This window comes from Lissotriton vulgaris, chromosome 2_1 (genome assembly GCF_964263255.1).
Source record: "Lissotriton vulgaris chromosome 2_1, aLisVul1.2, whole genome shotgun sequence".
Classification (NCBI taxonomy): Eukaryota; Metazoa; Chordata; class Amphibia; order Caudata; family Salamandridae; genus Lissotriton; species Lissotriton vulgaris.
This window is the reverse complement of record NC_141687.1, coordinates 771351467-771423555: the sequence shown is the minus strand read 5'-3', so window position 1 is coordinate 771423555 and position 72089 is coordinate 771351467.

Below are 72089 nucleotides of genomic sequence, written 5' to 3'. Positions count from 1 at the left end.
CTTCTAGCTTTCAAAGGTTTATTATAAGTTGTAAGTACAAGCATCTCAAGATGAGATTCACCAAATACACGGGCCCAACTACATACACGTGTTCTCTGAAAGCCCTCAGACGAACAACGGAAACTATCAATACCAGTTCTAAAAACAATAGTGCCGTTAGCATAGACACGTATTGAAATCTATCGCTCATTACAGGCGGAAAGAAATTACAGGTTAGGCTTTCCCTACCCTGCACTAGATGGTATCCCTACTTAACCAGGTCTCTACCTATCAAAGGTGTCAGCAGTGAATGACTCCCATAGGAAGCCACCCACTCTCGAACTCTTGATGAAAACCTATAGTTCTCCAGTCATGACCCCTCTCTGCCTACCCATCCGCTCTCTTAAGGGTCCTCAGGCATCTGCTCTAACTCCACCCAGGGGTGCTGTCCCTAATACAAAATCACAACAACATTTAGGACGCCCCTCGTGAGACGCCCCTCACGTGGTGTAGCTTCTGGCTGTTTCCATGATGAGGCCTTGCGGTTAGAGTCGACCTTGCTTTCCAGACGCTTCTCCGGCCCGCTGATACCCCTTAAACATTCCGGAACCCTCCTACATGTCTGGTCCATTTCAAGAACAGGCTTCTATTCATATTTAATAATTGAATACCCCCTTTTCTCTTCCAGACAGACATTTGGAGCCAAGTCCCAAATCTTATGGTTTTCCACCTGCGTCACAACATTCCCCTTTCCAGACTAATACGTGTAAATCAACATTTAAAGCTTTCCAGCCCTACAACAGTTTTATAATATTCGATTTCTTCTTTAATTGTTAGCATGTTAATACTCTTATTCTACTGATTCAGTAAACACATCTGTAAATCAAAAACCCACTCATTAATTCTAAACATTAGTGCAATCCACATTGTATATTTCAGTCGCCTTCCCCCTCCCGCCTTGCTCAGGCCCTGAGGCCTACCACGTTCTACGTTTCCGTATGTCATCTTGCATTTGACAACTGCACAACATAGATTCAAGAATATTCACGTTGAATAAAATCACATAGTATCACATTTTGCGAATTAATAAAAGAACTCACATCTATATAATATAGTCCTTCTGAATAATATAATGTAATCATAACATGAGTGCGGTCCAAGAAATGAAAGGTATACCAGTCTGATTCCTTCTGTCATGGCCATGCATGAGGCCTGTCTCTTTCCGTGCTCACAGCACGCCATCTTCCTATTAGCAGCTACATTTAACATGGACCATGATTAATCACATCTAATAAAGTTATACATTGCACTCATGTCTTCATTAGTTCCACTTCTATATGCATTCTCTAAGTTAACCACATAATTTCAGAATATAGATGTAGTTACTATCAGCACTCATGGCATTTCTCTTCATGGTTTGTGCTTACTACGTATAAGTGTGATGCATTTCTACATTTTGGTTAGTTTGCGCTCTCTCAGTTCCCCCCTTTGATGACCTCTCGGGGTCATCATTAACATTTAAACTGCAGTGATTGCTAGCATAACCCGTTTCTGTGTTTGCAAAGCCCTCAGACTTCGGTACTGACTATCTTGTATGGCAGCCAATCTCTGCAGCTGTTTACTTCGAGCTCTCTCTGACCTTCTTGATCTGTACCATTTGAATACCCTCACCAATCCCCACAACACAATCCCACAGATCAATATTATGATGATAGGTTTCAGTATTTTCCACACAAAGCTTTTGCCTAAGGTGGTGAGCCAACCTCCTGCGTCACTTATCCCCTGGCCCACCTTTTCCCAGACATTTTCTCTGCTCAAGTCTTCGATCTCCTTGTGAATATCAGTTATGTTCCTAATAACTTTATCAAGGGGCTTCGAATTGTCTGGAATGTAGGTGCAACATTCTTGGACCTTCAAAGCCTTACAGACTCCGCCCTCTTTTGCTAATAGGACATCTAAGGCAAGACGGTTCTGAAGAACCATAGCCCTTATCGATTGCATCTCTCCTTCTACCAGCATTAAGGACTGAGCAGTACTGGCAGACAACCTGTCTACGACTGTTGCTAGCCGTCTAATTTTAACATCATTAAGAGCTAATCCCAGAAGTGGGAACACAGCTCCAAAGACATCTCCAACCATTTCTGCACTCACATCTCTCCTTCCTCTCGATGATGTCTTGCCCTCAATTATCTCTAAGTCTTGGGCATGATATATTTTAGGGAAGATAATTGCCAAGTAACATGAGCCATACCAATTATCAGGTAGCTTCACGTAGGCATTTCTCCCACATACAAAATATACGTTAGGAATCACTTGCATTCCTTTCAGGAAGTCTTTGGTGTAATACTCCAAATTGAAAGCATGTTCACAGCTAACCTCTCCCACGTATACATTTTCATAATACGTTTTGGCTCTATGGAGACATAACTTTCCTCTCTTTGTTCTATCTAAAGCTATTGGACCACTACTACCCTTTCTCTTGTGTGCCTTTTCTTCTTCGGTCCAATCCGTTTTCCATTGTCCTGATTTCTTCAAAATCTTTTGTCTCCTATTCCGATCATCCACCTGCCCTATGAACTTCTTCTCGACCTCTGACACCTTACATGTCAGGTTATTTCTGCGGGCATGTGAAGTGTCTAATGTAATCCAAGGAATGAAGAACTTGGCCAATCTGTCTTCACTCTTCCAGTAGTCCCATTTGTTCATTTGCTTATAATTTGGGACTTCTGGTAACACTGAGTCATAATTGGAGAAATAGTATTCAAAACTATCTCTCCCATAAAATATACTAAGCAATAAGCTACATGTAATGCCATAAGTCAGCGGGAGGTGATGATAACGAATGCCTTCATCCACAGATGCCGGCAACTGCATGCAGACATAGCAGTCCTTGACCTCCATGGCATCTACATATTCATACAGTAATTTTGCATAAGCATTTGACCTAAAGTCACCTTGGGACTCATCTACATGTAACCTGCGGGCTTCTGCAGCCAATAACGCTTTCTTGTGTGTGTTTTCCCCTTTCTCACCAGCAATGGTGGGTGTAAGCGCTTCTGCAGATGCCACATCAGTTACCTTTGCCTCCTCCTCACGTCCCTTTACATAAGAGACCGTTACCACTAAAGCTATTAGTATTATCACTCCTACTATTAGTGTACCTATTATACATTTCGCTCTGCGGTTCTGAGTACCGGCCTCCATTTCGTCAGATAGTGTGGTTCTCTCTTAACTCAGCACAAAGTTCCCTCCTTTTCTTCGTTCCTTTACTGTCTCTTTTACTCCTTTTGTCCTGAGAACCACGCAACTGGAAGCTGACAACCCTTTCCGCCAAAGTCCTTTTTAGTTCAAATACAGACAACCCTAGCCCTTCTCCATCATCTCAGGGAGAGTCCCTAAGAATCTCTGCTTCCTAGGCGCTAGGTAATCTTCTTTTCTTCACGCTTATTTACAAAGTCTTTTAAGCATCCACTATCAGGCGCTCGCCTGCAGCTTCGACAGCAAAGTTCAATATTTCCAGACGAAGGTTGTGCTCTTCTGCGGCTGATATCTTTGAACCAAAATCAGGGAATTGCAATTCTGTGAGAAACATGTCCTTTATCTTGCTGAGGCGGGGAGGACGGGGGAGCATGAATGTCAGAGACCCTTCTTGTTCGACACCGGGCACTAACAATCTTATCTCCACTGTCACGATGGGCTCAGAACTGGACACCACCACCGCTCTGATCCTCCCCGTCACCGGTTTCGAAGCCATCTGTCACCAGATATGTCCACTCGGGGGTGGAGTATCTTCTGTTAGGCACACGCACTCTTCTTGACCTCCTCAACTCTGGTGCTTCAGCGCCCTGAGCACCGTCTTCTGGGTCTGAGTCTTCTGATATCGGAGGAAGGGTTCTCTCCAGAGTTGACCTTAGGCTAGAGCTCCTTCTCTGCGGCCAATCAGCTTCTCCGCGTACCCTTCTACTCCTTCTTCTCCTCGTTGGTTCACGCTCCCTGTCAGACCTGTCAGTGTCTGACTCGTACTCCCAGCTACTTTCTCCTTCAGTAGCGTTGTCTGTTTCGCTGTTGTACTGACCGTCCTCAGCTTGGTCAGACTCGTTCCCTGCTTCCTCTGGCACCTCTACAGCTTGGCTAGCCCCCTCTATGGCTTCTCGGTCCGCCTCTGGACGTCTATCCGAGAGAGGAGCTGTTTCTATCAGAGGTGCTGGAACTCTCCGCGTATGCGACGCGTGGATCCAATTGGGCAGGCCTCCCACTTTCACGGCTGTGTTTGTGGTCAGGATGATCTGGAAGGGCCCACGCCAACGAACATCCAAGCAGCTGCTTCTTACGTGCTTCTTCACCAGGACCCAATCCCCAGGAAGCAAGTCATGACAAGGGTCCTGGCACGATGGTACCTCGGCAGCCTGCACCTGAAGGGACACAGAATGAATGGCGTCAGACAGTCCCTTACAATAGTCCAGGATCATATCATCTGTGATGCTAATCAATGCAGCAGTTGGGACAGAAGGTAACCTCATTGCTCTTCCCATCAGTACCTCATGAGGAGACAAACCAGTTCTCCTATCCGGGGTACTACGGAGGCTCATAAGGACCAATGGCAACGCATCAGGCCAACTCAAGGATGTTGATGAACACACCTTTGCAATTCTGGCCTTGATGGTGCCATTAATCTGTTCCACAATTCCTGAAGCTTCCGGTCGGTAGCTGCAATGTAGTTTTTGATCAATATTTAAAGCTGCGCAAATCATTTTCACAAGCGAGCTGTTGAAATGCGTTCCCCTATCCGATTCCAAAGAGGCCGGCACCCCGAAGCGCGGGATAAGCTCCCTGAGCAATATCTTAGCTACTGTGAGGGTGTCGCACCTGCGTGTAGGATATGCCTCAACCCATCTAGAGAAAACGCAAACAACCACCAGGATATAACGGAGGCGGCTGCACCTTGGCATTTCGATGAAATCTATCTGTATTCGGTTGAATGGACCTCCTGACCTCCCTATGTGGCTCAGTGCAACTGGTGTCTTCTTCCCTACATTCAACTGCTGGCACGTCACACAACGCTGGCACACTGCTTCAGCTGCTACTCTGAACTTGGGGTTAAACCAGGTCTGTCTAAACACTCTCAGCATAGCATCTCTTCCTAAGTGGACAGGACCATGTATTTGTCGGGCCATTGGGCTCACCATCTCATTGGGCAACACTGCTCTGCCATCTGCTGAAACCCAGAAATGGGCCTCCCCCACCACACATCCTGCTTTTTGCCATGTTTCTTTTTCACAGTCAGGAGCATTTTCTTGCATTTCCTTCAGTTCGTCCCAAGTATCAACAGTTTCCAATATCATCGCTAATTCAGTCCTTACACTTATTCCACCCACTTCCACCTCTGTGAAAGAGTATCCTGTCTCCGCGCAATACCGTGCGACTTCGTCGGCATATCTATTGCCTTGTGACACGAAGTCCATGTTTCTGGTATGCGCGGTACACTTTACAACAGCAATACCTGCTGGACATTGCAATGCTTCTAACAACAGGCGCACAAACTCTCCATTGCGAATGGGAGAGCCTGAAGAAGTCATGAAACCTCTTTGAGACCACAACTGCCCGTAATCATGAACTACCCCGTAACCATATTGACTGTCAGTGTATATGGTGACTCGGATTTGATTGCTTGCCAGGCAAGCACGCGTCAGGGCAATAATCTCGGCCACCTGAGCGGAGTGTACTCCTTCCAGGCATCCAGCTTCCACTACTCCAGTAATTGTGCAAACAGCATAAGCTGCTCTTAACTGCCCAACTTCGTCTCTTACACATGAGCCATCGACAAAGAAAATTTCATCTGGGTCGGTCAGTGGCTCATCTACGATGTCGGGTCTTGGTTTGGTGCATAGTTCAGTCACATCGAGGCAGTCATGGTCTGTACATTCTTCATCATCTTCGATATCATTTGGAAGTGGCATTAAGGTAGCAGGATTTAAAACAGAGCATCTCCTGAGGGTCACATTCTCTGCAGCCAGAATGACTTGTTCATAGCGCGTGAGCCTGCTATTCGTCAGATGCTGAGTTTTAGTCCTGGTCATCAACAATTCCACTGAATGGGGCACATGTACCTCTAACGGGTGCCCCATCACTATATTTTCACATCTCTCAATGCTGACACCTGTTGCAGCAACGGATTTGAGACATCCGGGCAACGCTGCGGCTACTGGGTCTAAAGTAGCCGAGAAGTAAGCGACTGGTCTACGGGCATTCCCATGGATTTGGACTAACACAGACAGCGCGCATCCCTCTCTCTCGCAGCAGTAGAGCAAGAATGGTTTATCGTAATCTGGCATTCCCAGAGCCGGAGCACGACACAAGTCCTCTCTCAGCTGCAGGAACGCCATCAAACAGTCTTTGTCCCATGGTACCGGATCACTCACTTCCTTGTGCGTCAGTTTTTGCAAGGGCTTTGCTTTCAGTGAAAAGTTTGCAATCCACTGTCGGCAATATCCCACCATTCCTAGGAACATTCTGACTTCTCTCTGTGTTTTAGGCGCATTCATCTTCATGATGGCCTCTATCCGGTCTGGTGACACCTTCCGTTTCCCTTTCTCAATTCTGTGTCCCAAGTACTGCACCTCTGTCAGGCAGTACTGCAATTTCCCCGGGGACACCTTATGCCCATTTTCGGCTAGATGGTTTAACAAAGCAATAGAGTCCACCCTGCAAGCTTCCTCTGTCTCTGACGCCACAAGGAGGTCGTCTATGTACTGGACCAGAACTGACCTCTGGGGCAGTACTAGACTTTCAAGATTTTTCTTCAGGAGCTGGTTGAAGATCGATGGGCTCTCTGTATACCCCTGAGGAATACGACACCATGTTAGGACGCGACCTTCCAGCTTAAATGCGAAAAGAAAATGGCTTTCTTCGTCCAAAGGGATCGAAAAGAAAGCCTGGCAAAGATCAATCACAGTGAACCATTCTGCTTGGAACGGTATCTGAAACAGTATCACTGATGGATTCGGTACCACTGGACAACATGAAACGACTATGTTATTAATCTTTCTAAGGTCCTGCACTATCCGAAATTTCCCATTAGGTTTCTGCAGACCCATAATCGGGGAGTTACATGGACTACCCACGATTTCCTTCAGTATTCCCTGCTTAATCATGGACTCAATCACGGGTTGTATACCTGCGATCGTTTCTGGTGTCAATTTATACTGAGGTGTTCTTGGGAACTCAGCATGAGGTTTCACTACAATTTTCACTGGGTCTACTCCTTTCACCAACCCAATCTCTTCCCCAGTGAAATCCCACACTTCTGGAGCGACTGTCTCCCTCAAGTCCCAGGGGAGCTCGTCTACTGTCAGAGTGGGATACAGCTCCACACATATTCTGGAATTCGCGACTTTAAAGTCTGCATCATCATCATTTGTCAGTACCTCCACTCCTTGCGGAGTACAGTATATAGTGCAGTTCAATTTGCACAAAAGGTCTCTTCCTAGCAGACATACAGGACTAGAATCGCAAACCACAAACTGGTGCTCCTCACTGTACTTCCCTATTTTCACCTGCACGGGCTCAGTCAAGGGACTGGTCATTCTCTTGTTAGCGACCCCCACCACTTGTATGGTCTCCCCCGACATGGGCAGGCCTGGGACTGCGGCTGATCTGATCGTGGATCGAGTGGCTCCTGTGTCCACTAGAAATGTCGTGGGGAACCCTGCCACTTCGGCCTCAACATAGGGTCCCCTTTGGTCTACTTCCAGGGCTGCCCCGAGGATGCAGTCATCTCTTTCCACTCTCTGTCCCGTTAGTGGGTCCACATAATAGCATTCCTCTCCTCCTACAAACAGGGGCATCTGTCTATATGTCTTACCCATAGTCCCTACTCTGGGTGCCTGCGGGAACTGGGCTCGGGGAGGAGGCCCCCCTTTGAGCACCTTTCCCTGGAATTGCGTTATCCCTCTTGTAGGCGCACCCTGAGTCTCTTCCTCTTCCACCTCTTGGTCTCCTATCTCAATATTATAGGGACACTCGCGTTTCCAATGCCCCAGCTCGTTACACTGGTGGCACCTAGTCGTTTTCTTTAAGGTAGCTACATCTATCCTAGGTCTAAAGGTGGAGTTCTCCTCATTGCCCTTGTTCTGGCTGTATTGTTTCCTTCCTCCAGTACCGGTTCCTGGTTGCTGTTGCTGCTGTCCTCCCTTTCCTGCTGCCTGCATCTGTACCACCATCAGTTTCTCCTTTAGTTTCTTAGCCTTAGAATCTATCTCATCACAGCAGTACCTGGCATACCTCAGTATTTCATCTAGGGGTTTGTTTTGCCAACAAATCAAGTGCTGCTGGATCATTAAACTAATATCCGGTCTCAGGCCTAGGACAAACTTGGACACAAACTGCCCTATGTCCCTCGGATCCATGACATCCAGACCGCTATACTGTTTAAACGCCTTCAGCAATCTCTCATAGTATTCGTGTACTGTCTCTTTGGGTTCCTGTCTCGTTCGGTCAATTTTTACCCAATCTATGTCTTGCATTGGCACTTTCTCTTTCAGCCACGTCATTACTCTTTCGAATTTTGCCATCACACTCTCAGCCGGCCCATTAGTCCTAGCGTCTCTCTCTGGCTCTATGATGGGCCACTCAGCGCTAACCTTGCATGCGGTCCACAAATCTCCTGGCACCACTATGTCAAACAGTGTGTTCAAATCTATCCATAGGACCTTTGAGATTTTTACGAACCTCTCAACTTGCTTATACCACTCCACAGGGTTTTCCCGCAGTTTGGGGAAAGAGGTGGTAAAAGCAGCTAAATCCCCCCTACTCCAAGGGACGTGGACGTAGGTCCCATTTGCGACTTCCCTCAAAGGGTATGTCTCTACTCCCTGCTGTCCTCCTGGGGTCATCATAAGTGTACTTCTCCTAACGGTCCCTCTCTTGGACCACCTCTCTTCCCACTTATCTAGGGCCCTCCATGTCCTTATTCCAGTGATCAGTTCCTTTATGTGTGTTTTCAATCCGATGGTTCGCCTCTCATCTAGGTCTCGGTCTGTGTAATGTAGCCTGTGGTTGCCTTGTAAGGCTTTGGTTCTTGACAGGTCTACCATATACTTGCCTGCTAGTTCCACTAATTTCTCATGGGTTGCTCTCGCCTTTCGAGTTACGTCCTTTGCTATGAACAGAATTTCATCCTGCTCATACATGTCTATTCTTTCTAGGGGCAGGGTACCATCTACCATGTCATCCAGATCTGACTTTAAGCTGGAGACATCGAGTCTTTTGGCTTTTATTTCTGCTCGCAATAATTCCTTCGAGGGAGGTTGACAGGTGTCTCTCCCATCCCAACTCCGGGCCCTACGTTTGGGTTCTGGAGAGTTGGGGAGTGCTCTCTCTTGTTCCCATCTCTCCAGATCCCAGGCTCGGCCATCCGACCTTGGAAGGTGATGGAACACGGGCCTGTTACCCCCCTTCTCACCTTGCCCATTCTCTCCTCTCTTCTCACAGTAAGTTTCTCTACTACTCTCCTTTCGGTCTCCATTCTCCCTTGGCCTCGTATCACTCAGTATCTGATACGATCCCTCCTGGTTTCCCATATTCCCTGGGCTGCGCTCATGTCCGTCGTCGCAAGGACTATGGTACGGCCTCTCGCAACTCCCACTCTGTTCCCTCCTGCTGGGCTCACAGTGGATACACTTAAAGCTATCCCTGTACTCCCGAGCCCTCCTGTCTTCTTCATTATGTATCGGGGGAGACACCCCCCCGTTCTCTGGGCCCCCATTTTCCAGCTTTGATCTACCTCCACTCCGGGCCCAATGGGTGAATCCCCTACTGTCTTTCTCCCTTCCGTCCCACTCCGGACTGCTCTCTTCAGCCCCGCAGTGAGTCCGGGCTCTGCTGTCCTGACTTTCCCTTTCAGCTTCTGCCGCTATAATGTTCTTTTGAGCCTCAACTGCCTCATCCCATTTCTTCATGTACTCGTTGAACTCCTGAAAAGATTTCCGTCCTGGTCCCCTCATATCCTCTGGCCATCTAATATCCCCCAGATCGCCTGTTGTGTGTGCTGGGGTGCTCCAATCTCTTGGTATCGGCAACTGACTTGGGGAATTGATCGTATCCTTCCTTCTTGCCATCTCTGCTCTTTCTCTGTCCCTTCGTACCCGCTCTTCCCCTCTAGCCCTGTCTGGGTCATATACCGACACTATAGGACCTATGGTAACAGGTACCTGTAGTGCATCAGGTAATGCGTAGGATGTGGCACACGCCGTTTCTGGCGCTCTTTGCACCACAAACCTCCCGACCACCTGTTGCACTTGGCTAGGCTGGGACAGTTCTTTCTTTGCAGCGGGATCCCAATCGGAACTGGGAAGCGGCCCATGCTCTCCTGCATTGCCCCCCCCTTTCTCGGCATCTCCTTCTGCTCTGTTATACGGAGGCGGCCTGTCTGTCAATAATCTGTTTATCAGGCTGTCCTCCGTCTCGCTCTCGTCATCCTCCTCTAGGGGGCTTTTATTTCCGGGCATCTCTAACACTGGATACAATTTGTTTACTTCCATGTTATGCGCCCTCCATCTTTTAGCATCCTCATCCCACTTAGCATCCTGTACTGCTCTTACCGAGCGTTTCACTCTTTCCTGTCGTCTGTTCATGTTCTTTTCATGCGCTGCCCTAATCCATGCATTAAGGGCTTCAAACTGTGTTGGTCTAGGCAAGGGTCTCGTAGCGGTCATAACTGCTTTTAGTCTGTGTAGCACCTCTAATCTATACGTCCCGTACTTCGGGAACGTGAGTTCCTCATTTCCATCTGTCATCTTACTCCACTCTGAAATCCACAGAATCGTGTGCAGCCCAACATTTACCCCCATGTAATGAGCTGGCGTACCCTCCGGCGGGGCTTCTTCCCCCTCGTACGATCCCCTGCGCTCTCTTTTAAACAGCGCTCTTAACCATTTAAAACACTTCATAATTATGCGCAAGATTTCCAGCTTGAATACTTTGTTTACTTCCTGATGACAATCCACCAATCCTAGCGCGACTTCGCTAGCTGGCCTATCGCAGCGCGGTCTTTCACCGGCCGACCAATCCCAGCGCGGCACCTTCTGACGTCACTAGTCTCCGCTTCGCAGCAGCACCCCTCCTTTCTCAACTCTCCTCGCGGTCATGCATGCGTCCCATTCACACACCGAAAAATGACTACTTCCGACCAAGCGGTCACTTCTCTCGACTGTACGTCCACAGTCTATCTGTAATTATTAACACAACTGACGAGATGTCTGTCGTCTCTCTGATAGGTTCTTTACGCACACAGTAACTTCCGACCAGCGTCTGTTACTCGCGCACTCACTCCCCCTATCTGGTCCTTCGAGTGGTCACTGGTACCTCATGACCCCCTTCACCCTGGTTAATAATTACTTCTGGGTGTCCGATACACCCGAACCACTTAAGCTCTCCTTGAGCCTAAGATTTCCACCGGTTGCGCGCGCTCACAACCTGTTCCACAGTCTCTCTACAGTCATTCAACTCCGCCAGACATTACAACATAGATACAATACAAGACACCGCAATCTTAACACGCATGACCCTTTATACTCACTCTCGACCGATACTGCTGCTTTTCTGTCTCACGTCATCCGGTCCTTCTTCCGCGGGCGGTTCTTCCGATCATCAATCTCTAGGGGCCTGGGGGTAATCTAACCTGGCCTAGATCACCTTCCTCAAGAAGGCAACCATTCTCTATAGCTACCAACTGATAGGGCTGAGATTTCGATCAATACCTTATCACTATCGATCTAAAACCCCGCTCTGGTCGACTGAATCTTTATTGCCTGTCATTGAGAAATAAAGTGCATCTTTACCAAATTAGTTCCCCCATTAAAGGACTCTGCTTCAAAGGATCACAAACAACTTCTAGCTTTCAAAGGTTTATTATAAGTTGTAAGTACAAGCATCTCAAGATGAGATTCACCAAATACACGGGCCCAACTACATACACGTGTTCTCTGAAAGCCCTCAGACGAACAACGGAAACTATCAATACCAGTTCTAAAAACAATAGTGCCGTTAGCATAGACACGTATTGAAATCTATCGCTCATTACAGGCGGAAAGAAATTACAGGTTAGGCTTTCCCTACCCTGCACTAGATGGTATCCCTACTTAACCAGGTCTCTACCTATCAAAGGTGTCAGCAGTGAATGACTCCCATAGGAAGCCACCCACTCTCGAACTCTTGATGAAAACCTATAGTTCTCCAGTCATGACCCCTCTCTGCCTACCCATCCGCTCTCTTAAGGGTCCTCAGGCATCTGCTCTAACTCCACCCAGGGGTGCTGTCCCTAATACAAAATCACAACAACATTTAGGACGCCCCTCGTGAGACGCCCCTCACGTGGTGTAGCTTCTGGCTGTTTCCATGATGAGGCCTTGCGGTTAGAGTCGACCTTGCTTTCCAGACGCTTCTCCGGCCCGCTGATACCCCTTAAACATTCCGGAACCCTCCTACATGTCTGGTCCATTTCAAGAACAGGCTTCTATTCATATTTAATAATTGAATACCCCCTTTTCTCTTCCAGACAGACATTTGGAGCCAAGTCCCAAATCTTATGGTTTTCCACCTGCGTCACAACATTCCCCTTTCCAGACTAATACGTGTAAATCAACATTTAAAGCTTTCCAGCCCTACAACAGTTTTATAATATTCGATTTCTTCTTTAATTGTTAGCATGTTAATACTCTTATTCTACTGATTCAGTAAACACATCTGTAAATCAAAAACCCACTCATTAATTCTAAACATTAGTGCAATCCACATTGTATATTTCAGTCGCCTTCCCCCTCCCGCCTTGCTCAGGCCCTGAGGCCTACCACGTTCTACGTTTCCGTATGTCATCTTGCATTTGACAACTGCACAACATAGATTCAAGAATATTCACGTTGAATAAAATCACATAGTATCACATTTTGCGAATTAATAAAAGAACTCACATCTATATAATATAGTCCTTCTGAATAATATAATGTAATCATAACATGAGTGCGGTCCAAGAAATGAAAGGTATACCAGTCTGATTCCTTCTGTCATGGCCATGCATGAGGCCTGTCTCTTTCCGTGCTCACAGCACGCCATCTTCCTATTAGCAGCTACATTTAACATGGACCATGATTAATCACATCTAATAAAGTTATACATTGCACTCATGTCTTCATTAGTTCCACTTCTATATGCATTCTCTAAGTTAACCACATAATTTCAGAATATAGATGTAGTTACTATCAGCACTCATGGCATTTCTCTTCATGGTTTGTGCTTACTACGTATAAGTGTGATGCATTTCTACATTTTGGTTAGTTTGCGCTCTCTCACCCCGATCAGCTGATTGTTCGCTGACGCAGGCAGGGACTTCTAGGTCTACCGACGTGATTGGCCGGTCGCCAGAGGCACGCCCACCACGATAGCCACGCCCCCTTTGTGTTAAAACGCGCGCTGACTACGAGCGCAGCGTTCTAATAGCTTGGTTCTCCTGAGGCACAGCCGGGAGTAGGGATCAGACTACATTTTTAAAACTTGATTGTGTATAAACTTAATTTTACTCGTCGTACCTGCACTATTTCCCCCGATCAGCTGATAGTTCGCTGACGCAGGCAGGGACTTCTAGGTCTACCGACGTGATTGGCCGGTCGCCAGAGGCACGCCCACCACCATAGCCACGCCCCTTTGTGTTAAAACGCGCGCTGACTACGAGCGCAGCGTTATAATAGCTTGGTTCTCCTGAGGCACAGCCGGGAGCAGGGAACAGACTACATTTTTAAAACTTGATTGTGTATATACTTGATTTTACTCGTCGTACCTGCACTATTTCCCCCGATCAGCTGATTATTCGCTGACGCAGGCAGGGACTTCTAGGTCTACCGACGTGATTGGCCGGTCGCCAGAGGCACGCCCACCACCATAGCCATGCCCCATTTGTGTAAAAACGCGCGCTGACTACGAACGCAGCGTTCTAATAGCTTGGTTCTCCTGAGGCTCAGCCGAGAGCAGGGATCAGACTACATTTTTAAAACTTGATTGTGTATATACTTGATTTTACTCGTCGTACCTGCACTATTTCCCCCGATCAGCTGATAGTTCGCTGACGCAGGCAGGGACTTCTAGGTCTACCGACGTGATTGGCCGGTCGCCAGAGGCACGCCCACCACCATAGCCACGCCCCCTTTGTGTTAAAACGCGCGCTGACTACGAGCGCAGCGTTATAATAGCTTGGTTCTCCTGAGGCACAGCCGGGAGCAGGGAACAGACTACATTTTTAAAACTTGATTGTGTATATACTTGATTTTACTCGTCGTACCTGCACTATTTCCCCCGATCAGCTGATTGTTCGCTGACGCAGACAGGGACTTCTAGGTCTACCGACGTGATTGGCCGGTCGCCAGAGGCACGCCCACCACCATAGCCACGCCCCTCTGCTCCCATTCTCCATTCTTATAAAGCATGTGTCCCTACCGGAAGCGCAGCGGACGCGACGATTGCGCGCCGAAGGCGCGCTTAAGGCAAGCTCGTCTGCGCTCGTCCGCGCCGAGGCCGGGCCTAGGGCATCCCCCCCTGTTCGTCCAACACCGGACGTTGAAGTACTCAGATACAGTAGGGAAACACTTATGCTACTGAACCCACTGGCAGATACAGCCGAGTGCCCACGCTTAGCCCCCAATATAATACATAAGGGCATAAATCTATGCCCCAATTGCCGAGGATGGCTACCAAATATTAATCCCCTCCTCCCTAAATCTCTACTGAAACCCAACCCAACCTCTGACAAGACTCATTTCCCGCCAACCTATGCGGGACCTAAGCCTAGCGCTAAGGGAAAATTAATTAGTGGACTACTAAATGTCAGATCCCTCCCGAAACATGCTACTGAAATACAGCTTCTGATTGAGTCTAATAAATTAGACATTCTTTTCCTAACCGAGACATGGATGGCTGCGGGAATAGAATCAGAGCTAGGTCCAGCATGTCCAGCAGGATATAAGATAATTCATAAACCCAGAAATACAGGACGAGGAGGAGGCCTGGGGATCATTTTTAAGGAGGAGCTAAACATTACAACCTTGGACGTTGACACTGTCTCCTGTGTCGAAATCTTCGGGATTTCCATTAAACATGATTCTGAACATTGCCTTACGGGCCTAATTTGCTATAGGACACCGGGACACTTCAATGCCTCACAACAGCAGGAATTGATCACTGTTATAAATAATATTTCAATCTCTCACAGTAGGCTGCTGATACTGGGTGATTTTAACATATGGGACAATGACCAATTACGCACAGCCTTGTATAACATCACTCAATCCTGTCACAATCTGGGGCTGAAACAATGGATAACTACCCCCACACATATACAAGGAAACACACTAGACTTAATATTTGCGGCAGAAGATCTAATGACCATGGATACTATTCTTCCAGTAGGCTGGTCAGACCATCACCTCCTTATATTTAATATCCACACCTTGATTTACACAGGACCTGAAAGTGTACAGACCAGAACCTTCATTGGTCGTGACTGGAGGAGCCTGCTTAAAAGGAAAGAGAAAGGAAAGTCTGACTTTCGTCAGGTTGGGACCTCGTTCAATTCAGAGAGCGATGTCACTACAAACTATCTCTCATTATGTAATGAGATAACTAAGAAACTTGATGACATCATACCGCTGAAAACAATTAGGAAAAGGGGTAAACCCTCCGCGCCCTGGTACACGGACAAACTGAAAGAATTGAAAAATACCTGTAAAAAGGCAGAGAAGCTCTGGAGGAAAAATTACTCAGAACAGGAGAAAGTGCGATGGAGGCTCACAATCGTACAATAGAAGAAAGAAATTATTATAGCCAAAACAAGCCACTTCGCAGATCTAATTCTCAAAAGCTCTAAAAAGTCCCGCGACACCTTCAGGATCATCAGAGAGCTCTCTCATCCTGCTTGCGCTGACAGTCAAATTAAGCCCTCACAAGAACTCTGTGACAGCTTAGCAGTATTCTTTCAGGAAAAAATCAGTAATATCGTCGAGGGAATGAAAGGTAATTCTATCCCTACAATGCAGGACAACAGCAATCAGGTGAACAGAGATAAGAAGGTGGAATTTGCTAGAAACTCTTCTCCAAACGCCATCTTGGAAAACTTCGAGGTCCCTTCAGAACAAGAATTTCTAAGAATAGCCCTTAACACGTCATCAGGATCCCCTCTAGACCCTCTACCACATAGAATAGCTAAGAAATTCGAGGATGATATCTTTCCAGCTTTACATCAGCTATGTAACCAATCTCTCTACACAGGCTCCGTACCAAAAAACTGGAAATTGGCGGTTGTTACCCCGTTATTAAAGAAAGCCAATCTTGACCCAAACTGCCAAAAGAACTACTGACCTATATCCCTCTTAGCATACCCGATAAAGATCATAGAGCGATGGGTCAGTAGATCACTAGCCCTCTTCCTAGAAACCAACAACATCCTGGAAGAGGAGCAATTTGGGTTCAGACCAGCTCATGGAACTGAGTCAGCCTTGCTGACCGTCATGGATGACCTACGAATGAGGGCGGACAGGGGAAAATCAGCAATCCTGATTTTGCTGGACCTGTCCGCCGCATTCGATACGGTGAACCACGAGCTCAGGTAACGCCCTACGCGCCCGGAGAGGTACCATACCTGATAACACTTTGGCAGCCTGCACAGCAACCCCTGAAACTCATCCTACACTCTGCTGATGACGGACAATAATCCAGAAACACCGGTGTCCAGAGTTGGCCTGCAACTGTGCATCACACTTCGGAACTTTTGATAAGCGCACCCGCTTTGAGAAAACTACATCTACCGTGATGCTCCTGTGGTACATACGCTGGAATGGTGGAGTAGCGTGCGACCTATGAACTTTGTACTTAATTACGGCTCCCTTGAGCCTTCGAGCTGACGAGCTCAGGTAACGCCCTACGCGCCCCGAGAGGTACCATACCTGATAACACTTTGGCAGCCTGCACAGCAACCCCTGAAACTCATCCTACACTCTGCTGATGACGGACAATAATCCAGAAACACCGGTGTCCAGAGTTGGCCTGCAACTGTGCATCACACTTCGGAACTTTTGATAAGCGCACCCGCTTTGAGAAAACTACATCTACCGTGATGCTCCTGGGGTACACACGCTAGAATGGTGGAGTAGCGTGCGACCTATGAACTTTGTACTTAATTACGGCTCCCTTGAGCCTTCGAGCTGACGAGCTCAGGTAACGCCCTACGCGCCCGGAGAGGTACCATACCTGATAACACTTTGGCAGCCTGCACAGCAACCCCTGAAACTCATCCTACACTCTGCTGATGACGGACAATAATCCAGAAACACCGGTGTCCAGAGTTGGCCTGCAACTGTGCATCACACTTCGGAACTTTTGATAAGCGCACCCGCTTTGAGAAAACTACATCTACCGTGATGCTCCTGGGGTACACACTCTGGAATGGTGGAGTAGCGTGCGACCTATGAACTTTGTACTTAATTACGGCTCCCTTGAGCCTTCGAGCTGACGAGCTCAGGTAACGCCCTACGCGCCCGGAGAGGTACCATGCCTGATAACACTTTGGCAGCCTGCACAGCAACCCCTGAAACTCATCCTACACTCTGCTGATGACGGACAATAATCCAGAAACACCGGTGTCCAGAGTTGGCCTGCAACTGTGCATCACACTTCGGAACTTTTGATAAGCGCACCCGCTTTGAGAAAACTACATCTACCGTGATGCTCCTGGGGTACACACGCTGGAATGGTGGAGTAGCGTGCGACCTATGAACTTTGTACTTAATTACGGCTCCCTTGAGCCTTCGAGCTGACGAGCTCAGGTAACGCCCTACGCGCCCGGAGAGGTACCATACCTGATAACACTTTGGCAGCCTGCACAGCAACCCCTGAAACTCATCCTACACTCTGCTGATGACGGACAATAATCCAGAAACACCGGTGTCCAGAGTTGGCCTGCAACTGTGCATCACACTTCGGAACTTTTGATAAGCGCACCCGCTTTGAGAAAACGACATCTACCGTGATGCTCCTGGGGTACACACGCTGGAATGGTGGAGTAGCGTGCGACCTATGAACTTTGTACTTAATTACGGCTCCATTGAGCCTTCGAGCTGACGAGCTCAGGTAACGCACTACGCGCCCGGAGATGTACCATACCTGATAACACTTTGGCAGCCTGCACAGCAACCCCTGAAACTCATCCTACACTCTGCTGATGACGGACAATAATCCAGAAACACCGGTGTCCAGAGTTGGCCTGCAACTGTGCATCACACTTCGGAACTTTTGATAAGCGCACCCGCTTTGAGAAAACTACATCTACCGTGATGCTCCTGGGGTACACACGCTGGAATGGTGGAGTAGCGTGCGACCTATGAACTTTGTACTTAATTACGGCTCCCTTGAGCCTTCGAGCTGACGAGCTCAGGTAACGCCCTACGCGCCCGGAGAGGTACCATACCTGATAACACTTTGGCAGCCTGCACAGCAACCCCTGAAACTCATCCTACACTCTGCTGATGACGGACAATAATCCAGAAACACCGGTGTCCAGAGTTGGCCTGCAACTGTGCATCACACTTCGGAACTTTTGATAAGCGCACCGCTTTGAGAAAACTACATCTACCGTGATGCTCCTGGGGTACACACGCTGGAATGGTGGAGTAGCGTGCGACCTATGAACTTTGTACTTAATTACGGCTCCCTTGAGCCTTCGAGCTGACGAGCTCAGGTAACGCCCTACGCGCCCGGAGAGGTACCATACCTGATAACACTTTGGCAGCCTGCACAGCAACCCCTGAAACTCATCCTACACTCTGCTGATGACGGACAATAATCCAGAAACACCGGTGTCCAGAGTTGGCCTGCAACTGTGCATCACACTTCGGAACTTTTGATAAGCGCACCCGCTTTGAGAAAACTACATCTACCGTGATGCTCCTGGGGTACACACGCTGGAATGGTGGAGTAGCGTGCGACCTATGAACTTTGTACTTAGTTACGGCTCCCTTGAGCCTTCGAGCTGACGAGCTCAGGTAACGCCCTACGCGCCCGGAGAGGTACCATACCTGATAACACTTTGGCAGCGTGCACAGCAACCCCTGAAACTCATCCTACACTCTGCTGATGACGGACAATAATCCAGAAACACTGGTGTCCAGAGTTGACCTGCAACTGTGCATCACACTTCGGAACTTTTGATAAGCGCACCCGCTTTGAGAAAACTACATCTACCGTGATGCTCCTGGGGTACACACGCTGGAATGGTGGAGTAGCGTGCGACCTATGAACTTTGTACTTAATTACGGCTCCCTTGAGCCTTCGAGCTGACGAGCTCAGGTAACGCCCTACGCGCCCCGAGAGGTACCATACCTGATAACACTTTGGCAGCCTGCACAGCAACCCCTGAAACTCATCCTACACTCTGCTGATGACGGACAATAATCCAGAAACACCGGTGTCCAGAGTTGGCCTGCAACTGTGCATCACACTTCGGAATTTTTGATAAGCGCACCCGCTTTGAGAAAACTACATCTACCGTGATGCTCCTGGGGTACACACGCTGGAATGGTGGAGTAGCGTGCGACCTATGAACTTTGTACTTAATTACGGCTCCCTTGAGCCTTCGAGCTGACGAGCTCAGGTAACGCCCTACGCGCCCGGAGAGGTACCATACCTGATAACACTTTGGCAGCCTGCACAGCAACCCCTGAAACTCATCCTACACTCTGCTGATGACGGACAATAATCCAGAAACACCGGTGTCCAGAGTTGGCCTGCAACTGTGCATCACACTTCGGAACTTTTGATAAGCGCACCCGCTTTGAGAAAACTACATCTACCGTGATGCTCCTGGGGTACACACGCTGGAATGGTGGAGTAGCGTGCGACCTATGAACTTTGTACTTAATTACGGCTCCCTTGAGCCTTCGAGCTGACGAGCTCAGGTAACGCCCTACGCGCCCCGAGAGGTACCATACCTGATAACACTTTGGCAGCCTGCACAGCAACCCCTGAAACTCATCCTACACTCTGCTGATGACGGACAATAATCCAGAAACACCGGTGTCCAGAGTTGGCCTGCAACTGTGCATCACACTTCGGAATTTTTGATAAGCGCACCCGCTTTGAGAAAACTACATCTACCGTGATGCTCCTGGGGTACACACGCTGGAATGGTGGAGTAGCGTGCGACCTATGAACTTTGTACTTAATTACGGCTCCCTTGAGCCTTCGAGCTGACGAGCTCAGGTAACGCCCAACGCGCCCGGAGAGGTACCATACCTGATAACACTTTGGCAGCCTGCACAGCAACCCCTGAAACCCATCCTACACTCTGCTGATGACGGACAATATTCCAGAAACACCGGTGTCCAGAGTTGGCCTGCAACTGTGCATCACACTTCGGAACTTTTGATAAGCGCACCCGCTTTGAGAAAACTACATCTACCGTGATGCTCCTGGGGTACACACGCTGGAATGGTGGAGTAGCGTGCGACCTATGAACTTTGTCCATAGCAGATCTAAATTGCTCAAGAACAAGATGGAGGGAGTGAGCTTGCACGCAATATCGCCCCCCACAAGAATTGTGCATGATGAACTCTTAATCCACAATATTGCTCTGCTTTTTGTGCAGCTCGGAGGAGAAGGACAGCTAAACGCCTGTGCGCAGATGGCATGACATCTTTTCATGAGGGCAAAAGAAAATGGAAGGCAGTGGCATTTAAACCCATCAGTAAGACAGAACACTCAAAGGGAGGGGACAGAGAGTCCAGACAGCATTGTGAAGTGCAAGGGGTGGTGGAGATTACAAAAGACTCAGCTGGAGGAAGGACCATCCTATTTGCAACAGCGAGTCCCAAACTGGCAAGAAAATACAAGCAAGCATGCTGCCCTGGGGAAGGGAGCATATTGGTCACAAAGCATAGAAGAAAGCACAGAACTATCAGATCTACGTGGATCACATATATGCCCACAGTCCATCCAGCGTTCCCTTGCTTCCCTAATCAATAATGAAATAGGCAAATAACAAAGGCATGCCCAATGAAAATGAAGGCGATCAAAAGATGTCAGCAGCCTCGATGTGGCAGATGGGCACTAGTAAGCCTTTCCCAATAATGTCAGTGAGTCGCCAATCAGAGGTCCACTTCTCAGTGGTTAGATGAACTTGTGTGTCTGTAAAGCAGGAGAAAGTAAGGTGAGAAAGCAAGGATGAAAAACAATCCTCTGGGGATAGGAGTCAGGAAGTCAGGAGAGATGTGGTAGGATTGTTCACTATGTAGCTTCCTGTTAAACAGATAGCAGTATTGTAAGAGTTACAGACCCTGATTACAAATGGGAAGTTAAGGTGGTTTTGCAGAATTAAGTGCCCACTCACTGCTGTTTTGTAGTATGCACATGACAGGGCTGCACAACTGATTTGTGATGTGGCTTATACACCACAAAAAAGATCAGAACCACCAGACACCATCCTGAAGGAAGAAATGTGAGATAGCAAGCCACGGGATACAATTCAAAGTGTATCTACGCATGAGTAAAAATTCTAAGTTTTATATCTGCAGTAAGCAAACAACGCACATTTGACAATAAATGTGACACGTTAGTTTTGTGATTGGTGATTTCCGACATCTGTGTAAGAATAAACTTCAAACATTTTACAAGACCGTAAAGAAAGTCCTTATGAATTGAAAAAATAAAACAAATGTTTGCACCTTGAGCAAAAAATATCGAGAAGGAAACAGTACATTGAATATTATCTAAAAAATATTATGTAGCTCTTTTATTCACGTCCATTTAGATAGCTAGAAATGTCCTTTATGGGACTGAAGGTAATTAAGTGCTAGTGAGCATACACTAAATAGGAAAATGGTTTGCATGTAATAAATCATATTTGCTTACAGTTAGTCAATGTCCCTGAAATGAAGGAAGGCTTGAAGCATATATACGAAAATGTTTTCTGTGCTTTTGTGAAGATTCTTAAATTGTTCCTGGAGAGGATAGGTTAAATACAGATTTTAATATTAAGAGACGGTAACAGAGACATTCCTCGGGAATAGAGTGTAATATTCTGCAGCTTGTCAGTATTGTAAGCTTTCCAAACACACCAAGATGTGAAACTGAAATGTTAACATAAGGAGTGGTTTTGTTTGTTCGTTCAGAGTCCAAGAGGAAGCAAGCTATATCTAGCCCATAAAATGCCAGTATGATGAAGCAACCAGATGGTACCGTGAACCCAGATGTGCTACCAGCACACATATGTTGTTATTTTGTTCACTGAGACTCACTTAAGTGATAGTGCATTTTGCCTCTCAGCCCTGAAACCTGTCCTGAAACGGACTGATGGAAGCATTCACTGCAGGTCTTTCAGCTACTAAAAGATTTACTGACATAGTGTTGCTTTTATCAGTAGCATCTGCTCTCATGGCAGAGGAGCGGGGGTGTGAGGGGTGTGAAGTAGAGGGGGGGACGGACGGATGACAAACATAAAGGAAAAAAAGAACTTTCCTTCTCCTCGCCGATCACCACTCTTCTCCTTCTGCTGAGGCTTCCAGACTCACCTGCGGCCTATCCCAACTCTTCTCTCATGCACAAGAGAAGCGCTGGGATTGGCCTGAGCAGGCTTATTTTCCGCTCCAAAGGGGACTCGAAGCCTATGCCTGCTATTCTCTCCACCTGGCAAAGCAGCTCAGGTTGGCGAGGCGTCAGTGCGCGTGACTGTTCATCCTGAGACAGACTGCCAAACCGTCATGCAGACTGAGTGCAGTGCCACCACTCCTCATGTGACCCCACGATGGCTCCGCCCACAACACGCAGCAGGAAAATAAAAATAGAATGATAAAAAACACGTTTTGGTACTGTTTTATTTTTCAAATTATGAGGCTACTGGTGGGGGGCAACACTCCTCCGCCATAATGGAGGAGCAGCCACTGACTGAAAATGACCCTGACCGTAGAAAATTCTCAACAATAAGCTACATGAAATGCCATATGTCAATGGTATGTGATGGTATGTAATGCCCACAGCCACTGAAGAAGGTAACTGCATACAAACATAACAGTTCCATGCTACCATTGTGTTGATGTGCTCATAAAGCAAATTAGTGTAAGCCTTTAATGTGTAATCTCCTCTAGATAAATCAGTATGTAGATTCTGACCTTCTAATGAATATAACCCTCCACCTACTTTGTGTGATGGTTTCTGTGCAGATGTATGTTTCTCTTCTTTGACCTTGTTGAACTCAAACTTAATGGTACAAATAGCGCTATCAAGCCTAACACGAAAATTATTAATATTGTACCTATCATGTACCTACTTCTATGACTAGTATTTTTCAATTCCATACTGTTTAGATTCGGACCAGGTGGGTACAAAAAAATCAGTAACAGAATCTTCTCTATTGGTCTCTGCATGTGTAAATAGCAAAACAGCCTTTATTTGTGTTCAACGTTATTTACAAAATATGTACAATCTTTTTGAGGCTTCCCTAGACTTACTCCGTGTTCTTATAAATGTTAACCCTGACTTTATTCTTCTTCCACTCAGACCTAGGTATTTCTTCTTTTAAGTAACTCAATAAAGTTCATTCATCATCTCTAATGATGTGAGGACCATGTTCATTACTAGGCATCTCCAATATCATTATTCTCAGTCCATCAAAAAGCACAGAAGACTCTTTTGGATTCAGATAGGGAAATTCAATTTTGTTCACCAATAAGTTCCTCAAAGTGCTAATTCTTGTCAGATAAGAAAGTGCAAATGTAAAGAGATACTTCAAATCAAGTTCCAAAAGTTTCAGAAGAATTGCCACTATTATTCCAGAACGTCCAGAAGTTGCACTCGTTGTCATCAGTAGCAAGTTCACTCAGGAGAAGAGTACCTCCAACAAGGCACCTTGATCTTTTAGATCTTCTTACATTTGATCCTTCACTTTAATTTCCACTCAGCTCTGATTCACCAGATACCTCGGTTATGGGTGCAAGAGTTCTTTCAGAGGATAACTTTAACCTTCTCCTCTTCCAACCACTACTCGTGATCCCACAGTGCTAGTTCCTTCTTTGGGGTCAGACTTTGATTCATTCACCAGCACGGCATCAGCTTCATCAGGTGCAGATTCAGCTTCAGATTTGTCGAGACCTCCCTCAGATCATTCAAGTGCTGTCTCAGGCTCTGTCTGGTCCCCTTCAGCTTGGCTGACCTCTTCCCTTTAGATCATGGCGTTTGTCTCTTCTGAGAGCGGTACTGTTACTCGTTCAAGGGGACATGGTACTCTACGAGTGTGGGACGCATGCTCCCAATTAACACCTTGGATGCTAATGGTTTTCCCCTCCTGTGCTGAGAGGCTTTGAAAGCCATTGTTCTTGACGAGCTCAGCTCGTCATAAGCACAGCTCCACTGTGCTTCATGACGAGCTGAGCTTGTCATGAGCATGGAAGGGGTTAAGAAGACCACCACATTTCACTGCAGTCATAGTGACCAAGATCACCTCGTACGGACCACGCCAACAAGGCTCAAGACAGTTCTTCCTCACATGTGTCTGCACCACGACCAAGTCACCAGGACTAAGGTTGTGAACTGCTCCTAATGTGGTGGTGATGTTGCCGCTTCAACCTGATGAGACACAGAAGGAACCACATCAGCCAATCCTTTACAATGATCAAGCACCAGATCATCTGTGATGTTTACAAGCACATTGCATGTACAGCAGGCAACTGCATAGCCCTCCTCAGTATTATATCATAGGGTGACATCCCTGTTCTTCAATATGGTACACTGTAAAGATTCATCAGTACAAGAGACAAGACATCTGCCCATTTCAGAGATGTTGAGGCACACACTTTAGCCAAACTACATTTCAAAGTACCGTTACCTTGTTCCACAATATCTGAAGCTTCTGGCTGATAATTGCAATGTAATCTCTGTTCCAATTGTAATGTTGCACAAAGCATTCTCAGAATCTCATTATTAAAATGAGCTCCTCGGTCTGTCTCCAAAGAGGTTGGAAATTTGAAACTCGGAATAGGTTCTCTCAATAACAGCTTCACTACAGTGAGGCTATTGCATCTCCTAGTCTGGGAGGCTTCCAACCAACATGAAAGGATGCACATGGCTACTAGAATGTACCTCAATCCATTGCATACTGGCATCTAAATGAAATCCAGCTTCATTTGTTGAGAGGACCTCCATATCTCCCTATGTGACTCAGGTTAACAGCAGTTTGCTTTACAATTACACATCGGAAACACAATGCCTCAGCCATTGCTCAAAACATAGGGTTAAACCAAGTCTGTCTAAACAACCTCACCATGGCATCCCTTCCTTCATACATTGACCCATGATAGTACCTCGTCATCGGTGGCAACAAGCTATTAGACAGTACTGGTCTCCCATCTCCTGAAACCCAAAAGGCATCACCTCATTCAATACATCCTGCTCTGATCCAACCTTGCTGTTCCTCCACAGTAACTTCCTCTTGCAACTTTTTCACTTTCTACCATGTGTCAGCAATTGTGATCAAAAGGCTGAAATTGGTTTAATCTGTCCCCTCATTTGTGTATTCACTATTGAAAGTGCAAATGTTTTGTGCACTGTAACATGCAACTTCAGCTGCATATCTATTCCCAATTACAATAGGCAGTGCACTTAAAAACAGCAGTTTGTGTTTGCATCAGCAGGGCCTCTAACAGTTTGCTCATGTTTTCTCCATTGTGGATCGGGAACCCTGATGAGGTCATGATTCACCTTCGAGACCATATCTGTCAGAAGTTGTGAACGACACCGAACCCATACTGACTATAGGGAATATTGTCACTTTTAGCTGGTCTGAAACGCAGAGCGATCAGTTCTGTCACCTTCACAGAGAATACTCCTTTAAGCCAGGTAGCTTCCACCAGTCCCGTAACAGTACAGACAGCATACACAGACATCAGGTTTCCCTCATTGTCCATGAGACAAGAGTCATCCACAAACAGGGTGTAAACAGATTCAGGCAATGGCTTGTCAAAAATATCAGGACAGGACTTGGTGCATAGTTCAGTGACATAGAGATAGTCATGCTTAACTTCGATCTCATCCGCATCACAATCAGGTAAAGGAAGCACAGTAGCAGGTTTCAGGATTGAACATCTTTTCAAGGAAACATTCTCAGAAGCCAAAGTAGTCTGCTCATACTTTGTGAGTTACTATTGGTTAGGTGCTGAGTATGAGTTGGAGTCAACAATATTTTAACTGAATGAGGTACGTAGACAGTTAAAGGGTGACCCGTTACAATGCTCTTGCATCTCTCTGTGCTCATACCTGTTGCAGCAACAGATTGGAGACATCCGGGCAACATCAATGCTACTGTATTGAGAGTAGCTGAAAAATAGGCACCTGGTCTAAGGGCACTTGCATTATTCAATGTCAATACAGAGAATGCACAACCTTCTTGTTCACCACAAACAAGCGAAAATACTTTGTAGTAATCTGGCACTCCTAATGCAGGAGCACGGCAAAGGCTTTTTCTCATCTCCAGGAATGCCTTTAAGCAATCATTGTCCCAGGGCACTGATTCTGACACATCTTAGTGTGATAACCTCTGTAGAGGCTTGGCCATTAGGTAAAAGTTAGGTATCCAGTGGCGACAGTAGCCGCCCATTTCCAGAAGCATCCTGACTTCTTTCTGCATTTGAGGCTGATTCATTTGCATGATCGGTGAGATTCTTTCTTGTGACAACTTTCTCACACTTTTTGCAACGTGATGTCCCAAGTAGTGGACTTTCGCCATACAGTACTGCAACTTGCTTTGGGCCACTTTGTGTCCATTCTCAGTCAAATGGTTCAGTAGGGCAATGGTATCAGTTTTACATGCTTCTTGAGTGTTCGATGCAACTAAAAGGTAATCGACATACTAAACCAGGAAAGAATTCTAAGGCATAGTCAGAAATTCTAGATTCTTCTTCAAAATCTGAGTGAAAATGGAAGAGCTCTCCATATACCCTTGTGGGACATGGCACCATGTTAAAACACGATTCCCCAGCTGGAAAGCAAATAAGAATTCACTCTCCTCATGGAGGGGAATCAAAAAGATTGCCTGACAAAGATCAATGAGAGTGAACCATTCAGCCTCACATGGAATCTGAAACAATATCACAGATAAATTTGGTACTACAGCCTCCAATGCCACAGCAAGCTGTAAATAATGCCCGCTTTAATCAGAACACAGACATGAACGGGATTTGAAATAAGTCCACAAATCACTGGGGACTACAGTTTCAAACAACATATTCAGATCAATCCACAACACCTTCAAAATGTTTACAAATTGATCAACCTTTTAGTACCACTCTACAAGTTTCTCTCTCAAACTCAGGAAATAATTTGTAAAAGCTGGAAGGTCACTCTACTCCAAGGTACATGCACATAACCTCCACTCTGTACTTCCCGCAAGGAGAAAGCCTTGACACCCATTCCCATTTCCCCCAAAGGAGGAGCTTCTCCCGTTGTTCTTTTAGGACCCTTTATTTTTGCCCATCTTTCTTCCCATTTGTCCAATATACTCCAAATGCGAATGTTTCAAATTAATTCTCGAATTTCAGTCTTCAATTCTGGTAATCACAGATTCTCTATGCCCTGATCACTATATCAAAATCTATGATGTTTTTGTAAAGCCTTTGTTCATTCTATATCAACATCATATCTCTGAACCAAATCAGATCATTTCTCACGAGTCTGTCTCACTCTCCTAATGACATTTTTGCTCATGAATAACAATTCATTCTGTTAGTTGGTATCTATTCGGTTAAGCTCCAACATCCCAATTATCATTTCATTCAATTCAGTTTTTAATTTAACCACATCTATCAAATCTACTTTTACAACTAATTTTATAGTTCTATGGCACACCTCTGCACTCTTATTTTCATTTGAATTATTATTATTATGCTCTTTCAACCATTGCTCTAAAACTTGGATATCGAATAGATCCCGACACTCAGAAGTCCCTTTTTGTGTGGTGCAGTCTTGGGGCATACTTTTTCGTACATTTGGGAGAGTTTCCCCTGCAAGTCAATCCATATCTGCCAATCCAGGAAAATACCTTATAAGTCTAAATTTATTCTAAACTACAGAAGGGTCTGCACTCGCTGCACACTGTGAGCTCGCATTCTTTGGAACCAATGGGACAAATTACATTCTCTGGTTAGCTGCTCCTCTTTCTGGTACCTTTTCTTCTGTGGGAGCAAACACTCCTTCCCAGCAAGGCTAGGATCATGCACAGGGGCTATAGGTCCTCTGGTAACCAGTACTGTACAAGCATCCAGACGTTTCAAAGCCCAGTTAGTGCTATAATTTCCTGAAGGGCCTGGGACATACACTCCCATATATTCTCCTGCTATAGTCTGTATTGTGCAAGTTGATATAACCCAGACAACACCAGGACTAGAGGCAACCGGAGCCGATGTGTGTTTGATTATATGGAGGTGGACGTTTGGCTAACAGTCCATCTACAAGGCAGTCACTTACACCACTGTCACTGTCTGCATGACCCTCTCCCTCCATTTTCTTTTCCTTTCTCCTTATCCCAGCATCATTTCCTTCACTTGTTATAGAAGGAGAGGATGTAGCCTTACGGCCAGAGCCGTTGACCTCGAATCTGAGGAACAGGGTTCAAGTCTCGACAATGGCGCTCAACATCCTGTGATTCTGGGTAAATCACTTAATCTCGCTGTGCCTAACGAAAATGAATGTGTCTGTTCATCTGTAACAAAACTGGTGCTCATGTAAAGCGCTCTGATACCCGATGTCTCAGGTCTAGTTCGCACTATATAAAACTCTAAAAAAAATAAAAACGGGTATACTCTCGCTCCCTCAATCATGTTTAGTTGTCATCTCTTTTGTTGGTCATCCCATCTTGCGTCTGCGCATGCACGCATTGCTTTCTTCATCCTCCCTTGATATTTTTCTCTTTGTTTAGCATGCGCTGCACAGTTCCATGCATTAAGTGCTTCAAACTGTGTAGGTCTAGGTAATGGTTTAATTGCAAACAATATCCTTCTCAAAAACATTAATACACCTTCTCTCTCTGTGACCCCTTGCTAATTCTTAAGCCAGATGATAGTATGGAGCCCTACATTTGTCACCATATAATGAGCTGGCGTATCCTCCAGTGGAGCTTCCTCGCCAATTCTAGGAGTCACATCTACATCTCTTCATATCATATCTCTTATTGCTTTATCTCATTTTCAATCTTTTTTTTCAACAATTTTAACTCAAAATCCAAATTACAAATATTTCAAGTTCCACAGAAGTACAATCTCCAATAACAGCACAGTATCTAAGGGACAATTTCAACCAATCCCAGTGCAGCGTTACACCAAACAACCAATTGCACTGCGGCACACTCTACCGTCATTCTCACTCGCAGCAGTTCACCCTCCTTCACAATCTTTCCCACAGTCTGTCTCTCTCTCATTTCTGAATATAATATACTAAAACAACAACTAACAAGTGTCTGCTCCACTAAAAGTATCAATAGAATCATTCACCCAAAGAACACCTTCACAAATAAAAACCTTGACCAATAAATCAATATAGTTTCCCTTCTGCACAAGAAGGTTCACCACACTAATTTCAACTCTATCTTGCACACGAAAGTTCCTTATCTCAATTGGGCTTTCAATGATGCCTCATGACAAACCCCACAAAACCTTAGCAGACAATTACAACACTGTTCTTCTGCACCTTTATTATATATCCTGGGATCTTAGGTCACTTTGGACCCAATAACAACTTCAACAACTTAACACCACATTCACACGACTCTCACAACATCTCCGCCAGACATCACAAATCAATATTGTAACGCAAGCTAAGCATAATCCTCAAACACACAACCCTACTGATACTCACTCCTCCGCTGCCACTGTTTCCTCGCATGCTATTGGAACTCCGTCTATTCTCCACGTCTTTACCCTAGATCTGGACTGGAGCCACTGGGGTTGGGGCCTAGACTGTTCTAGGTTAAGTTCTATCTCCCTTTTCTTCAGGAGCTAACAATCCAACACTGCTACCAGCTGAAGGAGCTTGGGCCCACTCAAACATTTATCTCCAGATCGATGGTTGTGACGGCAGCATGAGAGGTAAAGGGAGAAAACTTGTTAAAATCTCAATACAGTGTAACCAATGTGGTCACACAATGATCTACTCGGCAACTTAATCTGAGTTTAGTAGGGTTTCATTATAAATTTGGAAACAAATCGATATAGACCAATCTCAACATTATGGTATAGAACCGCAGGATGAAAAAATTAGTCCAAATCTTCTGAAGAGATTTACCTTATATAATGCAAAGAATACAACTAACTCTATAGTGGCTGTGCAAATAATTATGGGTGGGCGGAATTTACGGAGTTGCCTTCCGCAAACTTCCGCGAAACGGAATGAAATTTTTGCGTGCTCGCGGAGATTTTGCTGCACCCCTTGTAATCTCTAGTCTGCAGACTAATCTACTGGCTAATCAGTAAGTGCTACCTCCCTGGGTAGATGTATAGTGCTTTTTCCTACACTACAGCTGCGCAAAGGAACAGAAGAGTTGTCTCCCTCCAGTGACCATATGTGCCTGTAACTTTGTCTCCGCACCGAAAATCGCTGCAGTCCCTTGAGTGAGTTGGCCATCATAGTGGGGAAATGGTGAGAAGACGTTGCATACTGCTAGTGTGTTTGGGGCAGGTCTGAACAGGCGGGGCTTCTATGTGAGTGCACATGCCTCTTGATTATAAAGGGTCAGAGACCGATCAGAGCAGCAGATGAGGGGAAAGCAGCCTCCTGGTCACAGGAACTACACTGGGATTGCGCTCAAGAAACTCATGGATGCAAAGACCTCCATCAAGGACTACAGCTAGTTGTAGACGGTAGATATGGGATGAAAGCACACATGCCTAGCCTCCACAGTGCTCACTAATTTTTCGGGATGATTAATGCGTTACTGAATTTGCTTCCTATGCGAGTTTACATGCCTCTTGATTATAAAGGGTCAGAGACCGATCAGAGCAGCAGATGAAGAGAAAGCAGACTCCTGATCACACTTTCCTGGTTTATTACCTCATGCATGCCCCCAAATTCCGTTACTCCGTGGATCGTGTAAGTTTAGGCATTTTCGCGTTCCGCGCGGAACGTGGAAATGCCGAAATTTCACAAGTTCCGCGAGCGGAACGGAATTTGCCACCAACCCCTACAAATAATCAGGAAAAAGAATTGTGTATGAAACTGCATCAAATGGTTCCTCAAAGTAAGCATGGGCAAGTTACCTCTCCTTAACTAATTTAAGAAGGTAACCCTAAACTAAGGAGCATTTAGTAAAGGGGAAATCAGAAAAGTGTCAGCTGTCAGAGTCTCCCGTAGAAGGCACTCCAACCACGGGTCAAGTAGCATAAAGCCACATCAAGCAGACGCCTAGATCTGCTCCCCCTGAAGTCCTAAGATGCCTCTCCTTTCCCTCACTATGTTTCAGCATAAAATATCAATTGCATTCAGGGTAGTAGTAGTAATTCTTTATTGTTTGATTAATAAAAACGAATTAAAACAATGATGCTATGTGTAGAACCTAATTCATTAATCATTTAAAATTAAAATATGTCAATTAGCCAGGGTCATTAGAAATAACATAACCGCTAAATATTATGCAACTGAACACAAAAATACTTAATTAGTTACATAATATACTGAGACATCAATACCACTTATCACAGTGGTTCATTGATCATAATAAAAGTAACATATAATGATTAAATAGCACCATATATCAAAACAAAGGGGGGGAGGAAGAATAGCAGGACAGAAACTTGTCCTCCTATCAGATAATGTCAACAAACAAAGAGAGCCCGTCTGTCACTCATGGACTTACCTCCGTCTTTTAGTTGGAAAACAGAATGTTTACTTTAGATAACTCTTCACTAAGTCTGGGCAGTGAACTCCGCTCCACTCGTGTAGTTTGCGGAGTTTTCCGCAGTCTTCGTTACGCGGAGCTTGCAGATTTCTAAAAAAATCGGAGTTTTTTCTCGAGTTAGTCAACGTCAAGTTAGTGAGCGCAAGCGAGGAAAATCCACCTCCGGACGAGATTTTTCCTCGTACACGATCGTCAACATCAAGTTGGTGAGCGTGAGCGTGGAAAATCAACCTCCAGGCAAGATTTCTCAACGCGGGCGGGCAGATTTCTCATTGCGAGTGGTCTGGTATGCTCGCTATAACTCGCGTTGAGAAACCGTTCGTTCGCTTTGAGAAAGCTGCAGCTCGAGTAAAAATGTACTCTAGCAGCAGAAAGGAAGCAGGGCCTGCTTGCGCTGTGCATTGTGCCCGTTCACGATGATTGCAGTGTGGACAAGCACCTGACACTGGCACTGAAAATCACTGTGAACTGCCTTTTTTATAAGCACTCTGCCACTTGCGGAGCTCCGCGTTTCCCGGTGGAGTTTTTTGCACCTCCTGAAGTTCCGCGTAGCAGAACTTCGCAACTCTGCCCGGCTTACTCTACACCCACCAGAGTTACCCCTTGGCGGCATGCTTCATTATTGGGTCCTTCCCGTTCTGCTGCGGAACAGAGAGTGCTGCGACCTACGCGGGAGCACTTATTGATGTATACTCAATGAATAAAGATATAAACACTAGGAGTGTTTTTTTTATTAAGAATTCAAAATACCTGCCTAGCAGAAATTTATTTTTTCAAACCGCTAGAGGGTAGGATTAAAAACAGAGAAGAAATTGAAACTCAATGGAATAATGCTCCTAAGTTTCAAACAGTCCACATGTTTCAAGTTCTACCCAAAGGCTTTTCATCGGGACTAAGGATATCTACTTCCTGATACTACTCCAGTAAAAAACCTAGCTGCAAAATACCTGCAAGCCAAGAAAAGTAAATATACATACAGCACGGATTTGGTGTTATGTCTTGGTGATCTGTAATTACATAAAGTGCAAGTTAGTTTGCCAGGATCTCTGGCTGTAGTACAGTTTCTATAAATGAATATAGATAAGTTCAATAAAGGTTTATCGTCAGGTAAAATGAATTTTTGAAAATCACATACACTTTGAGTAAGACAGAATTGGTTTTCCTTGATCTAAACATCATCCCTGACAAAGGCACCCTCAGGACAACCACCCACGAAAAATCCACAGCAAAAAATAGTCTACTCCTTTTTGATAGTTTACACCCCCAACATCTTAGGGAGAACCTACAGTTTCTGTCAATTTCTTAGGCTAAGAAAGAATTGCACTAGACTCAGTGATTACAAGACACAAGCAGATGGTTTGGCCACTAGACTGGAGGCTAGGAACTACCCTCCCAGAATCATATCACATGCCATGAAGAGAGAGACAAACAACAACAGGGAAGCATTGTTAGAAATCTCACCGCCTAAAGATAAGGAAGAAAGACCCATCTGCATCACAACTTTCAGCATAGCTTCAAACCAATTGACCAAAGCCATTAACCAACACTGGCGTACATTGAACCGTGGTGTTTTACAGCTACCTAAACATATGTTCTCACATAAACAGGGACGTAGACTCCGCAATATGCTAGTTCACACACGACCACGGAAAACCTATGATAGAGGTGGTAATCAAAATGTCTTAAACCCAGTGAAGGAACACTACCCATGTGGTAGTTGCAGCGTTTCCCACCTCACTCAAGTCACAAAGACCTTCACATTTAACAACAACACTACATGGAGTTGAGACACTTTACCAATCGCAACTCCCAAGGTGTGGTATATATGATAAGAAGTCCATGCAATCTAAATTATTTGGGAATGACCACACGGAAAATCAAGACAAGATTCTGCAATCACCCCAGTAATCTGAGGTGTGGACGAACAACAACCAAGATGTCAGTACATTACATTGAACACGAACACACTGTGAGGGATTACCAAAGGGTTATCCTGGAACAAGTAAACCAGGAATCCCAACTTTTTGAGAAAGAACAACATTGGGTGTTCAGATTAAAGACACATATTGGGGGCCTCAATGAGAATATATCTTGAGGTTAATTCACAAGCTAATAGGTCATATTAAAATATGCCTTACGTCCTACCTGGCAAGCAAGACTGACCGTCATAGTCATACTATTTTTATAAGAAAAAAATGTTTGTGCTCACAATCAAAACTCTTATAATTCTCTAGAGTGTAATAATTATATTCCCTAACATTCTAATTATATCCAAGCTCATTATATCTCCACATTAGGTTTATGCCATCTTTCTTTTAACATCAAGGCACAGAACTCTAATATACCCCCCTTGGAACCAGAAAGTAATTCCGTTTAGCGGAGTCCATTTTAGAAAGTTAGCATCCCAGCTCCTTGGGTCACATTAACTGCAACAGTAATTGGAACTAGGAATTGGTTCCATTACCTGGTGGCCATATTGGAAGGTTGCCGCTCAAGCTGTTTGGGAGACATGAGGACACCAACGCTTGTTCAACTCGAACAACTTAAATGCCCCAGTAATTGCCTTTCAGCAACTCTTGAGCCACGGGCGGGCTACCTGGGTGAATACAGAAGGGAGTAGCCTTGTAGTAGTAAGTACAGCAAAGCCACTTTCCAAGAGTCGTGACTCATGTACGCTGAGTTTTTTTTACCATATTTTGTGCAATAAATTAAATCACTCTTTTTCTCGTATCCCCGTGGAGTGTGACTAGAGGCATCCCTTTCCCCTGCAGGACTCATGATGCTGGATTTAGGCATCTTACAAGTAAGTGGTGCATTTATAAGTTTACTTTTTGATTTTATGTCCAAAGCGATTATATTTATTTCCAGTCCTTCGTCTAACATATCTATGTTTTTGGTGTGTGTGCTTGTGAGTGATGAGCCCTCAAGGTTTGGTTGCACTAAGAGTTTTCACCTCTTTGAACATTTCAACTAGCACAAGTTTTTACAAAGAGGTGGCTATTAATCAATAGATAAAACGTCATTGAACTTATCTGTACTACTGCCAGAGATCCTGGCGGACTAACTTGCACTAATTACAGATCATCAAGACATAACACCAAATTGATGCTGTATGTATATTTACTTTTCTTTGCATGCAGGTATTTTGCAGCTAGGTTTTTACAGGAGTGGTATCAGGGAGTAGATATCCTTGGTCCTGATGAAAAGCCTTGGGGTAGGGCTTAAAAGATGTAGACTGTTTAAAACTCAGGAATATTATTCCATTGAGTTTCCGTTTCTTCCCCGTTTTTAATCATTCTGACTAGAGGTATGAATAAAAAAGAAATTCCTACTAGGTAGGTATTTTTAATTCCCAAAAAAAAAACACTCCTAGTCTTTACATCTTTATTAATTGAGTATACATCAATAAGTGCTCTCACATAACTTGTAGATCGCAGCACGCACCATAACGCAGGGGAAATGGCAGGACCCAACGATGAAGCATGCCACCAAGGGGAAACCCTGGTGGGTGAGGCTTATCTATAAAAAGTATTCTGTTTTTCAACTAAAAGTGGAAGGCAAGTTCATAAGTGACGGACGGGGTCTTTTTATTTGCTAAGTATAGAACCATAGACAATTTAAAAAACTATAAACATTATGTACCACACTGCAAATGAACAATAATGTGCTTTAGTGCTTACTCATGATTAAGGATCCCTGTTTTCAGTATTTATGGATTTTTACAGATAAATACAGACGGAAAACAATGTATTTTCTGTCTGCGTTTATTTTCAAAAGTGGATAAAGTCAGAAAAGCGTACTTCTTTTAAGTGACTCTCGTGCTGTCTTTCATGAATTATAGTCCAGCAGCGGAGCAGATGGACAGCATGGGAAATGAAAAAACAGCATGACATGTTTTTAAATAACAGCATATGTCAACATACATTTATGGTATAATGCTAGTATTCACCAGTGGATGTATTGTTATGTAATACTAGCAGCCCGTCCCAACGTTGTCCGTGTATGAATTGCTGCCGGCCAGTAGTATATTGTTTTGTAGGATTTCGTTTTGATAGCATTTCTTATCTGTGACAGGCCTGTGAAATGCTCCGATTCACAGTGCACTGTTGATGCACTTAAGAGTGCGCGTTCAGTAGTGTGTGAACTCGAGTTTCCCTACTTTATTTTTCCTTGCAATATTATATAGCGCAAACTCGACAACATGGCATGAGCACAATTTACATTACAGAAGAACACATTCATTTGTGGTAGGCACGGGGAGACAAAGCGATTTGCCTGGAATCACCGGATGTTGAGCTGATGCCGAGATTCGAACGTAGCTCCCCAGCTCTAAAGTTCGCAATTCTACAACTTTTGGCGGCAGGTGTGTCTAAAAGTGTGTCGGTGCTGGCCATCAAGAGAGAGGCCTGTGCATTTTTCAAATCGATGGTGAAAAAATATGAGTATGTTGCTGGAGATGTGGGCCACCGTGCCACCAATGTACTTACCGGGGGAGGGTAAACACCCATTATTCCGCAACTTTCTTTCCGCATACCATCACTCCGCATACTTTCATTACGAAAGTACCATGACTCCGCAATGCCATTATAACGCATGGCATTACATTTTATATGCTTTTACCACGCATACATTTACAACGAAATTCGTTGTAAATGCATGAATGGTAAAAGCATGTTTGGATAAGGTAAGTATGGGTATAGGGGTATATGTTTTGGGGTACTGAGGTATATGTATTGGGGTGTTTGGGTATTTTAAGGGTTCGGATATAGTTTTGGGTTATGGGGTACAGGGGTAGTTTAAGGGTTTAGGTATAGGTATGAGTTTTGGGGTACAGGGGTATTTTTAGGGTTCAGGGCTAGGTTTGGGTTTTGGGGTACAGGGGTATTTTAAGGGTTCAGGGCTAGGTTTGGGTTTTGGGGTACAGGGGTATTTTTAGGGTTCAGAGCTAGGTTTGAGTTTTAGGGTACAAGGGTATTTTAGGCGTCAGGTGTAGGTTTGGGTTTTGGGGTACTGAGTTATTTTTATGGTTCAGGGCTAGGTTTGGGTTTTGGGCTAGAGGGGTATTTTTAGGGGTCAGGGCTAGGTTTGGGTTTTGGGGTATAGAGGTATTTTAGGGTTCAGGGGTAGGTTTGGGTTTTGGGGTACAGGGGTATTTCAGGGTTCATGGGCAGGTTTGGGTTTTGGGGTACAGGGGCATTTTTAGGTTTCAGGGCTAGGTTTGGGTTTTGGGGTACGGGGGTATTTTTAGGGTTCAGGGGTAGGTTTGGGTTTTGAGGTACAGGAGTATTTATAGAGTTCAGGGCTAGGTTTGGGTTCTGGGGTACAGGGGTATTTTTAGGGTTTAGGGATAGGTTTGGGTTTTGGGGTACAGGGTATATTTATAGGGTTAAGATGGGTTAGTGTTTAAGGGTGTTGGGGTATTTTAAGGAGTAAGGGTGGGGTATGATTATGGGGTGCAGGGGTATTTAAAGGGAGCAGGGTGGACACCCGGAGCTGGAATGTACAGAACCTGGGAAGAAAAAACAATGAAATATTGGGCACAACGCTCGCTTTTTTCCCCCGTAATTTGGCGCCCTGCACACGCCCAGGCCCCCAGCACACGCCCACAGCACACGATATGAGACATGGCATTAAGGGCGCCACACGCCCCCAGCGTTTGTCATGCCCCCAGCACACGCCCACAGCACAACGCAGACACGCCCACAAGGGACTACTTTGCTGGCACGGTTCTTTTACCTTTTAAATGTATATGGTGGGCGTCTGCATAGCCTATGTCCTTCTGCTGCAACTGCCCTTTCCAACGCTGTATTGGGTGTTGTCATTGGTGCTGTGGTTCCGGAGATTACCCTCCTCAAAGGTTTGGGCTCTCTCTTTATTATATTAGTATAGATTTGGCAGCTTAAATAGCTAAAACATGTAAGACATCAAAGTATGAGTGTGCCTCTTTCAGTTAAATAGATATGGAAAGGTACAGTTTTACAATTTCATTTATATGCAAAACACAAAATAAATATGGATAAATACAGATAAAATTGCCAAAAGATAAATATGGATAAATACAGATGGAAATGGCCAAAAAATAAATACCATAAAACCGGGAGCCCTACTCATGACCTGTAATACCTAATCTCTTGGGTAATCAAAAAACTGCCCTGCATAGAACCATTACATATATTTCACCATAAAACAATTCACTAAAATTGTAAACATTATATACCAATTTATGGCATTTTATACCACCGTGTAAATGAACAACAAAGTGCCTCAGTGATTACACATAATCTCTAAAACTCCACATCAATTTATATAAATTTTAAATATGAGTTCAGCATGTGATCATCTAGAATGATAAACTTAGTAAATTGACCAATCAAACAGGTTGATCTTCCAGCTAGATAACGAGTAATGGCTTGGCAGCATGCTCTCCCTCAATGTTCTTTAACCCGTTGACCACGGCACGAATTCCGCCGCGGTGCGGGTGAATTATTGAGTGGGCGTGTTTCGGACGGCCCCGGCCGTCCTCCGCACACAACCACTGTGACGTTAGACAGCCGGGGGCTGTCCGAGACACCGAACGGGTTAAAATAGGGTTTCAGCAAATTTCACGAGGGAAGGCACACACTATATGCGATAAAGATTCTTTTGAGAAACCACAAAGTCTGCAACAATTTGCTGACCATTGTGAATCTATCTAGGGATGCCGTCATTTGTTGGATATCTGCCGAGCTTTAACTAAAGAAATAAGTGCCTTTTAGATGGTTGCAGATGAGCCCATAGATAGGGTTGGAGCTCAAGTTTCTCAAACGTTTTAATAATGGACCAGGAGTGTTTTTTTATGCTGAGGCCTCTTTATCCTGCATAAAAGATAATAGATTCATTGTTCTGTTTAAGAGGTGCCTAATTGAGGCTTTACTTACACCCAATTATCCAAAAGGCTGAAGATTAAAAGAATGTAGGCTCTCTTCTACATAAGATCTCCAAACGTTTGTACAATCATATTATGTAAGTTCTTGCCGACACAAATTGGCAAGGGTGTCAGGGTCAGATAAAAACAAGGAATATAAACCTTTTAAAAAGGCAGATTGTCTCACCACATTTTGGGTGGTCAGGCCAAATTTCAATTGGATTTCTGCATGACCAATTTACTTCAGTACCTTAAAGGTAGACTTAAAATCTTTAATTTGTAATTTATCAAAGAGTTTGGAGTCATTGCCTCAAAAAATTACTGATCCGTAGGGGAAAGAAAGAGTCAGCTTAGCCTTCATAACATTTTCTAAGTATTCAGAGCTGAGGCATAAAAGCTTGTCACACAGAGTTCTAAAAGCAAATTTAAGTGAAGCAGTTTCAGCTTCTAAATTATTAAAATGATGTTTAAACGAGACTCTGTTGTCAAATGTGAATCCTAGATACTTATAAGACTTCACTGATTCAATCGCGGTTCCAATTACTTTCTATTCTCGGGCTCTTGGTTTAGATCACCTATCGATGAGATTTCGGTTTTCTTTATATTCATTTGTAACTGGTTTGAAATAATATAATTATTGAAGTATTTTAGTAGCCATTGTAAACCTATCGGCATATGATTAAGTAATATGGTATCATCGGCATATTGTAAATAGTTTATGTTTTATGCATTTAGGTTAAATATTCCCATGTGACTCTTGGCAGTATATTCCCATTACGCTGGCACAACTGGATACTTGCACCACCTTTCCACACTGATAAGTTGCAACTGCGTTCGTCCTTGTTCATTCCTCTCCTCCTCCATGAGAACTCGCCTCCTTGCTCGTATTGAGCTTTTTCTTGCCAACTTCGTCTTCTCATACCTTGCTATCTAATGAAAATAAAACCCTTCTACTCTAACTAATGCGGTAAAAGTTTTTTCTTTGGTGTGACCGAGGGCCGCACTATTACAACAGGGTGATGGAAGGGGGGTGGGGGTTTAAAGTGGGTGTAGGGGAAGCAAAGCATGCACATCTAATGGGTGAACTGAATTGCACAGTGTGGACAGCCTGGGGTGCAGTACACCCTAGTTACTTCCTTTCGTTTACTGAAATAAATCTTTGCTTGCTGTTTATTTTTTATTTTTTTAAATATGTTAATGCTGAGTCCAGTAAACAGCAGCCCAGTGCTGCTGTTGTCCAGGGGCTGCATGTAAAGGTTAGGGGGGCCTCATGTGGCCCCCGGGCCGTACTTTGAGTATCACTGCAGTACTCCATTCTCCTTACTAACATGAATCACACAGAATATATTCCAGTGCTGATTACTTATGATTATGATGCACTCCTACAGTATCTCAGATAAGATCAAAATTATACTTCTGCACGTCATACTTTTGTTTCGGTATTTACCACTTCACTGAATTAAATTCACTGTTAAAAGTCACAATGCATATCCATAAGCTCTATAAAGTATTTTTTTTCTTTTTTCTGTTCGAAGTATTTTATTGAAGTTTAAACAAAAGGGAAATACAAATAATAAATTGAATGAGTGAGAAAGGCTAAACAAAAGTCCGATGGCAACAGTAAGAGGAAAAATACTACAACATGCCCCTGTAAAAAGTATGAGAACAATTATTTATGGGAAGAGGTCTTATCTCGCTCCAAGATGCACTTTGTGTTACCCATGATGCACCACAGTATGACCCATTAAACCGGTCTGCATTGCTAAAATGGTCCAGGGATGATTAAGTACACCTAAAAATCTATTAAAACTTTTGAGAAGTCGCAGAAGGAGAAGGTAAACCTTTACGTCTAGATTTACTTCAAAACGTTGTGGAAGATTTGTGTTTTTCCAGAATAAATAAGTTCTGCGTGGCCATGTGTCCGTACTTTATAAATGGGATAGGAAGAGAAGGGGAGGCACATAAAAGGTGATTTTACTGTAATTGAAAACTATGATGAAGAAACCTTAGATCAAAGATGCGACGTGTAATACGTGAAGTAATAATGGATGTCTTTGCATCTAACTTTAATGAAGTGCAGAAGGCGTCATTATGGCTGAGACACTGTAGGCGCGAAAAAATAGTTCCTGCTAAAAAGACATTTCGCCGCATCTCAGCTATTAATCTCCCCCTTTACTCTGGGGCACACAGACTTGCTGCTTCAATTTACTGCTTGGTCTAAAACGACTTTAAAATTTATAGTTGGACACAGACGCATTATTTTGCAATCCTATTCATCTTTTTCATTGGCCCACATAGCCTTAGCTATCACATATTTCGCAATGTGGGCCATTTGCCTTATTCTCGGAGGGAAATGAAGTGGAGCCTACCATTTTAGCAGACGAGTGGGGGTCTGGGAGAGAGGAAAGCTCGCAAGCTGTTCTCTGTTGAGCGATTGATTCGCTTGGGTGGTGCGGCCCGGTGACATAGCCTGAGGCGCTTGGAAGGGGTCATCCAGGGCGTTTAGAGGTGATATAAGGGTGACGTGCTAGTGTGTCAAAACCTATTTCGGCATTTCCTGCCAGCACTTTGGTCACTCAATACGAGTGAAAGATATTTTGAGGTTGCCCGTACTCGGTATGTGAACGTTTTTGTTAGTGCTAGGAAGTTGGGTGTGGTATTTTTAGAAGGCACTGCAGGTACTGGGGTCACACAGACAGGATTAATGTCAGACAGGGCCAGCTTTAGAGTTGGTGGCGCCCAGGTGCGACAGTCTTGATCGGTGTCTCCTCACAATGATCTTCTTCACGGGTTCCCTCACTACAACCCTCCAATGGTAACTCTGATCTATCTTTAGCTCCTCTCTCACATTTATTTATTTTATAGTGCTACTCGCCCTGATAGCAGTTTCAAAGCGCTTTACATCACACACATATACAGAGTACAGAGACAACAAGACATACAGTTGTGTAAATTAATGTATATGAAATATTATTTATGACAATGAGGACTAGAAGGTGTAAGAGTCACATGTCATTTGAAGGGGCGATACAGGGGTGGCTCCTCCATGTGGGCGGAGGAGCATCACCCCACAGCTCACCATTTTATGTTTCTGCTTCTCGCACTGCGAGAAAGCAGAAGGGTTTGGTTGGGGGCGGGTGGGTCGGGAAGGAGTGGCTAGCCCAATGTTGAGGGCCCTGACTGTTTGGTCGAAACTCTGGCGCCAACCAAACCAGTCATGCGCACTCTGCCATTTTCTCCATGCAGGCTGCATATGGAGAACACGGCCTCCTCATAGACGCCTGTGCAGTCGGCATCCCAGCCAAGCACAACGCTGCCATTTCAGTGTTGTGATTGGCTTAGTGGAGGAGCGGGAGGCTGAGGAGCAGAGACGACACTGGACCAAGTCGGGCCGTCTGAGGTAAGTTATTTAAAAAATATATATAATTAAAATTACCCCCCCCCCCCCCTCCCCTGCGTGACCCCCTCCCTGCGTGACCCTCCGCATCCACAACTGGGAGTCATGCTGGCCACGATTGGGGCAGAATAACTAAATTGACATGAAGTTCAGTAACCAAAGAAGCAGTGTTACATTGAATGAAAAGTAGAGAGCACCATACACAGATATGGGGTTATAGCTCCCTCCTCCAGTGTTGTACCTAAGGCTGCCTTGTGCCATTGCACACCCCGTTGCACCATAGTGTAAGGGCATATGCCAACTTCAATGCTTTGACAAATTTTAACACTTTACCACTTTGTATGTGTGGTGTACTGTGAAGAACTCGTACAAAGCTGGAAGCTTTGAAGACTTTTTTTTCTCCAACTTCATGCCTGCCTTGCAGAGGCATAATTTGTTATGCAAGTCCCTTTGTACTAAAGTTAGTGGATATGGATTTGCATCAAAATCCATGGGCGGTGCATTGGAACATCCATGTTCCAACCATGGTATGCTTCCTTGATGCAAAGTATTGCATAGTGCTACTTTGTGTTGCTTTAGGGTTACTTTCCAATGCAATTCAGGATTTGTGCTGGAAAGTAAACCTCAAAACAACACGTTGCACCAGGTTTGCAACACTTTCGTAATGCAAACCAGAAAACAAACTTTAATAAATCCAACCCATGAACTCAGGATTTGAAATGTAACACAATGGTTCGGTATTTATACGAATACAATTGTATTGCTACCCAAAGGATCAGCCTTTTAACCACTTTAGAATAACGAACAATTGAGGATAGAAACAATAAGATTCTAAAGCTATGCCTTGCAATTTGCATGTAGTGCCTAGATGGCAGTTCATAGCTCAATGTTTTATTTGATGAAGACTGTAACTTATGAACTCCAAGTAATAAAAGGATATCTATGACAAAAGCAGTAATGCACTGAGCTATCTACATAAAATACAAAACTGTGATCTGCATGTTACTCATTGTTCTTTGCAGTGGGAACATTACCTCTCCATGCTACTTTATCATGAGTCAAAACTGTTGCTAGACCCATCACAGATCTCTTCATCAAGTGCATTAACCACCAGAGCTATCATGATATTTTTGTTATCTCCTGAAAATGCTGGGCATACAAAGATCTTTGCAGGCTGGTCTAATCTCTCATCAGCCTGTCATGCAAAGAGTGCCCCCTTAAACATGGCGCCCGGTGTGGAGGCACTGGTTGCACTGCCATAAAGCAGGCACTGTCTGGTGAGGGTAAGAGCGCGGTAGTTTAGGCTTCACTGGCCTCGGTGATACAGGTCAAGAAGACTCAAGTCTTAGATCTGGTTGGGATCCTGAAAAGGGCTAGGTCGATTAGGCGGGTGACGGGGCTTTGGCAGCAGTGTTATTTACTTCCTTGCCTTCACAGAAGAAATCTAAGAAGTTGGTGGGCGTTAAGGCGAGGACGGATGCGCGGCCAAAAGTCCCAAAATGCAATGATGAAATTAAGCAGCAGTTGAGCGATGGTGTAGGACTGTAGCAGGGCGAAACTTACCTTTGCAAGTATCAGTGGAGAAAGAAGGAAATACAAACTTGATTATGTCCTTTGTGGTTGATAGAGATAGCTATTCACTAGAACATGTTAATGAGTGCAGGTCCATAAGACCGAATTCATCTATGCCCTAAAGATTCAGGTTGTACATGATTGACCCCAAAAGAACCACTGAATTCCGTTCAGTCTGCACAATTCCCATGTTCCTTGGGATAGCGAGTGGCCCCTGTTGTTGTGCTTGGCATCGTGGAGGGGCGTGACTGGAGCGACATCCCTATAGGTATCCCCAGTGTATTCGCTGTGGGGATAGCATTGGGCGCGCTGAGACAAAGGAGCACACACAGCTGCCTGCGATGTGGTGCACATGTATAAGTGTCACAAAAGTTTGGAGTAGAAGAAGGGATGGTTTTTAGGATGTCAGAGAACGGGCGCACTGCCAGTATGGTAGCACTGTAGGACTAAGTGGAGTGTGGTGCAACTGGGTGAGTGGACAACCATATAACCACTCAACGGAGAAGCAAGCAAGCTATACTACTCCAAAGTGACAAGAGAAAACATACCCTATGCACACACTTAACAGGTAAAAAAATGGATACGATGTCCACAAGCTGTGTTTGAATAAAACAAGGAGACCAAGACTTCTTTATTGACACCTACTTACTTATTCATAACAGTTTGCATATTATTGTTGTTTCTCTGTATTATATTGAATACCTGCGTTTGGACATCGTATCCATTTTTTTACCTGTTAAGTGTGTGCATAGGGTATGTTTTCTCTTGACAAAAGTTTGGAGTGTACGTCCCCAGCACAGGTGAAAAGTGAGAGCAAAGGCAGGGCTCACAAGGGAAGGCGGGGTTTGATAGTGCCTGGAGAGAGGGTCAGAGTCTTGGAGGGCAGTGAGGCAGCTTTCAGCAGTGCTAAGGCCAATGCAGGCATGAAAAGGAAAATAGAAGGGAGTAGTGGAGGTGTTAGAACCAGAGGTCTCTGGTTGGCACAGGTATGCACTTGTGACAAGCAAGGACCCTTAGCTCCACGTCAGGGCAAGGGAACTACTCCTTTGAATAACCCCTGCTCACCCTCTAGGTAGTGTGGCGTGAGCAGACAAGGCTAATCCTCAGGGGGATAGTAAATGAAGTAGTGTGGCTCACTGGTTAGAGGCGGCAGACCCGAGAGCAGAGGACGGCCCGGGACCAGGGTTCGATTCCCGGCGCGGCAGGTTTCTGGACCAGGGTCAGCGGACTCGATAATTCTCTCGCCTCGGTGCCCACTCTGATCAGCGATCACACTCGGCAACTCTAGGCATTAGCTTGCCTCATCTTCACTAACGGCCCCACCAGACCGCCGGGGATGCCTGGTCTCACCCTGGAGATACCCATTAAGAGACCATCTCTCAGGGAAGCCAGGAAGGGTTTCGCAGCGGTCGAAGCGCCTTGGGACCCTCCGGGTAAGTAGTGCGCTATATAAATGCCTATACATTTACATTTACATTTAAATTAAGCATTCATGATCACACACAGTAAACCCACAGACCCACCACAAATGGACACCAGTCGTATGGTTGTATCAAAAATATGTATACTTTATATAAAAGATAGATTCAAGCAGGATTATCACAAGACCAGAATAACGTTTAGTAAATCGAGGTCACCAGATTACAATAGGCAAACTTAGTCTTTCAATGTTCGTTGGTTAGCAAGGTACGATGACAGGGAAATAAAAACGTTGCGGACCCTGGATCCGATATGAACTCGAGACGGAGTTCAAGTGTACCTTGCTGGTGGAAGTCCGAGGCGTTTCAGGCGTGGCTACTTGTGAGGGCGGAACCCGAACGAGGCCGACGGTTCTCCAGAGAATCTCTCCGGCTCAATCCCCCTCGAGGACCGAGGTGGAGGAGCTAGACTGTGGAGGGTTGCGGCGATCCAGGATCGGTACAGCTCACGGGGCGAGGCGCCATTCAGGCCTGCGGGGCGTGCTACTTCTTAGCACGCGGGGTCTGACTCGTGGATCTGTGAGGGGCGTCAAGCTCTCGGGCAGACGGGTGCAGCACCAGGCTTCCGGTACCACGGTACGGGGAGGCCTTTCTTGAGGTGCGGCATGAGCCTTGGTATGCAGGAGCGCAAAGCGAGACAGTCGGGTACGTTACGACGTACGGACCGTCCGAGGCTATGAGATGCTCTCCGTGCAGATTCCGGCTGGAGAAGATGAGAGGTGCGAAGCTCGCTCCGTAAGCGGCGAGGTGACAGGAGAGCAGGCGGCCCGGCACTGAAGCGGAGAGCGGCTCAGGAATGAGCGGGACTCTCTACGGCGGGGCGACCAGGCTCCGAGCTGTCACAACCTGGGAGAGGGCGAAGGCACCCGAGTCACAACTCTGGCGAGGGAATAAGAACTGAGACCCAACAGCAAACTGGCACAAGCAGATAGAACCCAATGGTCCTATAGTTCCGTTCAGGGGGCAAGCTCTCGATCAAGCCCTTGGAGATCGTTTCAGGAACAAGTCTACAAAGTCCTATCTGGTCCTTTCCTCTCCGTTCTCAGCAAGGCACCACTGTAGGCCAGTCTTACAGGATACAGACTGGTTTCCGTCCTTCAGCTTCTCTTGGTCCTTCTAGTCAGGCAGAGGTTCGTCGTGGTCAAAACTGGATCTGATTTGTAAGGAGCGGAGCTCCTATATTTACACTGCATTTCTTTTGTCTTTGCAGGCCAGGGGGCCTGAGCCTGGTTCAACCCGGTTCTGAAGTACTTTGTTGACAGGACGCTGCCGTCTTCTTTCAGGGTGCAGGGCAGAGACATCAGACGCTCCGCAGGAGGTGGAGCCAGCATTGTGGTGGTGGAGCACAACCCTATTCAGAGTCAAGGACTACTCCGCCCACCCATCCTGGTGTAAGCATCTCATTCACCCTCCTGAGCACCCGACTATCCCCCGGGAATCTCCCAGCCCTGTCACTCACACAAACCCAGACAGCAGATAAACATCCTGGCAGAGGCGGGCTGAACAGTTAGGCGAGCAAAGGCTAACTTTCTAAAAGGAGCATTTGCAAACAGAGGATATTAAATAAACCTTACTAAAGGAAGTATTTTATTATTCTGAGTTCAGGCATACTAAACTCGACCTGCTACTGTGTTCCCTGAGCCTGCCAGGACTATAGCGTGTAATAGCTCCGACAGCTCATCTGGCCTAAGAGAACCGGTAGCCCTTCAATAGTGAAGAACGAGAGAGGCGGTAATTTACTACTAGGACATGCCACACTCTAGGCCTGTCCTACCTTACGCTTACAATGCACCCTGCCCGTAGGCCTACCATAGGGGTGACTGATATGAAGGTGAGGGAAGGTTCTGGGACTGGTAAGTGTGGGCACTTGCACAGTCAGCGTGACAGTGCGGGACTGTACGCGGGGTCAGCAATGGCAGACCCGAGACATATCTTACGAGGCCGCTTCTGTGGGTGGCGCAACCAGCGCTGCAGGCCCACTAGCGGCATTTGTATCTACAAGCCCCGGCACGCCTCGTGCACTTTACTGGGGATTGATAGTAAACCAAATAATCCAATCGTGGAAATCAATTGTACATACACTTTACATTGGGAGCACTTGCACTGCGGCACGGATTGGCCATGGCGCAGTGCCATGATCATCGAACACCAGCAAAAACATCTGAGGCACATCAGCAAAAAGTGGAAGGGAGACTCATGCCAAGGTGCCAGGTCCAACAGGAGGGCAGTAGGATCTAAAGGTTTTGGAGGAAGGTATCTGGGATGTGAATGTTGGGCACTGATTTTTCGCTGAAGGGGATCTATATGAGGATGAGGTCTTGGGGGCAAGGTGCGGAAGGGGAGGTATAGGACGGCTGGGAGAATTAACAGAGTGATACAAAGGTAAAGTGCAGATTTAAGGGTGCCAGAAGCTGTGGAAGATGGTTGTGGGCAGAAAATAGCAATATGAGTCTGGGTGGAGGACAGGGGAATGGGCAGTCAGGTAGCTAGTGGGTCTAGTGTGGTTTTTGGTGGCCAGATTGGGGACCCTTTAGTTTGAGCATCACACATTAAAAATCTTGGTCATTGGAGGTGGGGAGCTGGGAGTGTCAAGTGTGGCTCTGAAACCCCAGTCTTAAGAGAGAGAGCATTGTCCAGGTCAGCTAATTTCACCATGGTGTGGAGAATAGTGGCTTCTGGAAAGAAGGAATGGAGAAGTCACCAGTGGTGAAACCAGATACTGGAAGGGGAACGGGTGAGGGCATTGCGGGTAAGAGATGGTAGTCTATCGGGCGGGGTGGATTTAGCTGTTCGAGCTAAAAGAGCATACGTGTAAATGATGGATGTAGGGATTGGCTCCGAACATATACCATCAGAGGGGACAAAGAAAAGAAGGAAGCATTGGAAAGGACAAAAAAGGTTGTAGCTAGAGTATATAAGGGTAGACCAGTAAAGTCTGGGACAAGGCTATGAAATTGCTGTATATGGGCGCATAGGGGGTCACAGTTGATGCAGTGAAAAAAGAGTGAATATGAAAGAGGAGTAAATTGAAAATGTAAGCTGCAGTCTATAGAAGCGAGGGCAAAGGAGTGCTCAAAGGAGGAAAAGTTGGAATTATCAAGGTGGCCAAATGGGCCGGTCACCATCGATAATTGAACAGCAGTCTTATTAATATGTTATTTTATTTTTGCAAAAGGTTTAATGAGAGGAGTGTGGCATTGTTTAAATACACTGATGTGATAAGAAAAGTGCATATTACATTAAGTGGCATGGCATCGTTTTGAGTGGCATAATGGGTTCGGTGCAATGAAGAGATCTGGATGCAAAGTGAAAGTGAGGCGAGCGTTGCCCTTATTTATGGTTTAAATGGAAGTACTCAACTACTAGGGGCGTATTAGACATACTGCAAGGAATGTTGCTACAATGAATGTTGTACATTCAAACATGAGTGTGCAATATGTGGAGCAAAACATCCATTCATACAATACTTTGCTCAAGTCGGTTGCAGGAGTCAATATTCACAAGGGGAAGGTTGGCAGCCACAATGAGGGAGAGGAGGGGGTTTGGAAAGATGTCTCTTTAAGACACAACACAGTGGGGTAAGTCCAACTCTAGTTTAACACACCTCATCCGCCCACAGGTTTCCTTCAAGGAACAGTCCAAGAACCCCTAACGTTGGACATTCTAGAGTGCTCATGTTTGCTACATTAATCCATGACATATGAAAAAGGATACAACACATCTTCCTTTATATAAACAAAACTATGAATAATATTTCTCTGAAAAACAAATAATGAAAATATAAAGAACACAAAGGACTCAAGAGATTCAGTTTGGGCACATGAGGCTGCACATGTTCATCTGAGGCTGAGTATAGGCACATTGTGGTTGTGTTTAGGCAAATGATAGTTATGACTATCAAATGATTGATGTGTCCAGGTATATGAGGCTGTGCATTTGAAGTTATGTTTAGAAATATGATGATTATAGCTAGACACTGATGGCTAAGCTCCTAGTTTTTTGTGGTGGTGCCACTAGCATATTAGCAACAGCCAACTCACCAGATGGTTGATAAGTAAAATGCACATTTATCTACTTTAGTATTCTTTTTCATTACCACTTATTGAGGTTTTTACAGTTAAATGGCACTTCTGGCAGTGCCAACAGGGGCACAGATCATGCGGTTTCAATTCATCTGGCATACTGGGGTCACACCATGGGGCTTACTTACAAGCCCCTTGCACTGCCTTGTACCACCATTGCGTCACTTTTTTTGATGCAACAGCGTTGCTTCATTTGCTCTATCTTTACGTGGATGCAGATGCATCACTTTTTTTCAAGTGTCGTCGGTTTTTACCTGTGTCGGTTAGGAAGCAAGTTCTACCATTGTGTAGCAGAATAGGAAAAACTTCTCCCACCCCAATTTCATTTTCTTATTCGAGGGACTTGTACTTTCTTGGCAGTACTTGACCGAAAAGTACAGGAGGGGGAGTACCAATTAGAAATGTCCTGCAATAAAGACGGATATTCCTGATGTAGTTCCTAATAGACCCAACAAAGCTCTTTGAACTGCATGCGTGCCCAGATGGGGAGACCATGAAGCTCCCTAATAGAGTTGGACACTGAGAAAAACATGGGAAGAATCAGCATGAGTCTGGAGTTTATTAAGGACTTGTGGTTGAGATCCTACAAATAAGGCATTGCAGTCATCTATTTTTGAGATGACAAGAGCTAAGATTACAGTTTTTGTCAACTCAAGTGGAAGATAAGGTAGGATTTGTTTTTAGAATCTTCAACATGAGAAAACAGGAAGAGGTTACCTGATTTGAATTAAATTTGGTCACCACCAGGTGGTGTTCCAGAAGGTGTTGCTATTGCCGAGCAATAGCACCTCTGATTTGTCTGAGTTAAGCTTTCAGAAGTTCATATTCATCCACTGTTCATGCATGCACTGAACTGCAGAGCTACTCTTTCAGGATCAGATGAGACAGATAACAGTAATTGGGTATCATCAGCGTAAGGGCAAATGAGAACCCAAAATATCTAATCAATTGGGTAATATAAACAATAAAAAGGGTTGGACTCAAGGATGACCCCTGAGGGACCTCACAATGAAGTTTAAAAGGAGTGAAAGTTTACCCATCCAGGGTAACGACCTGTTCTCTATTGGCAAGAAAAGACCTAATCAGGTTAAGAGCTGTTCTTTTTATGCCTATTGTTTCGAAATAGTTGACTAGGGAATATTGATCAAATGATATCGAATGTAGCAGATAAGTCCAATAGGACTAGGGCTGCACTATCACCTTTGTCAACAATAGACCTAATCTCTTCAGTGGCTGCCAGAAACGCAGACTCTGTGCTATTTCTAGGCCTAAAACTATGTTTTGTAGGGTCAAGACAATATTAGAGTCTAGGACGGAAATAAACTCTGGTAGGTAGGATATGGGCCTATATATTTTTTTTCTTGTGAGGGGTTAAGGGAGGGTTTTTTGATCAGTGGTATGATAGAGGCTTTTTTCCAGTTGTCAGTAAACATCCTGTTTCCCAAATCATATACATTATTATGTTAAGGTGAAATGCAATCGTGTCAGAGACCGGGCGAAACACCTCAGGAAAACCGGGATCAGTGAGAGTTCCAGATTTTATGGTTTTTAAGAAAGAAGCAGTTTGGTCTACTGTGAGATGTGTAAAGCAACTTAGGACTGAAGAAGAGTCTAGACATATTTCCTGGGGGGTTCCTTAAAACAAGTAGTTGTGAGAATGGGGAATAGATTAATCGTTTGATTGTTAAAATCTTGAAACATGTTATTGATTTTGCTAATGAAACATTTGCTCATTTGTCACATAGACCTTGGCTAGCTAGGATTGTATTTCTATTTCCAAGCGTTGAGAGAGCTTTAACTGTTTTAAATAGCTCCCTAGAGGAATTGCAAGCTGCTTTTATTTTACTTGTGAAAAAGTTTATTTTAGATACTTTGATCAGATTTCTATATTCCTTTAATAGTTTTTTATACTTTAGTTTTTTTATATGAACTATATTGCATTCTCCATATCTGTTTTTGGTGTATACACTTTTTCTTTAGCTACATAAGCTCTTGCGAAAACCATGGTGCAGAAGGCGTTTTATGATGATTTGCTCTATTTGTTTGGGGGGCAAGCTGGCATACAGCCACATCATATGCAATTGAGGCTTGCTCCAAGTCATGACTCAATAGAGGGATTTTTTTGGGATCACTGACAGAATATCGACGGACCGAATATCGACCTACAAGAATTTTGAGTACAGAATATTGATCGACAGCATATCGACATCCTAACTCTACAAATATAAGCACAAAAATACCGAAATCAAAATATTGTTGTTCAAAATATCGTTATTTAAAATATTGTTTTTTTAAACATCTTAAAAATAATATAAAATTAATTAAATATTAAATGTAATTATTAAAAATATAGTTAGAATTATTTTAAAAAGTTAGAAATTATAAATAATAAATGTAATATAGAATAAATTAAACATACATATTAAAAAATGAGATATATATATATATATATATATATATATATATATATATATAAATAATCATACTATTGCATAATAATTTTAGTTAATTATAAAAAGTTAAAAAATAATAACAATTATAAATACATATATATACATAAACCTGTAATATAAATATAAACATAAAATTAATATATAATAAATAAAAATAATACAAGTAATATTGAATGTAAAAAATATTTTACACTACATTAACTATAACAGTAGTGAAAAAGTTGTATAGCGTCGGGGATACAATTACTATTCCCACTCCAGAGAATGCAACAGTAGGGAAAGTGTTGGATAGCGGGTGAGTACAAATTATTATTCGCACTCCAGTGAGTGCAACAGTAGGGAAAGTGTTGGATAGCGGGTGGGTAAAAATTACTATTCCCACATCATTAAGTGCAACAGTAGGGACAGTGTTTGATAGTGGAGGGGAATAATTTACTTTTCCCACTCCATGGAGTGTAACAGTAGGGAAAGTGTTGGATAGCGGAGACGTTAAAATTACTATTCCCTCTCCAGTAATTGCAACAGTAGGGAAAGAGTTGGATAGCGGGTGGGTAAAAATTACTATTCCCACTTCAGCAAATGCAAAGGTAGGGAAATGTGTTCTATGGCGGGTGGGTAAAAATTACTATTGGCGAACCAAGCAAATGCAAAGGGGATGATGTACGGAGTGTTAAACATTGCAAGCACTCACCCCCAGTCAACTGATCTGGGTTTAATCCATCATCCTTCTTTATCTCACTCCGCCACTCCAGTTCAGACATGGTCATATGCAAATCAGTCTGACCCTGTGCCTCATGGGAACAGTCCAGCCCGAAATGCCAAGCCATGTCTTCCCTGGACCGGAAACAAGCATTCTGGGACCGGTTTCAGGCTAATCAGCCCTCATCAGCCAGGCTAGCTTGAATCCAGTGGCAAAGTGAGCAAGGGACACACGTCTGGGCATACCCTGCCAACTTAGGGCAAACAAAGCAAAACCAAAGGAGATGATGGGTGGAGTGTTGAACATTGCAAGCACTCACCCCCAGTCAACTGATATGGGTTTACTCCATCAGCATTATTTAGCCCACTCCTCCACCCCAGTTCAGACATGGCCATATGCAAATCAGTCTGACCCTGTGCCTCATGGGAACATGGGGTGAGAGACTAGGAACTCAATAAATCAACTAATACAGGTGAATAACTCAATATCCGGCCACAGCTTACTCTTTGAAAAAGAAGAAGCACTTTAATCAAATCACACTCTACCTAATCTTGTACATAATGTCTCTGAGTGAAGCAAATTATACTGAGGAGGCGACATAGGCTTTTCATGGGGGACAACCTTTTATGACACTCCTTCTGCAACAATTTGCAATTAGTCTCAGTGACTCTGTCCAGCAGGGGAGTGGAATAGGATAAGTCCTTGGGGGGCTGACCTGGTTGTAGGCCGGCACTTTCAATTACTCTCTCCCCATTAGACTGGACTTCGTTACCTCTTCTGGGTTATGTTTATGTTGATGGGATTTTTAGCACGCACAGCTACTCAAAGAGAGTGTCCCGGCGCAAGCCCGTGGAGAACGTAGTGGAGAGCCGAGCAGAGGAAAGAATAAGCGGACTAGATAAAAAGGAAGCTCTTAAGCCTCTTCCTAAAGAGCTTAGGATCCTGAAAGCTGCGTAGTTCAAGCGGGAGTTGGTTCCATGCCACAGCTGCTCTATAGGCAAGTGAGCTTCCACCCACCCTTTTTAGGCGAAACCTAGGGACATAGGCCAAAAGCATTGAGGCTGAGAGGAGCTGCCAGGAGGGGACATAGAACCTGAAACGCTGTCTCAAGTAAGCAGGGCCAAGCCCATTGAGAGCTGCATGTGCTAAGACCAAGGACTTGAATTTCCTCCTCTCATTCACTGGCAACCAGTGCAAATTACGCAGATATTGCCTGACGCTATTCTTTTTAGGAATGCTGAGCAGAATTCTGGCCGCGGCATTATGCACTACCTGAAGCTTCTTCAGTAGGTAGCTGGGCAGGCCAGCGTAAAAGGCATTGGTGTAATCAAGACCCGAAGTTATAAGTGCATGTGTGACGGATTCCCTTGCTGGGATAGGGAGAAGAGGAAGGAACTTTTTTAATGATTTCAAGGTGCCGAAGCACAGGCTCATCAGCTTCTTAATCTGATGGCTGAAGCTCAGCTTCTCATCAAACCAGATCCCTAAATTCTTCGTGGTTTGGCCTTCTGGCGTAGGGAGAAGGGACTCTGCTGGCCAAAAACAAGTAAAAAAATTGCAGAGGAAAGTTCCGGAAGGAAAGAATCTCGTTTTTTTTCTCATTACATTTTAACTGGGCAGAGGACAGCCAGTGAAAGACAGCTGACAAACAGAATTTGACTGGGAAGGTGTTAGAGTCATTTTTGTTCCACGGGAAAGGAGCTGCGTGTCATCAACGTACACGATTACTTTGGTACCGAGGTCTTCAGCCATCTGAATAAGGGGCACACATAATTATTGAAGAGTAGAGGGCTCAATATAGACCCTTGCAGTACCTCTGTAGTCAGGATTTGGGCGGAGGCCGAATTTGGGGAATCCAGATTTGCTGAGTTCTGCCCTCAAGATAGGGTTGCAGTCTCTGCCATGCAGACCTTAATACTCCGATTTCCTGGAAAACAAGCGAGGAGCAGGGTATGCAGCACAGTGTCAAATGTGGCAGACAGGTCTAATAGAACCAGTGCAGCCTGCCCCCTGCATCTAAAGTTTCCCGGATGGCCTCAGAGATGTCGACCAGAGCAGACTCAGTGCTATACGAGACTCTGAAGCCTGATTGGGCCGGGTGGAGTAAACCATGTTGTTCTTCATACTCAGCTGATATTAACCAGCATTTTGGCTCACTTTTGCCACAGCAGGAAGGAGGGAAATAGGACTATAGCCGGAGGGAATATTGGGGTCAAGTGTAGGCTTTTTCAGCAGAGGGACGATTTTTACTTGTTTCCAGGCTTTAGGTACAGTGGCTGATGTAAGAGATAGGTTGATCAGCATGTTCAACTCCGGGTTGATCACCTCTGTGGCCCTGGCAAGCAATTTAGCTGGACAGGGGTCGGCTGGCAAGCCAGATTTAAGGTTGTTGAGGGCTGCTTAAGAGTCCTGCCTAGCTATAGCATCGAAAGCTAGCTAAAAGCCGGAGTGGCAGGAAGGGAACAACCGGGAGGAATACTGGCTGGCTATGATCAGTATCAAAATTCGATTGGAGTGCATGCACGTTATTGATCAAGAAACTGGAGAGTTCCTCACTCCAAGCGAGCGAAGGGGAGTGGGTGCTGGACTCCGCTTTGGGAAGAGAAAGCTTTGAACAATGTTAAAAATTTCTTTGGCATTTTTACCCGAGTGGGCTATACACTCCGCATAATATATCCTTTAAGCATGAGCAATAGTGGTATAATAGGATTTTTGAGCCTTTCTAAGGTTTGTCCTAGCTATAGGACAATACTCCTGTCCAACTGGACTTCATCAGGGCATTTCGCACAAGGCCGGTAATTTGTATGAGATGGGAGTACTCTAACTATCGACTGCGGAGTGATTTACATATTTTTCTACACTGATAACGATAGAACATGGCCAAGTACAGGGATATTGTATAAGGAGTATCTCTTGGTGATTGAAAATAGGACAGAGACATTGAAAAAAAATAAGCCCATATGAAGTCCAGTTGTAACTTAACGGACGAAACATGTGTTGTTGACCAAGAATATGTGCAAATCGTATCTTTTGTGTTGATGATTGATTTTCCCATCTTTATGTTTTGTTTCTTATTGATACAGGAAAATAAAAATAAAGTTATAAAAAAAAAAAGAATATGTACAGATGAACCGTTCAAGGAATAAGAGAGCTTATGTCTGAATAAATGACATTGGACATTGATATACGACATTATGGGGGCGTGGTTACGGTGCCACGCAGGATGGATGCCTAGGATCGGAGCTCTGCTGCCCGGGGAATGGACTGACTTCTTTAACTGCGGCTATTTTTAGCTTTGATACCTACGGACGGCGGATTTTGACATCGGAACACCCTGTGCAGTGCTTGGTGTCGATTCGTGGACCATGGCTGCTGGTGTGCTGCTCTTTTCCTCTCCTTCACTCCTGTGACCGACGGAGCTCCGTTCAGCCGCCATTTTGAGTGCTTTCGTGGCTGACTGGAAAGCCGCATCTGCACTCTGTATGTCTCTCGGCTGGCCCGTCTTCCTGCTGCAGATCGTAATGGGGCGCTTTTTAACAACGCTATGACCCCCTACGTCTCCATATCCACAAGACATTATTGGTGAGCCTATAAGTTTATTTCTGCGACTATTGACTCCTCCTCAGCAATTTCTGCCACCATTGTGTGCGTTTTTGTCGCACTTTGCCTAACTACTTCCTGAAGTTTGGCATGTTGCTCTCACTGTGTCTGCATCTTTGAATGGCCCATACTATCTTGGTGGCTGGCTCCTCCTATGTTATCTCTACTTCCTTGGTTTTTTTGCTCACATTTGTTTGGATGCTCTCTTCTTCTGCCCTTCCTGGATGTCGTTTTGGGCTTTTTCCCAGAATCCCTCACGCAGCCTTCTCTGACTATTTTTACTAATGTTGCTCTTCCTCTCTGCAGTTGCAATCGGCTGCTCTTCCACTGTGCTGATGAGGTTCTGAGGGAGTGTCTTCAACGTGCCAAGTCTTCCTTCTTTGTTTCGGGTGCCTGAACTTAGTCATTCTCTGGTGGCTTTGCTTTTCCCTTTTTTGGATAACTGGCAGTCCTCTCCACTTCCTCTCCTTCACATGGTTGCTGTCCTTCTCTGCGTGCAGCTCTATGGGAAAGCTGCGTAAACCTAAATTTGTTTTTCCTTCTTTGACCGTGCCGCAGTGCGCGCCTTTCACGGCATCCTCCTCCAGTGTGCACCCACAATGGCTGGTGTTTCTTCGAATCGTGCCTCGTCGGCACAAGCATTAACTTCTAAAACCTCATCTTCTACGGTGGTCTCTTCAAAACGTGCCAAGAATGATCCTCCATCTCCTGATAAGGCAACATCTTCTATTTCTATGGAACTTATCCTGGAAGAGATTCGTTCGTTACGTCCCTTCATTGAAAATACTAACAGTGATATGCAGTTATTGAAGGACAAGTGGTCTTCGATGGATACCAGACTCTGTTGAACATCAGGTCGTAGAAGTCTCAGCTCATGCTCAACGTATTTCCTCTTTGGAAAAATCAGTTCTAGCCTTGCGTCAACACACAGAGGATTTGGAAAATAGAAATAGAAGAAACAACCTCCGTATTTATGGACTTCCAGAATCTTTAGAGGGTGGTGATCCCGTTGCCTTCTTCACTACTTGTATTCCAAAGCTTTTAGACATGCCAGCGTCTGCTTCTCTCTCCATTCAGAGAGCTCACAGATTAGGTCCCAGAGACTCTTCTTCAACTAAGCCGCGTGGAGTCATTATTTTGTTCCTAAAATTCACGGACCTTCTTTCAGTTCTCTCTGCTGCTCGTTCTAAATGCAATATCTCCTGGTTGGGTACCAGAGTCTTCATATCACAGGATGTATCCAGTACCACAGCTGCACGTCAGAAAGAGTTTCTTAATCTCCGTGCTCCTCTTCGCTCTATGGGTGCCCGCTGTGGCTTGTTTCATCCCTGCCTTTTCAAGGTCACATACCAGAATCAGACTTGGTCCTTTCAAGATCCTGACGAACTCAAGAACTTCATCGTTATGCAATCCGGTGGTGGCATGGATACTTGTTCTCCCCCTACGGGTTGATTGTCTACCTCCCTGTGCTCATGTCCTACACCTGTTTTTTTGTATGCTTCTTTGATATCTTTTGTTTTTCACTGGTCCATTTTCCCTTCCCTATTGTTTTAGCTTCTCCGTCTCATGATGTATTCCCTGGTTTGTTGTTTACTATGGTATGATCCCTTTTCTTAGTATTGTGACTTTTATCTTCTGTGTTTCATTTCGTTTGCAGGTCCTGATGTTTCCATCTTCGCTCATCCGATTGTGTATCCTCTTCCGTCATGTCCTTCTCTGGTATGGTGGAGTTCCCTCCCCTCGTGCGGATCCTCTTGTTCGGTGTCACCATCTCCCCTGCTTCTGTTTGTCTGTCCCCCTTCAGGTATTTGTTTCTCAGTCGTCCGTTTGGACTTGTACTGTCTCTTCTATTGTTCCTTTCTTCCTTCCCTTCCTTTCTCTCTCTTTTGCTTCTTTTCTTCTTCGGTTTACTCACACGGACAGGTGTGCTCTATTCCCTTCTTTTGATTCCTTTTCCCTTTCCTCTCTTGTATTCTTCTATTACTGAGCCTATCTTTTTTTCTTCCTATTGTCCCTCCTTTTCTTCTAGTGCTTCTTGCATATTTTTATGTATTATGTTAATTATGTATTATTCTTGTTGTCAGGTTTTTATATAATATGTTATTGTTTTTGACAATTTAGAGTTATTTCATGGAAGGTAAAAGGTTTTGTTAACCCCATCAAGGGACAAAGAGTTCTTTCCCACTTGTCTTCTTATAATCCGGACGTCGTCCTCTTACAGGAGACACACCTTCATGATGTAGAATCTCTTAAGTTGAGGCGGAGCTGGGTGGGCACTGTATTATTTTCCCCTTCCATGGACAAGAAAAATGGGGTTGCTATATTAGTTCATAAAAAGTTAAAATGTTCTGTTTTACTTGAGGAGAAGGATGATGTGGGGCAGTGGGTTCTGGTCAAATTGCTGCTTGACGCTGTTCCAATCACCATTTTTAATGTGTATGGTCCTACTCAACCTGATTGTCTATTTTGGCCCTCCATCACTAGCAAATGTATACAGTATAAGGATGATCTTTTTCTTTTAGAGGGGGATTGTAATCAAGTGGTCTACCCTTTTCTTGATCGTAAGTCCTCTGTGCGTTTTGTTCCTCATAAGCCCCACAAACAATTTCTTGACACTCTTTCTCAGGCTACTCTTTCCGATTCTTGGAGACTCACACACCTTGATACTCTTGACTATTCCTTTTTCTCCCACCCTCACACATCCTCCTCTAGAGTGACTACATTTTTCTCTCTCACTCTCTCACTCAGACCCTTCTTTCCTCTTCTATTGAACCCATTGTCATATCGGACCATGCTCCCGTTATTTCTGATTTTGATCTCCTCCCTCCTCACCCCAAGTCTTCTCGTTAGCGTTTCAATTCTGCTCTTCTTACTGACCCTAATTTTTCCTCTTCCTTCCGTTCTTTCTCTGATGAGTTCTTTCTTACTAACTCTACCCCTGACATTCCTGTTCATACCCTTTGGGATACTTTCAAGGCTGCTGCGAGAGGTTTTGTCATTGACTGTGTTTCTCGGAAGAAGAAACAATTTCTTCAGAAGTGCAAACACTCCCTCGCATATATTAAGAAATTAGAACATCAATTCTACACTTCTTCTGCTGGTAAACAGACATAATATCGAGTCCAAAATATCGTTTGGACAAAATATTGTGTAAAAATATAGACTAGCCAAAATATCGACCAGACACAATATTGACTACAAAAATATCGAGTAATATCGATAATAATAGCCAAAATATCGAATCAAAAATATAGACTAGACATAATATCGACTAGATAGAATATATGCAAAAAAAATGAAAATAAGGTAGTTATTAATAATTTTTAATTATTGTGTAATATAAATCTGTAGCGGGGTGTGAGTTTATAGGGGAATAGGGTGGGAAGTAATTTAATTATAATTAATTAATTATGTAAATAAAAAATAATTGTTAATTAATTATTAATTGGTAAATAATTAAAATATAATTAATAAAAAAAAAATAATAATTTTTAGTAAATTATTTTCTGTAGCGGGTTGTGGGTTTATAGGGGAATAGGGTGGGAAGTTATTTAATAATAATTAATTAATTATGTAAATTAATTAAAATTGTTAATAGTTAATTAATTAATAGTCATTTTAACCCCTACGCTATCCAGCGCTTTCCCTACTGTTGCACCCACTGGAGTGGGAATAGTAATTTTAACCGCTACGCTATCCAACGCTTTCCCTACTGTTGCACCCACTGGAGTGGGAATAGTAATTTTTACCCCTACGCTATCCAACGCTTTCCCTACTGTTGCACCCACTGGAGTGGGAATAGTAATTTTAACCCTTACGCTATCCAATGTTTTCCCTACTGTTGCACCCACTGGAGTGGGAATAGTAATTTTAACCCCTACGCTATCCAACGCTTTCCCTACGGTTGCACCCACTGGAGTGGGAATAGTAATTTTAACCCTTACGCTATCCAATGTTTTCCCTACTGTTGCCCCCACTGGAGTGGGAATAGTAATTTTAACCCCTACGCTATCCAACGCTTTCCCTACTGTTGTACCCACTGGAGTGGGAATATTAATTTTTACCCCTACGCTGTCCAACGCTTTCCCTAATGTTGCACCCACTGGAGTGGGAATAGTAATTTTAACCCTTACGCTATCCAATGTTTTCCCTAATGTTGCACCCACTGGAGTGGGAATAGTAATTTTAACCCCTACGCTATCCAACGCTTTCCCTACTGTTGCACCCACTGGAGTGGGAATAGTAATTTTTACCCCTACGCTATCCAACGCTTTCCCTACTGTTGCACCCACTGGAGTGGGAATAGTAATTTTAACCCCTACGCTATCCAACGCTTTCCCTACTGTTGCACCCACTGGAGTGGGAATAGTAATTTTTACCGCTACGCTATCCAACGTTTTCTCTACTGTTGCACCCACTGGAGTGGGAATAGTAATTTTTACCCCTACGCTATCCAGTGTTTTTCTACTGTTTAATTCACTATAGTTGTTATAACATTTTTTAACCAAATTGATATGCTATGGTAATAATATTATATATGTTTAGTTAATAATATGTATTTTTATAAATATATATATATATTTATTTTTTTGTATTTTACATTAATTATTTATTAATATTACATTTATTTAATCATTTTAACTAAGTTTATATTAAATATATTTATTTTTATATTACTTTTAACATAATTTAAAGACATATAAAAAAAACGATATTTTGACAGTCTATATTATTTACAGTCAATATTTTAGAGTCGATATTTTTGTACTTACCTGTATAAAGATAGAAACTCGATATTTTGTCCCTCGATATTTTCTCATCAATATTTTGGCAAGTCGATATTAATGGGCTCGATATTATTTCAGTGATCCTCTTCTGCTTCCTGTATGTCTCCTGAACTTCTTCGCGCAAAAATTGCCTTTAATAATCTCTCTATGGACAATGCTTCTTCGGTTCTTCTGCGCAGCAGTGCGCGTTACTATGGTGGGCGTAATAAGTCTGGCAAACTTTTGGCGAATTATCTCAAGTCTCGCAAAGAACGCACTTCGATTAAAGCCATGTTTTCCCCTGAGAATACTCTCCTCCACAATACTGATCAGATTCTTGCACAATTTAAACTTTTCTATGAACAATTATATACCCCGGAATCTCCCCCCTCTTCCTCTATGCTTCAGTTGTTTTCTCAGAAATTGCCTAAACCTTCTTTTCCTAACCTCAATTTCTCTTCCCTTGACCTAGATCTCAATCTTCAGGAACTTTCTGCCGCCTTATCTTCGTTAACTAAAGGCAAAACCCCTGACCCTGATGGCTTTCCTGTAGAATTTTATTTACATTTCTCAGACCTCCTCCTCCCCAGACTGCTATCCCTTTTACAATCCTTTATTTCTTCTGGCTCGGCTTCAGGCTCTTTTCAAGATGCCACAATTTGTTTGATTCCAAAGGATGGCCGTGACCCGAAATTTTGTAAGAATTATCGCCCCATTTCCCTTGTTAATGTAGATTATAAACTCTTTGCCAAATTTCTTGCGACACGTCTTGATTCTTTTATGCCCCATCTCATTGGCAAGGAGCAATGTGGATTTATTAAAGGTCGGCTTACCTCCGATAACTCACGTCTATTCCTCAATGTGTTAAATAAAGCCTCTTCCCTGCCTTTTCCTTTGGCTGCTATCTCAGTAGATGCTGAGAAAGCATTTGATCATGTTGATTGGTCGTTTCTTTTTGAGGTGCTTAAATGGCATGGCTTTGGTCCTAAATTTATATCCCTGATATCGCTCTTATATTCTGCTCCTAAAGCTTCCATCCTTGTTAATGGTCAACTCTCCCCCTCCTTTAATTGGCATCGCGGAGTTCGTCAAGGTTGTCCTGTTTCTCCCCTTCTCTTTGTTTTAGCCCTTGAACCTTTTTTAACTTCCATTCGTTTAAATTCTTCCGTTTCTGGCTTTCCCTACGGGAATCATCAATTAAAACTCTCTGCGTATGCTGATGATATCCTTTTATTTGTTTCTCACCCTGCTTCATCTATTCCATACTTACTAGCTGAATTTGATGCCTTCTCCCTTGTCTCGGGTTATAAGATTAATTCGGATAAGACGGAAATTCTTCCACTTACCAAGTTTTGTTTCCCTCATCAGTTTACTGCCACAGGTTTTTCCTGGAATAGTTCCAAAGTTAAATATCTTGGGATCTGGTTCGCCAATTCCATCTCTTCTTCTGTCAAGTTATATATGTCCAATATCCTTGCTCGTATTGACAAATCCTTCTCTTCTTGGAATCCCCTCTTCCTTTCATGGTGGGGTCGATTAGATTTAATTAAAATGATGATTGCCCCTATTCTCATTTATACTTTCTCCATGTTGCCCATTCATATTCCTGCTCTGTACTTCAAACGCCTTAATTCCTCTCTCTCCAAGTTTTTGTGGAGAAATAAAAAAGCTAGGATTTCTCTTCTTTCTCTCCGCAAACCTAAAGTGAGTGGTGGAGTTAATTTTCCTAATCTTCGCTTATATCATAGAGCTTTTGCTTTGCGTCAAGCTTCTCGTTGGTTAGCAAAGGAGCCTTCCCCCTTTGCTCCTCTATGGCTCTCCATTGAACAAACTCTTATCTCTCCTTTTTCCTTTGAGGAGTTTCTTTGTTTTTCCTCCAATTCTCCATTTACTTCCTTACCTCTTTTCAAGTATTCATATTCTCTTCTTCGCCCTCTGTGTTCGCCGACTCCTATCTTGCGTGAGTCCTTCTTCCAACAACCAATCTGGTATAATTCCCTTATCCTTATTAAAAATAGATCTATTTGTTGGTCTAGTTGGCGACAAAAAGGTATTATTTGGGTCCATCAACTCTTTGATGGTCTCACCCCTTGTACTTTCCCGCACCTTCAATCTCAATTTTCTTGCCCTAGCTCCTTCCTTCAAAAATACACTCTTCTGTTGGAGGTCATTCTTGACCGCTACTACTCGTTACCCTCGTTATCGCTCTCTAACCCCTCATCTTCTTTATTGACGTTGCTCTCTACTTGTCCCAAGGCCTCTGCCATTTATAAGTTATTTTCTGTCCCTGTTTCGGACCGTCCTAAATCTAAACTTGAACTTGCTTGGGAATCTGATTTGGACTGTGTTTGGCCGGTTTCCCTTTGGGACAAACTGTGGCTTAAGTCCTTGAAAGTCTCTCGTTCTGCTTCACTCACACAATCTCTCTTTTTTCTATACCTTTCTCCTCTTTCTCTTTCCCGTTTTTCTCCTTCTACCTCCCCAGCATGTTGGTCTTGCTCCTCCCCTTCGGCTGATCTTTTTCATATGTTCTTCCTCTGTCCTTCGGTTTTTGCTCTGGGGTCCCAAGTCTGGTCTTGCATCTCTCGTATTTTTTCGCTTTCTCTTCCTTACTCTCCCTCTCTTCTTTTTTTAGGTAGCCTGTCTGACAATCTTTCTTTGCCTCCTTATTCTAATGGCCTTTTTGATCTTATGTTGGCGCTTGTCTTTCAACACATTGCCTCTAACTGGAAATCTCTTACAGCTGTCTCTATGCAACACTGGTGGAATGCTTTGTGTCACTTTCACAGACTTGATGTTTCGTTTGCTTCCTCCAGCAAGCCCACTCGCAATGTAGACCTCTATTGGCTCCCTCTCACTGTGTATCTAGATGGCTCTGCGATCAAGACCCGACCACTGCCAACCACATCGGAGAATTTTAAACCTCCTTAAATTTTTCTCCCCTTATTAGGTTGTAGTCTATTCATTATCTTTCTTTGCTTTCTGGGTTGATATTGTTACATTAGGATGCTTATCTTTCTCATTATTTTGTTTATACTTTACAGTATGATGTGGAGTATACTGTCCTGCTATAGCTATAGTTCTGGTTATTTCTTCTCTTTCTTTTCTCTTTTTCCCTCTTTCTTCTTCTTTGATTTCTCCTACTCTTCTTTCTCTCTTTTCTTTCATTTCTTTTCCTTTCCCTTTCCCTCCCCTTATAAAATTTGCAAAATGCTTTTTTGTCTTTATCTGACTTTAGGAATATTGTTATAGCTCTCTCATGTATTTCATTTTCTGTATGCATTCCTTTGGTCATCTGTTTCAATTTATTTGCCAATAAAGCTTTCAAACATAAAAAAAGATTACAACATTATACTTGTGATTGAATTGTGGAGTGTTTGCAGCCTATTTTGAAATTTAACTAAGAAGAAGACTTCTGTTGGTCTTTTCCCTTAGGAGGGGGATTAGGTGGCTCTCCCTCCTCCTGAAGCACCATATGTAAATATTTGTATCCTCTACGGACAACTGTTTACCATATTGGAGTCACCCAGCCACATGTTTCAAATTATTGCTATAGAGTTTACAGTTAGTCAGGTCTCAGTGATAAAAAGCAGGTCAATGGGAAAGTCTGTAATCAGATCGAACATATCTGTGAATGTTTAGCGAGCAAGCGCGCATTGATCACAGCTGCTCTTAATGTGTACTCCCTATGACTATCGCAAGAGAAGGGAGGTCAGCAGAGCCTGGAGATAGGCAAAATTTACAGTAGCTGCACACAGCGGCCGTATTTCCTGTGACATCCCACCTACAACACCCATGACACATCAAGGGGTCGCGCGATAGCAGTTTGTCCTTGCCTTATGAGATATGCACAGACTTACTGCAAGAGGTGACACAGGCAGCATGGTTGGCGTTGGCCGCTTCTGGGACGCTGACGGGCGCAGGCGGGCTTGCCTTTGGTGCGACAGTGGAGTGTCCGCGCCCCGCGCATCTTTATGTGAAGTCCCATCTGGACGACTAGAGCATGCACGCACCAAAATGGTGTCTCTAGTTGTCCCAATTCTAAGGGAACTACGGATCGGGAGAGGGACTCACTCTCCCCCACATGCAAATGGTGGCAACAGATCAGATTCAAAACAAAGTGGTAAGTATTACTGACACACTATTTTAAAAGCCAAACTGTCTAGATAGCAGCGAAGCAGAAGGACAAGGTAAAAACAATATTAAAAAGTCAAATTCATAGATTTAAAACATTAGTGCTGTAATTAGCTGGAAGTAAAAACATGCGGGCTCCGACCAGTGCAGGCCAGAATTTAACAAGAAAAAGTAGCGTACCCCACAGGCCACATCCCGGGCTGCACAATACCTTTTGTTGCCAGTTTGATTTTCAGGTAGTGTAGGCAGCTTCTCCGTTCTCTGCTGTTTTTTTGTGGGGCAGCGCCATACCATGTGGACTACAACAGCGACAACAATGACTGCTACAGCGCTTGTTGCTCCAGTGCTTGGGGAAGGTTTCCCATGTATTTCATGTTTTCGTTCCCAGCACTTCCAATTGGAGCACCAGGTGAGTCACAAGGGTTAATGTGCTTGCACTGTAGTTACATCAACGGAGTATCTATTTTTACTCTCAAAGTACGTGCTTTACTGTTCATTTCCACTGTACTTTCCTTGTGAGCATTAGCACAGCTGCTACCCCTTCCTTTCCGAGTTGCAAACATGAGGCCTCAACATTCTAAGGATGCAGCCAAAATGTACAGTGTATTTTCTCTTTAACCTCCTAATCTCCATTTTCCATCCTAAAATGCCATTTGTTTGGGTTAATTTACTTTTCTGCCTCCAGATCTCTTCTGGTGGGTTTGCATTGGGCTACTCCAGACCGCTCAACGACCCAAACTGGTTGTGACATTTTGCGAGGCCATAAAAGATGTACTCCAATGGGAATCCTCTCCACACTTTGAATCAGGCTCTTAAGCAGATCCAAAAAGACCTATTGGTTGCTGGAAAAGAGCAGACAATTTGGCGACTTAAATAACAGAGTGAGTAAAAAGGTAAGAAGATTCCAGAACGGCAGTCCCTAGTACTTCGTCGGAAAGTTCTCCAAGGATCAGAGAGATAATGGCCATTGGTAATACCAGGTCTGGAGTATGCAATCCAGCAAATGGAATGGCCCCTCCAAAGAAATATGCTGGCGATCCCACAACATTTCCAAGCTTTCATGGATCAGTGTCATTTCAATTTTTGGGGGGGGGGGCTTAACATTATGGCAAGGAAAAGGAGAACCCTTGCCTGAAACCAGTCATTTACAAAAAAAACTGAAAGTCAAAGCCAAGTGGATCAAAGAGGCAGCAGTGATGCATTTTACAATGGTTTCTGAAAATATTTGAAAAATGCATTGGCCCTTGCATAAATTAGCCTATGACCATGATGTGTTATTTGATTTCACTTTATGGGTTGAGGCACAACAGTGTTTCCGAAGATTCAAGAAAAAGGCAGATACCTAAAAATGGTACGCTACCACCAGTAAGGAAACTCCAGAGACAAGAAGAGCAGGAGAAGAACACCTGCAGATCAGGTCAGCAAGTAAAACTGTCAGCAGAGGTGGGGGAATGAAGGAAAGAAAAACAACGTTCATGCTTTCGCAATGGCGGCACCTACATATGAACTGTCCTTCGCAGTAGGGAAGTGACAGGGTGGTATATGAAAAGCAAACTCTAGGCAAGCCTCTACTCTTCTCAAGTTTTTGTGGTGACAAGAAGATATTTCCACCTTGAACTCCTAGTCACTACTCTCGAAGGACGGTTAAGTCTAAGGGATTGATTGTCTGTGGAGCAGCGGGATGCTTGCACTGTAATTGCATTGAAGGAGCCCTTCTATGTATGTTCACTCTGTGTGTGCTTAATTTGTAGGACATATCTGCTGTATTGATTGCATGGGCATTAACACAACTGCTATTCCTTTCTATTCGAGTGGTGAGCATGAGGTTGCAACATCCCATTGACAAAACCAACATTTACAGCGTATTTTCCATTTTTTCTCCCAACTCCCATTCCCCCATATGATATCCTGTTGGTTTAGGTTAATTCAACTCTCAGCCTGCAGATCTCTTCTGCTAGAAATTGGCATATTTGCCTTGGGCCCATACTCAAGACCTCCCAAAGATCTTCCCAGGTTCTGACGCATTTCTCTGTCCTAACAACCATGTGTAAAACATGGTTTGTCCAAAAACATAAAAACAAAGTAATATAGCTGTGACTAAGTTTTTTAATTTGATTATGGTGTTATTTTGTTACTGTGCTGCCCCAGGACACTTTTGTGTTCGCAACATTTAAATGTTTAAACTGAAGTTTCACTGTAATTGTATTGCACCGCGCTTTGGGGGGTCCCCGGATTCCCCGGTTCCTTCTTGACTTTGGCCGCCATATTGGGGGAAGTTTTCTCGGATGCCTGGCGGCGCCATTTGGGCTAGCAGACCAGCTGTCATAAGGACACGCTGGCCTGCATATAAGGAGGGCATTCTAGGCGGGCTCCCCTTCTAACAACCACTTGTGTACCTGATACCAACAGCGCGTTACAGCGCATAGCAGCGATTCACGCAACAGCGTTTTTAATAATTCCCGTTTGGTATTTTATTTCAATTTATTTTTGCATTGTACCTTGTTTTTAGCTTGCGTCGTCCTCTCACTTGCACTGTAATTGTATTGCACCGCACTTTGGCCACTATATCTGACAGTGGGGCAGACGGGGTGAAGCATCTATGTCTGCTCCTAAATACAAGATCATTGAGCAGACATGCTCTGGATATTTACGATCTCCTGGTCACGGAAAAGCCTCTATGTCTGATGCTGACAGAGACGTGGTTAGGGGAGTCTTCTAATCCGGATATTGCCATAGCCATAGCAATTCCCCCTGACTATAATATCTTCAGGCAGGATAGATTGAAGGGGAGGGGCGGAGGTGTGGCACTTGTGGTGACTAAATTGGTTGCATGCTCTACTATTCCTATGGATGTAATTACTGGATGTGAATCTTTGGCTTTCTCCATAGCATTATCGCCTCACCAATCTTTTAAAGGGCTCCTAGTCTACAGGCCCCCTGGATCGGTGGGCTCTTTTTTTGAAGAGCTCCAGTCGGTAGTCTCAGCATTGGTGTTGAGATCCGAGCATTGTGTATTGGCGGGGGACTTTAATTTCCATATGGATGATGGGCTGGATGTGGACACGATTAAAATGATTGATGTTACGGCTCCTTTAGGCCTTTCTCCTTATCTCTTTGGGCCGACGCATGAAAAAGGCCACACCCTGGATCAGGTCTTTTCCACTACCCTTGTTGAGATGTCGGCACCTCTGCCGGTGCTCTGGTCGGATCACCGGCTGGTCAAATTTCATGTGCTGGGTGCAAAAAAGCCATCTAGTGCTACTCTCCGGCAGCCGTGTCAAGCACTGAGGGCGTACATTCGGGTGACCCCGGAAATGCTGGCACAGGCATGTCTGGATCATCCCTGTCCTATGTCAGGCGACTTGGAAAGGGATTTAGAGTCTCTGCAAGCATGGCTGACGAATAGGCTGGATGACCTTGCCCCTGTGATGGCCCCCCGAAAAACAGCTAAACGGGCCTCTGCCCCTTGGTTCACTGAAGCACTGGCGACATCGCGTCGGCAGTGCAAGGTGACAGAGAGGGCCTGGCGCTCACAGTATGATTCCGCGGCCAAGCTTGCCTACAGGACGTCTGTCAAAGTTTACCATCGTGACATCCTCCTTGAAAAGAAAGGCTATTTTGCAAAGAGGATTGAGACTGCCGCCAACTCGTCTAAAGAAATGTTCACTATCGTGAGGGGGTTTACGGCCCCACGCATGAATTCGACCCAGGCAGCTCCTTCGGAGCCGTGGGTAAGTGCACTAGCTAACTTTTTCACCACCAAGATAAAACTGATCCAGGACTCTTTTCCCCTGAGTGCGGCTGGAATATCTCCCAGCACTGAGGGTGGGTCAGATTTAATAGCTAGTTCGGATCCGGTTTTGGCAGAATTTCCGCCACTTTCAGTTTCCACGTCCTTGGAACTTCTGGCCAAATTAAAATCCGGATCGCCTCTTGACCCGTGCCCTGGCAAATTTTTGGCGAAAGTGGCGGAGGTCATTAACCCTTTGGTGAATCCCCTTTTGAATCTTTCCTTGGGCGAGGGGGTGGTCCCGCATGCTTGGAAGCAGGCGATGATCATTCCTCTACTCAAGAAGCCTGGCTTAGATCCTGAGGTTCTCGCCAACTACAGGCCCATCTCCCTCCTGCCTGCTTTTGTTAATATCTTGGAGAAGCATGTGCATACTGTGCTCTCCAATTTTCTAGAATCCCACAATTTGCTTCATTCCACCCAATCCGGCTTCCGTACCAACTTAAGCACCGAAACGGCGCTAGTGGAAGTTTCGGAGGCAATTAAGGAGGCACTGGATTCAGGAGGCAAAGCTATGCTTGTGATGCTTGATCTGTCGGCGGCATTTGACACCGTCCCCCATGAGGGTCTCCTCACCAGACTTTATGAGATCGGTCTGAGGGGGGCGGTGCTCAGCTGGTTTAGATCTTTTTTGGCTGGCCGCCGACAAACGGTCTGGGCCCCCCCTTGCACTGCCGCGGTGCCGCAACTGGCGGTCGGAGTCCCGCAGGGCTCAGTGTTGAGCCCGACTCTCTTCAACATCTTTATGACCCCTTTGGCGGCACTGGCGGAATCTTTTGGGGCCCAGATCATATCCTATGCCGATGATACCCAGCTCCTCTTTACATGTGGGAAGGGAGCAGAGTTTGACGGAGAGAGTATCCGTGGGTGCCTTTGGGCTGTTTTTAATTGGTTCCAGCTTAACAGCCTCAAGTGCAACTCAGATAAATCTGAGGTACTCTTCTTCGGTTGTCGGTCCGATCCAGACTGGCAGGAATGGTGGCCTGTTAACATGTTCCCTCCAGCAGGCTCCTCCCAGCTAGCCAAGAATCTGGGGGTGAAGATCGATAATGGCCTGACGTTGAGATCCCAGATTTTGGGCTTAACGGGTAAATGCTTTGGCCTCCTCAGGATGCTCCGCAAGTTTCTTCCTCTGCTCCTGGATGATCACAGGAAGATTATGGTTCAGGCCTTAATTGGCTCGAGATTGGACTACTCCAATGTCCTTTATCTCGGCCTGCCGGAGTATCTCTTGCAACGGCTGCAGGTGGTCCAGAACTCGGCAGCACGGGCCATTTTTGGCCCTCACGGGCGAGCCAGAACCTCTGGCCTCCTGCAGTCACTTCATTGGCTACCTATCCAGAAGCGGATCGTTTTTAAGGCCTTGACCTTGGCTCACAAGGCTCTCTGGAGCGAAATATCTTCAAAAGAGGTTAGCTTTCTATCATCCTGCCCGATCCCTGAGATCCGAGTCTTTGTTCCTTGCCGTGGTTCCTCGGGTAAAAAGGGCACGCATTGGGGGCCGGTCTTTCAGGTTGTTGGCACCACAGCTTTGGAACACTCTGCCCGTGTCATTGCGTAGCACTTCCAACCTGTTAGCTTTTAGGAAGGGCCTTAAAACTTGGCTTTTTGCTCTCTAGATCTGCTCTCTCCTTTATTTCTGATCTCTTTTTCTTTTGCCCTGTTGCGTTCTCTGTTACAGGTTAAGAATAAAAGCGCCGGGACACTCCTTGGAGTAGCCGAGCGCTATAAAAGACACAGATAACATAACAGAACATAACAAGGGTACTCCACATATTCAAACAGAATTGTGTCATCTTAAAAGTGGGCTAAAGCTTGGAGCAAATAACCGACGACCACTAATAAGAAGAGGACATCAGATTCAGAAGTTTGGAGGTGATATGGTGGTCTACTTTGGCATGCTTACAGACACATTTGTGCAATGAGGCTTTATGGAATGAATGGCCCCTCTATTTGACCTTGGTGGTATGCTATGGCTTCAGGGCAGTGCTGACAACTCTCTCCTTAATGTGTGATGTAGTTTCAGTGCTGGACTCAGTTTGATATGCATGTTCTGAGTTTGGAGAGGGTTGTGTTATCTTGGCAGCTTTGGCATCCTTAGGATGCAAAGTGTGGTTCATGCCATTAGTGCCATTCCATGGTGGCTGGCTCATGGACTGATTTCTGCAGAGGCCATTTTAAATTGGGGAGTTACTATTGAAACATGATTTAGGTCTACCAATCCAAAATGGCTTGCATTATTGGTTGATATTTTGTAATGTCATAATTGAGGAGACAATATAAGAGGAGCTTAACAGATTGAACGAAATATCCTTGTCTATCAACTAATAATTTTGGCAGCTTCCCTCTTGAGTGGTTAGTTCGCATCTAGCCTTTCTTTCATTGAATACTGATGAGACGAGAATGTCCCCTGTATGGTACACAGGTGCATTACCCTACTCTGAGTGTCCAACTGCATGTGAAACTGATATACTGACCTTTCTTTTGGCCCTGGTGTTATGCTAATCTAGTGTATGCACAGAAGCCTAGGCTGTCCCTGGTAATGCAGGGTTCAGGACTTGTTCTGTGACCTGGAGGGGTTCACTAAGTTGGCACTCAGTCATAAGTAGACATTGGGCCACTGTCCCTGCCCCGGATACATCACATAAAGCAGTGAAGACAATGTACAGTGCTTTGTGAGTCTGTACTGTGACCAGACCTTTTTTTTCTCCGAGTCAGGGAGAGTGCTGTCTACCGAACACTCTTGTGTAAAGTTCTGCTGTTATATGAACCTAAGAACCCTGCTCTAACATTCTATGTGCCCATTGACCGTGTTTATATTCCATGACTGTGTAGCACATGCTCATTAGTAGGACTCTCTGTTGAGCGAGTCTGAGCACTGTGGCCAGTGAAATCCAGTTTGGATGACCCTGGCTTAGCATGATAGGGGTAAAAAAAGATATTAAACTGCAATTGCACAATTGACCTGTGAGAGTAATTGAGCTTCCTGCACCTGTGCCAATAACAGGGGAATATTGAGAAGAAGAGGATTTGAAGCCTCACTTCCAAATACAACTTAGTTTACAGCACAACCTTGTATGTAAGTTCCATTGAATTGTGTAGTAGTTCGTTCTGCTGTGTGGTTAAACTGCTTTCTTTTTATATAAAAAATAAGGACTGGACTGCGCATTACGCTCTTGTGACTGTTGCATTCTGACTGAGCTCTTGTCCCCTACACTACCCTCCTGAGAGGCTGTGCCTACTCACCCTCACTACCCTGAAAGTCAAGTGTGGA